Source organism: Eumetopias jubatus, unplaced genomic scaffold, assembly GCF_037043125.1.
Source record: "Eumetopias jubatus isolate StellerSeaLion01/CBP00866 unplaced genomic scaffold, mEumJub1_p1.0 scaffold_1, whole genome shotgun sequence".
Classification (NCBI taxonomy): domain Eukaryota; kingdom Metazoa; phylum Chordata; class Mammalia; order Carnivora; family Otariidae; genus Eumetopias; species Eumetopias jubatus.
Genome location: NW_028274807.1, coordinates 111,386,589 through 111,458,677, shown reverse-complemented (window position 1 = coordinate 111,458,677; position 72,089 = coordinate 111,386,589).

Sequence of the window (72,089 nt, the reverse complement as noted above, 5' to 3'; positions counted from 1 at the left end):
GTTTAACGGATGATAGAAAGCATCCAGTTGCTAGAATAAGACTGAAAAAGTAGCAGAGAATAAGGGCAGATACTGAGTAGCATGAGGTTTCTTAGAAGAGGAGTGGAGAGGGATGGGAATGCATCTGGGGAGATTTGCCTTGGATAGCAGAAGGGACTTGCTCCATCCTAATAGGGGGGCAGGGATTTGAGGAGAATGGTAAAATTTAAATAGTGAGAGGAAGGGTGTTTTGAGATATGAAATATGTGCATTTTTTTCTCCCTACCATTGACAAAGGGGCTTTCATTGTCTAAGGAGGAGTGACAGAGGAGCAGAGGGAGGGGTGAATAGATGAGAGCACAGGTGAGGTCAAAAAGAATTGAAACCAGAGCATTCAAGCAAAGACGCTAGAAGGGTGGAAATGTTTGAATTAGTGAATTTAAAAGCTTTGTGGGCAGTAATGGGTGAAGTAGAGTATAAGGGAAGCTCAGTGGAAATGACGTTCGGGAAGTATGTGGCAGAGGAACCAATGGTCATTCCCGGTGATGTTTCTGTTGCCAGCAGGAGGGAGCAGATGGAGTGGAAAGGAAGGCTGGGTCAAGGTTCTCAGTGCAAAGCCTTTAGGTGATGGCTTGGCTCATGGGCTCCACCCAGGGACTGAAAGTCGGGGAGATGTGGATCCCTAAACAAAGTCTCAGCCAACAGTCCTAAGAAGGGATATTGTGTGCTGGGAGGCAAACCGCAAATGTTGGCCATGGGTTATGGACAGTAGTCCCCAGCAGATGCTCCATATGGAATCAGCCTGCCACGTGGGACCAGCTCTGGAGTTGGGGCTGGGGACTTCTATTGTTCCCTTTTACCTTAAAGCCCCACAGTTTATACTTACATGGTCCTGCACAGTTCAATTTAAAGCCAGAAGCCTAGATGTGGTGTCAATAGTGGCTTCTGTCTTTAGACAAAAGTCATATGTCTCAAGCAGTGTTTGGGGCAGGTCAGGCTTGTATTCCCTTAAGCTCCAGGTGGAGAGACATAGCGTTTTTATTTAGAGCAGTGCTTGTCAATAGTGCTGGAGCATATACCAGAATCATCCGGAAGGCTTGTGAGAAAAAAAAAATGATTGTTAGGTCCTACTCCCAGAATTTCTGATTCAGAGGTGCTGGGGTGGGGTTGGAAAATGTGCATTGCTAAAAAGCTCACAGGTGCTGGTGATGCTGCTGGCCCATGGACCACAATTTGAGAACCACGGATTCAGAGCACTGTTTGAAATTTTGGCAGCACATTGGAATCACCTGGGGAATTTTAAAACTCACATGGTCTGGGGTAAAACGAGAACATCAGGAATTGTCAAAGCTCCCCTGGTGATTTGACAATGAGGGCTGACAGCCTCTGATTTAAAGAATCGGCCCCACTTGAAGAAAGCATGTGGAACAATTGATTTCTTCCGCTCTTCGAGCAGCCGTGGTTATTTACTTCATCTGTTTGGTCAGTCAGTTTCCAAGAGATGGTTCATTACATACCTTGTATTGTATTGAAAGACAACTGCCTTGACAGTCCAGGTTGTGTCTCAAAAAGGGAAAGTCAAGGGAGGCTATTTATAGGATTTTCGGGCCTAAGATGGATGACTTAAAGGCAAGACTTAGAAGGCAGGAAACTGGGATGGACAGAATTTACAACGCAATAGCTTTGGGTTGTCAGGCTGGGAGGAGAGAGTATAGCTGTGCCCAAGATAGCTGTGAAATATTCCCTTATTTGACTTTGTGTTGCTGTTGTTTTTTACCCAGATCGTCAGAGGGTGCTTTTCTAATCCTGAAAGAACTGTGGCATTTGTTTATCTGAAAAGACCCATTTAGATGAATTTGCAATTTAAGGGGACATTTGGAAATGTGGTATATTTCATTTCATTAATGGAAGTGACATGGCTCATTAAGCCCCACCAGTAACTTTCCACTTGAAAAGCTTTATAACTTCCTGGTCAAGCCCGGGCAGGGTGCGCACTTGAAACAACACATTTGACTCCGTAAGAGTTTATAATGTGGAACCCACAAAACTTGCTTCTAGGCTGTCTGCATTAGGGAACTAATAGAAGCCAGGACAAAAGTGCTATGCGGTGCTTCTGGCACTCAGGAAGTCATCGTTTATTCCTTATTTCTCAATTGATCTATACTTTGCTAATTACTCTCTACGGTTGACTAGTTTATAGCTCCTTCTCTAGGATCCATGATTCTGGAAGTTTGTAGTTGTGGCCAAGTTATAAAGAAGTCCTTCCAATATTCCTACGACCAAATTAAGTTAACAAATTTCAAGGGCGATCCCCAGATTTCTCAGCAGTTCAAAAAAAAAGCCTCCAGTGTAACATAATAAAACCTGTTTGTGGGGCTCCTGGGTGGCTCAGTTGGTTAGGTGTCTGCCTTCAGCTCAGGTCATGATTTGGGGTCCTGGGATTGAGCCAAGCTGTGACTCATCTGGGGCTCCTCACTCAGCAGGGAGTCTGCTTAGTCTGGTTCTCCCTCTCTTTAACCCTCACTGTTGAACTTGTGCGTGTGCACACTCTCTCTTTCTCTCTCAAATAAATAAATAAAATCTTAAAAAAAAAACTTGTTTGTGGTGCTGTTTAAGAGTATGGATTTTGGAGTCTGAATACTAGGATTCAATTTCCTAAAAACTAAAGCACTTTACATAACTTACAAATTACATAACTTCCTGAGTTTTCATTTCCTTATCTATAAAATGGGAATATTAAATCACCTGGCATAACTACTTCACAAGTTATATCAAAAGACACAATGTGTGTGAATGCTTTCTGTAAACTGTTAAATAAAATACAAATGTTGATGATTTCTACCACAGGGCTTACAGAATGTGAAACTTTGGAAAATGGATTTTTAGGGATAATTGAGGTTTCTGTTCAAATATTTTTATTTCAACTAGAGTGGAAACATATTTTCCTCATGTTCAGCAATCCTGGAACCAGCCCAAAGACCTGGTTACCTACTTGCTCCAGAAAATACTTGCTCCCAGACAGTAAGACTGAGAACTAGTTAAGATGACTTACCAAAAGTAACACTTGCTCAGTAAGACTCACCTTCAAGACTCTCTCCTCCCAGCCTGACAACCCAAAGCTATTGCGTTGTAAACTCTGTCCATCCCAGTTTCCTGCCTTCTAAGTCTTGCCTTTAAGTCATCCATCTTAGGCCCGAAAATCCTATAAATAGCCTCCCTTCACTTTCCCTTTTTGAGACACAACCTGGACTGTCAAGGCAGTTCTCTTTCAATACAATATGGATAAGAAGCTTAGTTTTTCCTTAATTAATAGGTTTTCCTGTTGGTCTTTTGGGAAGTCGACACAATTCTGTTGAAATCTTTCCAGAATATAGTACTCCAACTTTCTTCATTGAAGTAGGGATGGCTGTGCATGAAGGACATACAGGAATCTTATCTATGTCCAGATATTATTCAGTGCCTTAGGTGATCTTTCAGAGTATTGATTTTTCATTTGTCATCCAAATACATCGCCCACTAAACAATCTAAACCTCTGGATAGTTGAGTCTTAAGTGAAAATGAAGTGGAACAGTCTTCAAAAGTGGCTACCTTAGAATCTTTAGGGATGGAGCCCAAGAACAGGGTAAGTTCAAGGGGAGCCTCTGGTCTAACGTATCATTAATTAGGGATCAGTTAGGTTCTCAAACTCCCACGTGCATCACAATCTTCTGAGGAGCTTAGTAAAAATGCAGTTTCCTGAGCCTCATGCCCAGAGATTCTAATTCATGGGCATTGGGTGGGACCCCAGCATCCATATGTTAATCAAGCATCTGGTAGTCTTCTACCAACCAATTTTGGGAAGTGTGGATTGATGTGCAAGAATTAAGATCCTCATAACTGCAGGAAACTGGTTATGATGAAAATCTTTAGATAATATCTAATAATGAGGTACCATTTCCTGAGATAATACTATTTTACATTTTGGGCTTTAGTTTCCTCGTTTGCAAAATGGAATTGCTAAAACTTACTAACCATAAGAGATGTCCTATTTTTGTCTGTGTCAGTACCCCGACTGAAATCTGCATAGTGAAAGAACAATTGGCAATTTGATTAAGATCCTGTTTTGAATCCTGTTGTTAATGTTGCTAAACTTCTTTAAATTTAATGTGTTGCCTTAAATAGAATACTCATTCTCTAGGTCCAATTATGTATACGTTTTTCAAATATATTTGATTTGTGCTCATCTTGGAATTTGAACTTAATATTTTCATATGTTCACAAATCTAATGAGCACACAAAATCTTAAATTAACAAGTAAACAACTGAGGTCCTAAAAGTGCGAGGTACTATAGTATAGGAGTTGACGAGATGTGACAGGTACATATAATTATAAAACAAGGCCAACTATAATAAATAAATAAAAAAGTTCTGGATCCAAAGGATAGGAGACCAATCTATGAGAAGGTGGCACTTTTAAACAGTGAAATTTATAGTATATGAATTCTGTCTTAACACATCTGTTATTAAAAATATATATTTAGACAGCAATCCCACATTTGGGTATATATCCAAAATAATTGAAATCGGGATCTTGAAAAGATATCTTCATTCCTGTGTTCATTGTAGCACTATTCATAATAATCAAGACATATAAATAACCCCACATGTCTATCAATAGATAAGTGGATAAAGAAAATATGGTATAATTCACACAATGGAATATTATTTAGCCTTAAAAAGGAAGGAAATCTTGTCATATGTGACAACACAGATGAATCTGGAGGATATAAGGCTAAGTGATGAGCCAGAAGGACAAATGATTCCACTTATATGAGGTACCTAAAATAATAAAACTGATAGAAGCAGAGAATAGGATGGTGGTTGCCTGGGGTTGGGGGGGCGGGGCAGGGAAATAGGAGTTGTTTAGTAAAAAGTCTTAAGATATACAAGATGAATAAGGTGTAGAGATCTGCTGTACAACTCAGTGCCTATAATTAATAATGCTGAATTGTATATTTAAAAATTTATTGAGGATAGATCTCGTGTGAAGGGTTCTTACAATAATAAGAGACACAAGAAAACTTGGAAAGGATGGACATGTCTATTACCTTGACTGCAATGATGGTTTCATGAGTATACACATTATGTCCAAACTCATCGAGTTATATACATTAAATATGTGCATTTTTTGTACATCAATTATGATGTGGGAAACAAAGGCAAAAGAAAAAAATAAATTTCCTTACTACTTACAGCCCATTGACAAGTCCTTGAAACAGGCAGAGTGAACTTCCTCTAAGAACTCAGCTTCTTTGGTGTTGATCCTTCGCTGAAGGCAAAAGGCAATCTTAGGGGCTCCTGGGTGGCTTGTTGATTAAGCATTCACTCTTGGTTTTGCCTCAAGTCATGATCTTGCAGAGGAGCCCTGCATAGGGCTTTGCACTCACTGTGGAGTCTGCTTCAGATTCTCTCTCCCTCTCCCTCCTGCTCACTCTCTCTCTCTCTCAAATAAGTAAAAAATCTTAAAAAAAAAAAAAAAGGCAATTTTAGGTTAACATTGTCCCAATCTCCAGGATCCTGCAAGTCTCCTTGAACATACAAAAATTCTTTTGGAAACTTCCTTTATCTTTATCCCCCAAGATATATGTTAGCAATCCTTCAAGCATATGGCCCACGGATACATATCTGAAGGATCTCATAATTAAGGTTTTACTAGACAGTAATAAATGAGCTTTTCCCAACAATGGCTAGCCCCCTCAAGGTCCTGAAAACCTTGCTTCCAAAATTCCCTAGAGACTTACACCATCCCTAACCCTCTCCCAGCTTGAAAGTATATAATGGGCCACTTCTCCTGACCTCGGTACAGCTCTTCCCGCCCATGGGTCCCGTCCCTGTGCTTTAATAAAACCACCTTTTTGCACCAAAGTTGTCTCAAGAATTCTTTCTTGACTGTTCGCTCTGAACCCCAGCATTTCCATATCAAATTATACCTCATGGAGCTGTTAAAAATGCATATTTGGAAAAGTAAAATTAAGATAGAATTTTTTTTCTTTTCTATATAAAAGTAGTCCCAAGACAGTCAATTCAGGACTGATGCGGTGTTCCACAAGGTCAGGGAACCATGCTCTGACATCTTCAGCATGTGGCTTCCCTCTATGGTTCCAGATGGCTATTTGGGTTTCAGTGACCACATTGGCATCTTAGCCAGCAGGAAGAAGGAAGGGGAGGACAAAAAGCATGGTCTTCCTCCTACAGTACTTCCTGGAAGTTGTTTATGTCACTTCTTATACCTCCTCGGCAGAAGTAAGTCACATGGCCACACCTAACCTAAAAGGAGGCTGGAGAATGTAGTCCTTACTCAGAGCAGCCTGAAGTCTGGGGCTAGCATTCAGTAGGGAAAGAATATCTTTTATTAAGGAGGAGGGAGAGGACAAATTAGTAGGCTCTGATACACGGATATTCTGTAGACGGTCCCGAATACCATGGTAGAATAGTTCGTAGTTAATTCATCAAGCAGGTTGGAGATTGATAGATTATTTTGAGGCAAAATGTGATATTATTTAGAAAGGTAATCTCTGGCAGTGATGTGTAGGATGGGTTGAAATGAGAAAAACTAGAAGCAGGGAGGCCGAATAGGTGATCACAATACACAAAGCAAGAGGTACTGTGGACAGAGGTTAGGGAGGCAGCAGGAGGACTCAGTTGAAAGAATACAAGGGCTCCAGTAGATAGGCAAATGAGCAAAATGGGCTCCCACCTCACCAGCAAGAAGGTGGGGGTGTGGGGAGGTCTTCTGGGTGCGTGGCATGAGAAAGGCTGCTCGGGCCCCTGGAGGCATGCAGCTCACATTGAACACCACTGGGACTGACTGAGAGTAAAATAGCACATCTTCATTGGAATCGTCTACAGCAGGAGATATAAAACATTAATCAATATCTCACATTTTACAAATCTCCAACTACCCGTTAAGTAAGTATAAAATACCAGACTATGGGTATGTAATCACTTCTACCTCAGGCCTCAAGATGGGTAATGGTTATATAACAAAGCCAGTATTTCGATATGCTCCAATAGTACATAAAAACTAGCATTTATGTACTGTTTTGTAGTTGACAAAAATTTTATAAACCATTCAACCATTCCTTTAAATAATATACCCATTTTATAGGTGCGAAGACTGAGAAATAGCCATGTTGAGTAACAGCCGTATTGATGGGAGGGGATGAGGCCGAGATCCTAATTGAGATCTGCTTGCCTCCTAATCCCAAGGTCTGCTGCCTTTGCTACTTGAATGAGCAGAAAATGGCCATTTCTGGATTGTGTGTGTGTATGTGTGTGTGTGTGCATGTATGTTGTGCATTTGGTTCTTGCAAAAAATGGAGAATGCACCGAGTACCTGGGAATCATGATTGTCATCGTCAAAAATTGCTCCTGTGTGAAAGTGTAGCCAGTGTTCCCTATGACAGGAGTTGTTTCTCCAGCTAAGACATTGAGACTGGGTGGTATTTCTAGCCTTCCTAAATTACTTGTACATATTCTCTTGGTTGGTGTGGCAACATGCTCCCCTTGTCGCTCCTGATTTATGCGGGCCTTTCATGTTGTTCATTGAACTTACTGAGACTTCTGGGTTGGCTCATGGCCCATCTACCTCTCCTTAAACCCTTTTTTCCTAAACTCACAAAGATATAAAGCATGCTTTTAGCCTACTTAAGAGAATTAAATGTCTGCTAACCTAGAATAATTACGTCTGGTTAGGAAAGAAAATAGGAAGTATACTGCAGTTATTGATAACATGAGGAGTTTGGGACCAGCCCAAACATCTCATACTAGGGCTTTATGTGCCCTATTTATTTATCATCATGAGCAAATAATGATAGATCTACTCAATGAAATGTTATTTACTCATTGAAAAATGGTAGTAACAAAGACTATATAGCCACACATACAAAAATACATTATATAACAAGGGGGAGAATGCAGTTAAATTAAACATGCCCCACAGTTTTTATTAGGTGAAGGGAATCTAAATATGCCACCCCAAAATATGCCAACTTGGCATAAAAATTGCTTTGAGCTGATGACAATTAAGGAGCAGCAAATACAGAAAGTGCTTTCTGTCTTCCCCCTATCTGCCTAAAAGCAGGATATAAATCTTCCTTTGTGAAGGTATTCCCCTCCCTGCTCCTGGACCAGGAGAGCAGTCATTATCACTGGAGACAGAAAGATGGCCCTGAGACGGGTCTGCACAGACAAATCATACTGAAATAACTCTTATCTTCCATTAGTTTCCTCCGTTTATTTACCTTCCCACAATTTACCACCCCCAGGAGCCCAAATCCCTTTTCTTTTGTCTTGCACTTCTCCACAAATTTCTCATCCTTTGTTAGGATGGTATATAAGCCCCAGATTCTGACTACCCCTTCGAGTGACTCATTACTGAGTCTGCCAGTGTATGTGCACATTGGACACATAAACTCTGGGGTTTTTCTTCTCCTGTTCATCTGTTCTTTGTCAGTTTAATTTGCAGGGCCCCAGAGCCTAACCTAAGAGGGTAGAGGAGAAAGTTTTTCCTCCTCTACACATGTTAAATAAAAAGGAAAATGGCAGGAAGGAAATATACCACCATGCTAATATTGGTTATATAGTATGTAGTGCATTCAAACAAAAAAAAAGTCTTAAAGCAGTATTGCAATATTTTGTAAGGACTGCAAATTAACTGAACACCAGCATCTCAACTGTTACAAACAAATTTGGCTCAGGAGTTGATCAACAGTAATACCTGGAGGGGTACTTTAATTTAGGCCTTCATAAGGAGAACAGAACTCAATGAGAGTGAATAAACCCATGCTATGAGGGCAAGAGATACACACAGTTTGACAATATTAACAAAAACATGATGAAGAGTCGGGCTCTGGAGTCAGACTATTATTTGCAAGGGCAAGTTTGGGCAAGTTACTTAACCTTTCTATGCCTCAATTTCCTCTTCTTTAAAATGAGGATAACAGTAACTCCTTGGTGGTGTGGTTGAGGATGAATAATATTGCCTATATACAGTAAGCACTCAATAAAAGTTACTAGAAGCATTCTGAAAATGATTCTTTTCTTGCTAAGGAAACGTTAATAATCATCAGCCATGTGTAGCAAAAGAACAGCTCTATCAAATGTTTGACAACTTTATTGGCCCTTCCATCTGCTTGATTACCTAAAGCCTCTCCCTGAGTAGCATAGCCCTGGAAGTTTCTCTTTGGCCTGGGAGCTCCGCAGTTTCCTCTCCGGGTGGAAAAATAACTCCATATATGGGGTCTAAAACAAAATGATTTCCACAAGTGGTCAGAAAAACAGATGCCACGATATGTCCCGTGAAACACTGTCGTAGGTAGCCTTTCCCACTTGGCAGCACACCAGGGATGGGTCACAGGCTCCAACATGCAGCCCCCCTCATGTTAGGCATGAAGAGCGGGTAAAATGGAAGGGGTATGGGTGAGTCAGCTGTAGGAGGCCGAAAGTGTCATTTTGAGGATGACAGACTAGCAGCCATGCTCTGCCACAAATTAGCTTTGTGACCCTGGGCAAATGGATTCACCCTGAAAGGAGGGGGTAAAAAGAGGGGGCACAGCTGGATAGATTCCAACACTAAAATTCTATGTCTATGCACCCCTCCCAGGGACTATGTCCTCTGAAACGACAGAGGAAATGCTGCAGGTCCTCATAGCCCTCTAAGGACTCACGTGATCCCAGGCAGATTATGGTGTGCCCCCAGCCCTTCTTCACCAATAAAGTCTGACTCAAGCTGAATTTAGGCTGAGTTGAGGATAGAGGTTCTGAGCTCCCCACTTATGCGGGCTCTGTGTTTCCTGGCTATCATCACTGCCGTGGCCTATTGCTGCCTCATCTTTGGGATCCCCTCATGCTGGGTACTCTGCTTCTCTTTTCTCCCAACACCCTTCTAAACTGTGCTGATCTCTTCCTTTCCTTCTCAGAAGTTCAGTTTACTTTTGGCCTGAACTTCGAGCTTTGGTGATGAAAGAAAGGAGATCGTATTTCTTCTAGTCAGAGCTATATTTTCAGGCCAGAGCTGCCTAAACCCACTAGAAATAAAACAAGAGGAGATATGAGGTCATGGGCAAATCCCACCTGGCTCCCTCTGGTTGGAGAAGAGCCCAGGGAGAATTTAGTCTCCGGCAGTTTGAGCCCAAAAAGGCTTGTGGGGTGGATGCTGTGTACTGGTGTCTTATTAGCTGATGGGTTGCAGGGAGAGCTCTTTTCTGGGTGCTGGTTAGAGCTGCCTCCAACCCTTGCTCTACCCCCAAGTCTTCATGACTGACCAAGGTCTAGGAGAGCCTTAATCTTTGACACATGGAATGCTGAAACAAGAGGGTCCCTAAAAGCTGTTCTGTAGTGTGACACCAAAGCCCTATTTGATGTGGCCCCGAAAACCTGTAACACATATGGCTGGTGCAGAACACATTGGGGAGGACCTCCAGCTGGATTAGGAACCTTGTCATTTTCACACAACCTGAATAATGTTGTGTGACCAATACACACACACACATACACACATAAACACACACAGAGAGACTTACGCTCAAAGCAGGTGACTAGACAATGAATGACCTGTTTGCCAAGGCATTTGAAATACTCACTCCACGGCAAATAGCAGTAAGTACAAGTCTTATGATCTGGTAATAATAGCTGTGGGTAGGCAGTGTTTATTGCACTCTTATGAAATGTCAGATGCTTAATAAGGATTATATCATTTCATGGTCACTATACATTTATCAGGATAGGGCTACTTTTCTCCACATTTTATGGATGGGAAAACGGAGGCTTGGAAGACTTAAATAACTGTTCCAAACTCACAAGCCACTAAGTGGTGAAAACAGAATTTAAATACAAGTAGTCAGTCCATGGAGCCTGTGCACCCATCAGAAAAACTGAACTATTGCCTCACATGTGGTCTCTTTCTCAAGGACATGGTTAACACTGCTTATTCTATAATGAATTTCATTCATTGTAGGTTAAGAACTAGGATTTTGGGGACTTACTGCCTGGGTTCAAATTTCATTCCTGCCCTCTATTTATTGTTGTAATCTTGGGTGACTTGGCTTAACTAACTCTGTGCCTTAGTTTCCTCATCTGTAAAATCCCCTCATCTGGGGATAATAATAGTACCAAGCTCATGGCCTATTGTGAGGATTAAGTGAGATAACACAAATAAATCTCTTAAAACATATAAGTGCTAGTCCTTCTTATCATATGTTAGTATTATTAATGACACACATTTATAGTCTACTATGTGCCAGGTACTAGGTTCTTAGATATAAACAGAAGAGAAGAATGGTATTTTGTGGTTAAAAAGATAAGTTATGGGGAGGGGAAGACAGATATTTAAAGCAATTGTGATACAAAGTATTATAATCCATCATGTAACACTAAGAAAGAAGTGATGGGTAGGAGATAAAGCTGTAGGGGAAGGTTTGGGGCCAGACTCCGCATGTCAAAGGAATCGTATGTGCTAAGAGGTTGGGACTTCATCCTCTGTAGGCAATCAAGGGGCTGGGGCATTTTATTTTATTTTATTATTTTGGGGGGGTGTGCATTTTAAAAATAGGGCATGGCACAATCATTTAAGGGTTTTACTCCCCTCTGTCTGAGCCCCACTTAACCAGAGGTGAGCGTAAGCAAAGATCCACAGAAGAAGAATAGTTCTTATGAAACCTTTTGGCCAGATTTTTAAGAATTCTGTTTGGAAGCTGATCTGTAGATTTTTATATAAGAAGATTCATTGTACAAAAAAAGGACTTCAAATCATTTTATATCCTGATCCCATATGCATCGTGCAAGTGACTCTCATTGACTTAATACATTTGGCACCCTCCAGCATGTATAAAACATGGTGTATAAATAGTAGCATAGCCCATGTTGCCAGGGGCTTCTCTTGACTAGGGCAAAGATGACCCTGTATTCTCTTGAGAATATGAGGTGACACATAAGGCAGTTCCCTCACTGCGTCTGCCAGAGAGTTTGAGCTGGGGGCATAATCCCCAGGGAACAGCAATAATTTTAAGAGTCCTAGCTAGGGTTGGCTGGTTTTTACAGCAGTAAACCCAACCTGTTCCACCGGTTCCAGTCTGCATGGCTGATTAAATGACCAGCATAGCCAGCCAGCTCCAACACAGCAACGTAAAGGAAATGGAAAAACCCAGGCTAATAATGAAATAGCCAAGGATGTGTGCAAGGATTTAGCATACAATGTTCATCTCAGAGTTGATGATAGTAGTAAGAATGCCCAACAATTGGTGAAGTGCTTAAAAAATATTATAGTACATCTGTAACACTCATTCGCTACTGCATAATTATTGAAAATGATATGGAAGAGTACCCAGTGACAACCCAAGCAGGTTGTACTCTATCACCATGTTAAAAAAAAAAAGCTTCTAAGATGATATATATATATATATAAGATTTATAAAATAAAATCTTTTTTTTGTAAAAGAAAATAAAAGGCTCATATTTTAGTAGTTATTATCTCTAGGGGGAGGATTATAGTTAATTTTTATTTTACCCTTTGCTTATGTGTACTATATAATTTTTCTACACTGAATATCTATTAATTTTGTGTCTGAAGTTATTTTTTTAATTAAAAAAAATTAAATGTAACTGGTGGGAACACAGAAGCATTTGACCACAGGGTACAGAGAACATTCAAGGGCCAGATTGTGATGCCCAACACTGATTATGGGAATAACAAGAAAATGAAGCACATGTGGCCCAGTGGCTTCCAGAAATTCCTGGTCCACAACATCACAGAGCTGTAAGCGCTGCTGATGTGCAACAGACCTTATTGTGCAGAGATTGCTCAAAAAATGGTTTCCTCCAAGAACCACAAAGCCATCGTGGAAAGAGGAGCCCAGCTGGTTATCAGAGTCACCAGTCCCACTGCTAGGCTGCACAGCAAAGTAAATGAATAGGCAGCTCATGGGCATGTTTTACTTGTGGTAAATAAAACCACAAAAACTCTACCATCTGGCATTTTCCTCTCTTAAAGCAAAAACAGAAACCAAAAAAAAAAAAACTTGATAAAATGGAATGAAAACAATATTTGTAGGTGCTTCATACATGTGGCCCATTTTGTCCTCTTGACAATCCTATGAGATAGTTGTAGCTGAAACCATTGGTTTTCTACCAAATCTGCGTGTTTCACGGTATTTCCCAGACTGCCTTGAAGTCAGGTTGGTCACATTACAGACCTCTGACCGATGGAACACGAGCAGAATGTAGATGCCCCCTTTCAGCCTGGCCATATAATATCCCACAGTTCTTTCTGCTTTCCCTTCTTCATCTACAAAATTGTAAGCAAATGACTCCAAGTTGTGCCCCGTGAAAGGAGCCCACATGGTCAGAGAGAGCTGCCAGGGAAAGCCATCCATCTGTACCTGCCTGCGGAACAAGAAATAAACTTTTATTATCTTAAGCCATTGAATCTTTGGACTATTTGTTACAGCAGCATAGCCTGTCCTACCTTAACTAATACGGGTTAATACTATTTTTATCCCATTTTACAGGCAAAGCAACCAAGGCTCAGAGAGATAAAGTAACTTTTCTAAAATTGCAGAGCTATACAGGGTAGAACTGGGATTCAAACCAACACCTATTATACTCTAAAGCTGTACAATGGACAGTATAGAGTTATACTTTTTCTTTCAGCTACCCCAGGTGGGAAGGCAACAATGCTTCTAACATATTCGGATTTTTAAAGTGAGTATCAGGTATACCAATGGGGGTATATATTAAAGCTTGAGGTACATAAAAATTACTAGGGATGTTGGTTAAAAAAATAACAGTTCCAGGACCCCATGCTCATAGACTCAGCTTCAGTGATTCAGAGGAAGGAACATGGAATCTGCATTTTTTAACAAGTACTAAAGAATAAACCTGATGCCCAAAGGCAGGGCTTTTGAGGTAGTTGACCTCAATGGTAGACAAGTCCCATCTTCCTGGTTCCTAGCCAATGACTCCCTCTAATGGAGAATTTCTGGAGAAATTCCTCCTTCCAGGTCAAGGTGTCAGAGAGAGACCACCACAACCCGCCATGAAGCTGAAAATGACAATTACACACTTTCCGAGATCCCAGGTGCATGACCTGGACTTTACCTCTCAGGCACACCTGTCCCAGACTTGGAACCAAAGTTAGTGAAGGAAAGGAAAACTGAGATGAGCTATATGATAAAACTGGTAAGACTCATGGTGAGGTTTTAGGATTATTCTAGATATATAGACCCAAGCCCAATTCTCTTCTTCCCTCCAATTTCTGTGAGCTATCCAAAGCCTTTTTAATAAACAACATTTAAGCTTAAGTCCACCAGAATGTGTGGCTTGCGATTGCTTACTAGTAAGAGCAATGGAACTTGCCACTCAAGAGTTACTATTGAGAACTGTAGCTGCCAGGGGTTATTGTGATCCTATTGAAACTGTAGCTAAAGTGGTACAGACTCAGCCATCTAAAAGTAATTTCAAAATATCTGACAAATTTACTACTCAGACACAAAGCAAGGCAATACTAGTCTAGGGCAATACTTTGTAAGCTACCTTTTCTTCTCTGTCCACTTGCTTTGCACCTTGCAAACTTCTCCCGTCACTCAGCAAAGTCCTTCCCCAGGACCCTAATGACATTCTCTCATTCTTCTACCTTTCCCTTTTGCCTCTCAGTTCCATAAAGAAGCCTCTGGAGAACCTCTCTGGCAAAGGCAGATCTCTCCCAGAGGGCACTAGAACAGTTAATGGTGAAGAGGGTAAAGCAGAATCCACTGCAATGAACTTGGGAGAGGAAATCTGAGAATTCTCATATATTGATGCTTTTTTGTTACCACACATCCTACAAGTGAGTGAAGCTACCCTGCCCATTCTACTGCTGCTTCTCTGTGCCCTAGACCTGGCAGTCGTCATGGGATTGTGCGCAAGGAAACCCAGAGTCTCCAGATAAGTCTTGTTGTGCGGCTCAGGAGAGGCTGAGAAGCAGATCATTAGACTGCACCACAGACCAACAGCCTGCACTCTGGGAAAGCATATCGTGGACAACAAACCTCAGGACATATACCCACTTGTGCAAGAAACAGAAATTTCCTTTGTTGTCCTTTAACTGTACTCATGCTTTAGCTTTCATCCTATCTGCTGCTAGAAACGTAATGTTCGTTCAGAGTTCCCCCATCTCTCTGAGGTTGGGTCTAAGTTCCAGGAGGCTAATATTATGTCACAGCATTGGGAAGGGCCATCTATTAGGCTGGCATCTGCTTAGACGTGCATTTCCTCTCCTTGGTCCACACATGTACTGTTATTTCATCCCCATTTCTGACCTCTGGGCCTCTCCAAGTGTGGCTCTTTTTGCTTCTCTCAGCCCACTCTTGGGCCCACTTTTTGGTGCGTCTTCCTTTTCTGCTTGGGAGCATGAGGGAATTCAATGAGGCTGTTGCAAGCCCATCAACCCAGACACCCCACCTAACCATTGCTCCTGCTTCCTGCCCAGTGCCGGATAAACTGGGGAGGCCTATCACCACTTGGGTTCCATCTGGGCTGTAAGAATAAACACCTTCTGCACTTGAATCCCCCAGACCTGTGTAGGGTTTCTAGCATTCCCCCGACACCCGACCTCAGGGAAGGCAAGGCACAGAGCAGCTCTTCAGGGCCCAGCTTTTTATACTCCCCTCTAGTTCTCTTCTCTTGGCAACCTAGGGGATTTGGGAAAGCTAGTTTGGAGGGTGGGAAAAACTGGCTCTGGGTCCTTGTGTATTCTTTGGCATCTTTTGTCCTATGTCCTGTGCTCTTTCTAGTCCCTGCTGTGGGTTAGGCTTTCAGAGCTACAAAGGCTCCTTTCCCTGCCCCCCACCCCAGCCCCACCCTGGTGTCATTCCTGCCCAGAGGCAAAGTGCACTGAGCTTGAGTGGGAGGAAGGGCCATGGAAAAATCCTGGGGCTGGGTGGGGGCCCTGTGGTTAATATCTTAAAATATTATTCCACCACAGGGGTCTGATATGTAATGTTTGGCGAGGGCTGATTTTGGCTTTTTATGAATGTCTAAGAATATCACACTCCTGCTCAGTCTCCCCTGTTAGGTGGTGATTAGATTATAAGACACTGCTCTCATACGGTCAGTATAATTGATTCCTTTGATCGTGTCCATTTATTTAAAGAGTGGAGATTATTGTATCTTCCTGTACTATACAAGTGCAACTTTTGTGTGCGCATCTGAGATTGATTGCTATAAAATGAAGTACACCATTTTCCTCTTCTCGACTTTCACATAAACGGAATCTTATACTGTACTTTCTTGTGTCTGGATGCTCTTGCCCCACTTAATATTTGTGAGATTCACTCATGTGGTTTTCTGTATTTTTAAAAATTACTGCGTAGGACTCCATGGTATGAACAGGCCAGAACTTATTGACCTGTTCTCTTATTGATGGATATTTGGGTTGTTCCCAATTTTTGATTCTCATTAACAAAGCTGCTAAGAACATTCTTGCACATGTCAGCTAGTAGCACAGGCTTCATTCTTTTTTTTTTTTTTTAAGATTTTATTTATTTATTTGAGAGAGAGAATGAGAGAGAGAGAGAGCGCATGAGAGGGGGAAGGTCAGAGGGAGAAGCAGACTCCCCGCTGAGCAGGGAGCCCGACGTGGGACTCAATCCCGGGACTCCGGGATCATGACCTGAGTCGAAGGCAGTCGCTGAACCAACTGAGCCACCCAGGCGCCCGCACAGGCTTCATTCTTCTTGGGTATATACCTAGGGTGGGATTGCTGGGTCATCAGATAGTTGCATGTTTACTTTTAGTGTCTAATGCCAAATGGCTTTTTAGGAGTTGTACAAATCCATACTCTAACCAGCAATGTATTAGAATTCCGGTAGCTTGACATCCTAATTAATAATCATTTGTACCATCAGACTTCGAATTTAGCCATTCTAATGCATGGAATCCCACATTCTGATGGGTTACATCACTGCAGTTTTAATTTGCATTTCCCTGAGGAGTAATACTGTTGAGCACCTTTTCATATGCTTATTAGCTATTTGCATATCTTCCTTTGTGAGGTGTCTGTTCAAGTCTTTTGCCCATTTTTTATTTAGATGTTTGTCTTTTTCTTATTGATTTTTAGGAGTCTTTTATACATTTAGATACAAGTCTTTTGTTGGATATGTACATTGCAGATATTTTCTCCTAGGCTATGGCTTGCCTTTTCTCTTCCCTACAAGTATCTGACTTTTGGCAAGCAGAAGTTCTCAATTTTAACTATGCCAAATTTATCAATTTTTTATGTTAGCAATTTCTGTGTCTTGTTTAGTAAATCTTTCCTTAATCTAAGTTCATGAAAATATTCTGTTTCTTCTAGAAGCTTTATTGTTTCACCCTTCACATATAGGCCTACTATCAATCTTAAATTAATAATTTGTGTTTGATGTCAGGTAAGAGGCAATGTTTATTTTTTTCCATATGGATATACAATTGCTATAACACCACTATTGAAAAATTATCCTTTTGGGGGTGTTTGGCTGGCTCAGTTGGTGGAGTGTGTAACTCTTGATCACGGGGTTTTGAGTTTGAGCCCCACATTGATATAGAGATTACTTAAAAATAAAATCTTAAAAAAAAAGATGATCCATTTGCCATTGTGTTATTTTGCCCATTGAGGAATTGTATATATTTGGGTATATTTTTGGATTCTGTAGTTCATTTTTTTGACTTATTTGCCTATCTTCAGGTCAACATCACATTTATTTCAGGTTAGCAAGGTATTCTATAAATACCTTTATAAATTAAGGAAGTTCCCTTCTAATCCTAGGTGTGCTCTTTCTGTGTGTATTGAGGTGCTCCTATGATTCTTCTTTTTCATATGGTTAATTTGATGAATTATATTGATTTCTGAGTATTAAATTAATCTTGTAGCTTTATGAAACTACTTGGTCATATGTATGTCTTTCTTATTTATCACTGGATTCAATTTACTAACATTATTTTCTTCAGGATTTTAGTATCTATACTGTTAAGACATAATGGCCTGTCACATTCGTTTCTTACAATATCCCTGGCAGTTTTTGGTATCAGGGTTATGCTGACCTTATAAAACTAGTTTGGAATTATTTCTTCTTTCTTCTCTAAAAGTGTATTAATTCTTCCTTGAATGTTCAGAAAAAAATTACCAACAAAGCCATCTGGGCTGGGCTTGTAGGGATTTGTCGGGGAGAAGGGAGGATTTTAATTATAGATTCAATTCCTTTTGTCAATTTAGGACCGTTTATTTTTCCTATTTCTTTTGTGTCAGTTTAAGTAATTTATGTTTCTCAAGGAATTTGTCAATTTCAACTGTATTATCAAATTTTTGGCATAAAGTATATTACCTTTTTAAATTTTTTTAATCTTTAAGATCTGTAGTTATGTCCTCTTTTTTATTCCTGACATTGCTAATGTATGTATTTTGCTTATTGATCCCATGCTAGGGGTTTACCAATTTCACTGATCACTTCAAAGAATAAATTTTTAGTTTCTATTTCATTAATTTCTGTTCTTTTTTTTTTTTTTGCTTCATTTGCTTCTTTGTCTACCTTCTTAGACTAGAGGCTGAGATCATTAATTGTCAACCTTCTTCTTTTAAAGTTAAAAATTTCCCTCCAGGCACTGCTTTGACTGTGTTCCACAAATTTTGATGTGTCATATTGTTATTTCTTTGATTTATTATTTTTATATTTTGAATAGGTGATGCAAGCACATGAAAACACATGTACAAATGCATATACAGTGAAAAGTAAGATTCCCTCTGTATCACTTAGAATCTGGCAAGAAACGAAAATTTCCCCAATTTAGATGGTTCATATGAAGATATTTTAATAAGAAATTATTATGGAAGTGTCACTAGGACAGAAGGGTCAAACAAGGAATGCTAAATCCCTGCTGACTCATCATCAGTAGGATGTCATTATCACCTCTAGACCTGAAGGAGCAATGTGAGGAAATTGTTCATAGAAGCTAGTAATAGCTAGAACCAAGGGGATAGGGCCCTCTTAGGGGTGTGAAGCTATGAAGGGATGATGATATTGCCAGAACCACTTCACCAAGCAGAAAGGGAGTGGAATGACAAATACTCTGGCCACTCTCCTCTTGCGCATTCATCTTCTGCTGTTGTTTTTTTGTAGCTGAATCCAAGCCAGTCTTTAGGAGGTAATCCCTAGGATGGAGAACAGGTCAAAGAAGGGATGGGGAATGAGGGGATGAGGAAACAATCAAAGAAGAACAAGCACAAGAGGGTGTTCTTGGGGTGGAACATGAGGGTGACGCTATGGCCTGATTCCATCCTGATTTAGCTAGGTTTGTTGCATGATGGGTGGTTGTAAGGAAAGGCACTCTGGTAATTGGGAAGACCAGGACTCCATTCCAAAGAAAAGTAGGATTCAGAGGATCCCAGAAGATTCTGCCAAGATAGTGCATTGTACACTGTTGAACTCTATCACCAGTGTGGGATGTGTGTCACGGCGGTACACAAAATAGCACTAGGGCTTGATATTATGGAATGTTGAATCACATGCTGAGAAATGTATTCCCTTTTATATTACTCTTCAATCCTGATTAAATCAAGAAGAAAGTTTTTCCACTTGAAAGTTTTAGTAACTCTCTAGTAAGAACAGGCCCAGAGGCACCTGGGTGGCTCAGTCAGTTAAGCATCTGCCTTTGACTCAGGTCATGATCCCAGGGTCCTGGGATCGAGCCCCACATTGGGCTCCCCGTTTGGTGGGGAGCCTGCTTCTCTTGCTCCCCCTGCTTGTTTTCTCACACTCTCTCTCAAATAAATAAATAAAATCTTAAAAAAACAAACAAATAAAAAAACAAAAACAGGCCCAGGGTTCAGAGATTTTGTCAAGCAACAGGATCAAGCCAGAAGTTAATAAAATTGTTTGGTTTTCATGGCACTTATTTTGAAGTTACTTTCAGTTTATGGCAAATAATACTGGTTTTCCATTCATGGTAATGATATAAGATTTCTTCTGAAAAAAAACATATTTAGGTAAAAACCAAGTCAGTTTCAAAAAAAATATTAAGTAAACAAGAACACAGGGCGTAATCAGCTGTAGTTGATACAAGTATACTGAAAGGATACTTGAAGACTAAGGTGGGATGAGATTGGTTTAAATGTAGATATATTACTAAGACCTGAGACAGCACATAATGAAGGGTAGGGTTTCCAAGAGGGGGGAAAGAAGCACAAACTTCTATGGGGGCAGAGTGCTACCACCTGGATGGAGGGTTTTCTTAAGACATGCTCCCCACTTCTCTGCCCCTACAAAATTTTTATCAACTTTATTAATACACAATTCACACACTATAAAATTCACCCATTTAACACATACAATTCAGTAGTTTTTGATATTTTCAGAGTTGTGCAACCATCCCTACAATCTAATTTTAGAACACTTTCATCATCCCCAAAAGGAGCACTGTACCCGTAGCAGTCACTCCCCACCATCCCTCTTCCCAGCTCCTGGCAACCATTAATCTATTTTCTGTCTATGGATTTGCCTGTTTTGGGTATTTCATATAAATGGAATCACACAATCCGTGGCCTTTTGTGACTGGCTTTTTTCAGTCAGCATAATGTTTTTAGGGTTTATCCATATTGTGGCATGTTATCTGTACTTTCATTGCCAAATAATATTCCTGCAATGGACTGAATATGCCCCTCCCCCAAATTCATACGTTGAAACCCTAACCCTCAATATGATGATATTAAAAGATGGAACTTTGGGAGGTAATTAGGTCATGAGGATGAAGTCTTCATGAATGGAATTAGTGCCCTTCTAAAAGAGATCCCCGAGAACTTCCTTGCCCCTTCTGCCATGTGTGGACAAAGTGAGAAGTTAGTAGTCTATGAACCATAATGTGAGCTCTCCCCAGATACTGCATCCACCAGTGCCTAGATCTTGGACTTCTTATCCTCCAAAACTGTGGGAAATAAATGTTTACTGTTTAAGCCACCCATGCCATGGTATTTTGTTACAGTTGCCTGAAGGAACTAAGACAATTCCCTTGTGTGAATATCACACGTTTTCCATCCATTCATCAGTTGATAGACATTTGGGTTGCTCCCACTTTTTGGCTATTATGAATAATGCAGCTATGAGCATTTATACAGGCTTATTTGTGGACATATGTTTCATTTCTCTTGAGTATATACCTAGGAGTAGAATTGCTGGGTTATGTGGTAACTCAATGTTTAAAATTTCGAGGAACTGCCAGACTGTTTTCCAAAGTGGCTGCATCATTTTATATTATCATCACCGATATATGAGAGTTACAACTTCTTCACATTCTTGCCAACACTTGATATTCTCTTTTTTTTATTATAGCCGTCCTAATGGGATGAAGAAGTGTCTCACTGTGGTTTTTATTTGTGCGTCCCTAATAATTATTGGTGTTGAGCATCTTTTAATTTTATTGTTGAGCTGTAAGAATTCTTTATATATTCTGGATACAAGGCTTTCCCATCCCTCCCCCTCCAAAGGATAGCCCTTGCCTGCTAACTTAGCAATTACAAGAGACAGCAAGAAGCAGATGTAAATGCTAGTCCACTGAAGAGTTACCTTGCCTTGTAGGAGGTAACCTATCAAGTGGGGGTAGCCTGGGCAAGTGTGTTCTCAAGAAGCCTTTTGGGGTCTATGCAAGTGCTTGGAAAGGAACTGAGTGTAAGCCTCAGATATCCACACCAGCAAGACTACAAGAGATGAGATTGACCAGGAAGATTTTGAGTCCAGAGGTTTCTAATTGCCAGTCGCTGCTATAAAAATTCTGCAGATCTTTGCTATTCCAAGTGTGGACCTTAGACCAACAGCATCTACATCTGCTAGAAGCTTGTTAAAAATACAGAATCTCATGCCCCACCCCAGACCTACTGAATCAGAATCATTTAAATAAGGATTACAGTGATCTGTATGCACTTTATAGTTTGGGAATTGCTTCTATAGGACACTAAAAATAGATTTTAAAACTGCATTGCACAAAGCCTGCCTGGGTACCTGTGCCAGATGGAGCTGGCTGGTACCCGAGACTGGATTGGGAAAAAAACAATTACACAGGCAGATTTATCTCCAGTATCCCTACACCAACTCCTTCAATTCCAGTTCTTTCCTTTTATATTTGGGGTCCTCCTTTTTCTTCTTTACTTTTTTTAAATAACCAGTGCTTTCTCTTTATTCTACCTCTCTCCTATATTACATGCTCTGTGCAACACTTCAAATGCCATCACTCCACAGAGAACAACAGTATTAAAGGTGTCTACAATTTACAATTTCCCTCCAATTAAGAAATGAGAAAAAATAAGCCTTTTGGAGAAAACTTGATAGACTGGGATGTCCAGGGATTTTTCCTGATCCTGAAATGACACCAGAGATCATCTTTATTATGTATATCCTGTATTTTAAATTGTGCTAAAAAGAAGAATGGAAATAAGGGTAACAAAATATGAAAAAGCCACCACGAGTAGGGTTTATGTGCCAAATCTAGACCATATTGAAGAGTGTACTTTGCTAGAAATAGGTTGTAAATTTGGTTCTGAGCTTCTAGGGGCCAATGAGAAGGGTAAAATACTATGACTCACATAGTCAGTGTGCAAAAGATAAAAACCAATCAGCTATTCAGAGTTGCCTGGTCACTCTTGGTGCTGGTGTATAAGAGAGTTTTCTTTTTCAGTCCTAAAATTTCCAGGTAAGAGAGGACACACCCAAACACATGGACCCTCAGTGAGTTGATGTCCTCTTAGGAAAAAGACTCTAATGTGAGCATCTTGGATCAGCACAAGAGTAAACCAGAGAGTATCCCCAGGGCTTGGGACTGGGGGCCATTCTGACATACCCACAAGCAGTAGTTAACTGAGGCTGAAATGTTTATGCCATCGATAAATTGTACCTTGTAGGTGGTCACCTAGATGGGGTCACTCTAGTGAACTACTTTTTTTTTTCTTTCTCTTTTTTCCTTCCTCAAATATTATCCTACTATAGAAAATCTTAAGGAGCCTTCTCTTTAGTCCAGACAACTGGGTCAAAAGATTTATTCTCTTTTACCTAACAGGGAAAACTGCCTTTGCTTTCTTAGCTTGAGTCCTCTGAGAACATTGGAAATGACAGGGACCTTGGAAATCATCTAGGCTATTCTCCAAATATCAACAAGCCAGAAAGCCATGGAAATTGGCTGCTTCCAAGGGACAGTCATTGCACATTTTGCCAATGGAACAGTGCTGATACGACTCATGATACTAGCAGTTGGCTGCCAAGTGGTTATGATAAAAGGGAGCAAGCTAGCTGAAAGCACGTGGGAGGTGGAAGAGAGGGCACAATGTGACTCATAGGCAAGAGGGGTTCATTTGGTATAATGGAAAGAGTGCTAGGCTGTGTGACCTTGGGCATGTCCTTAACCTCCCTGAATTTTTCTCACCTGTAATAAATAATCAAAGTAGTTAATACCTACTGGGTCCTTAGTACTTTATGTCAACCATTCATGTTTAATTTTCACAACAATCTGTAACCTAGATCCTACTATTTCTTCTATTTTCCAAATGGGGAAACCGAGGCACACAGGCCCAAAGCTCACTCAGTTGAACTCCAGAGTCTGAGCTGTGTCACCTGAGGTGTCAGATTAGATGAATGCTAAAGACTCTTTCTACCTCTGCTATTAACTTCCTCTCTTGTTGAGATAATAATAGCTTCATGAAGATTATAAAGTAACACAGAGGAAGTGCTTAGCACAGTGCCTGGATCATAAGTGCTCGATAGATGTCAGCTGTTACTGTTGTTCATAATTCCACTTTTACTCTTGCCATTTTATGGAACAAATCACTTCTGTCACCTCCTCAACAGCTGCCTCAGTGCACAGTTAGCCCAACTGAACCGATTAATAAGTTCAAACAGTGGGTCAATTCAGCCATGAAATCGAGCAAGCCTGAACTGATGCCAAAGTGAATTGCCTAGTTAAATAGTCTGAAGCAGTGCTACCCAGTAGAATTTTCTGTGATGATGGAAATGCTCTTCATTGTGCTAATATGTTAGCCACTAGTGGCATGTGCCTACTGAGCACTGGAAATGTGGTTAGTGTGACTGAGGGACTAAGTGTTCCATTTTATTTAATTTCACTTACTTTGAGTTTTATCTTACTAGCTGCATGTGGCTAGTGGCTACCATATTGGACAGCTCAGGCTAACGCCTATCTGGCAGCCAAGAACCCTTGGTGAGGGGACACTAAAGTGTCAGGCACAAGAAAGTTGGGAGCCCCTCTGACCACAGCTCTGTTTTGTTACAGGTGCCTTAAAGAATCATGGATTTTTGAATTCTCCTGATCTAGAGGATTTCCTTTCCACACAGTAGGTAATGTTGTGTATTCTAGGGGTGGGAGGGCAGAATGATGAGAAGAAAGGAGACAATTGCACTTTCATTGCTGGGATGTCCCTAAGTGATTCTGGGTAGAATTAGCTTCCTTATTGTTGTTAAAGATTATTTTTAGGGGGTGGATGGTTTATACTGTGCTATGTGACAACACCATGACATTCCATCTTTCAAAAGAAACTAAAAAGGGATTTCAAGTCATGGGTCAGTGCTTAATTAGGGAAAAGATGATCAGAATGGATGATCGAAAAATCATAGACTTGGAAGGGGGCTGTCTTGCAAGCACGTCCATAACAAAGTGGCATTTTAGGGAAGCCATACATACATCCCTAGGACACAAGTGCCTCGCTTTTCAGGCTGACTGGCTTTGGATCAAGAGAGGAGGAGCAGTCTGCCAGGTGGTGAGTGCACCACCCTCAGCTCTTACCCTGGTCCTTTAGGATCCTGCCCCCTTTTTTTTTTCTTTAAATGAAAGAATTTCTTGATGATACAAAGATATCAATGAGCTCATTTTGATCTAAGTACGCAAGCATGTGACTACTGCCCAGGGTATAAATTTCTAGGCCTTGTATTATGTTCTGGTTCTAAAAATTTTTCAGCAAGGAAGAATCCCTCCTCTACTTATGCCCCCCTACCAGCAGGATTGGTTGGGTGACTAATTCAATGGCTGCCAAAATTTGCAGACAACGAAATTGAAATCTAATGAGGCTTGCTTGTGTTAAACCAATTTTTAAATGATAGTAATTAAGAGAGTTTTCATATAGGAAAGGCTTTGTTTAGATGGCAACATTAAAAGCCAAGACCAGAAGAAACACAAGGGTCTTATGCAGAAAAGGATTCTCTTTTTGTTTTTCGTAATCACGCTGGCCAGTGTTCGAGCGGTGAATGCTAACACAGTGGCCGCCCTGGCGTTTGCCCCACTTCACCACTGTCCTGGTGAGTCTACCTCGGAGAATGTCTTGTACTAGGGCTGCAGCCTCTCAGGCTGTCTGCAAACAGACACCAGGCCATCTGCCCTCTTGCCTTCCACCCAAACACAGCTGCTGGGCTCCATCCCAGCTCCAGCCATCTGGAGGAGGAATAAAGGCCCCTCTCCTCACCCTCCTCCTGGCTGCCAAGAGGAGACTGGGGAATCTTGGCACTCTCTTGGCCCCAGTGAGGAATGGAGAATGGAAGAAGGAGCCAGATCTGCTACCAGTGGCAGGCCGCTCCTTCTCTCTGGTTGTTGGGGGTCAATGAAACCCTTTATTCATTCCCCAAACATGTGTTGAGCTCTTGCACATGTCAAGCCCTGGACCGGACCCGGCTCTGGGGACTTGAGGGGGGAGACCCAGCTCCTGGGCTGTAGAAGCTCACACTCTGGTGAGGGTGATGGACATGTGCACAGTCAAGTTCATTGTGGGCAGAAGCGGAGGGTGGTAGGGGCCCAGCAGAGGGACATTTGACCCAGTGTGAGGGGGATCAGAGAAGTCTTCCCACAGAAGGTGACATTGGGCCTGACGTCTCAAAGTGAGTCTGCAGTGGGTGTTAGCAAATCAGACTGTCAAAAGGCTGGCCCAGGTGGGAAGAGTGTGGAGCCCTGCCTGGTGGGGTGAGGAGTATGAAGGGGGAGGTGATGAAGGGAGGGGCTGGACAGGGACAGCCGGACTCTGGTGGGCCTTGATGCTCATCAGAGAATGCAGGGTAGGCAGTGGAGGGCTGTGAGCACCGAAGCATGACAGTCAATGTGGGAAGATGTTCAGCTGGTGGGAAAGAGGTCGGCTTTAAGGCAACAAGACTAATGAGGAGCAGTCCCAGAGATCCAGAAGAGAAATAGTTGTGGCTGAATGAAGTAACTGTGGAAAGGAAATTAATTGGAGGGAGAAATCTTTACTAAAAATGTTTACACCCTTCAAACTGGTACCCAAATAATTTTGAAATTCACAGGAAGCTCTGCAACGGAGGAACTCAAAACTACTCTGCAATGTGCCTGGACCTCTTCAAGGACAGGAAAGAACTTGACTGCGCAGGGATCGCTAGTGCCTAAATGGCCCCCGGAGCCACCGGCAGCCACCGATGGTACAAAATGGCATGTCAAGCTACTCTCAGAAAGGATATTTACCAAGAGGTACCTGACTTGCTGAAATGGCTCAAATCCCAACTATAGCATTTATCCATGATCTTCATTCCAGTCCAGTCCTCAAAGCCACCAGGGGAGACTGTACCTAAGGCAGGTTGTTCGGCTGGTTGCAGTCAGCTCTCTGGTGCTTTTGGCCTGATTGAGAGAAATCTCGGGGTAGTGGAGGGCCATTGAAGGGAGAGAGGCAGGTCAGTCACCGCCTCCTCCCCCTCTTGCCCTCTCCATAAGGCCAGGCCCTGCATGTCAGAAGCCAATGGGCTGTTTGGTTTCTTTGCCCTAATTAAAGGGAAAAAAGGTAAAGGTTCTTTCTGTCCCAATGCCCTTCATTCCTGGCCTCCTGAAAGTATGCGGAGTCCATAATTTCAAAAGCACTCATGAAAGAATCAGGAGTCAAAAAGCAGAGGTTGAAACTGGCTCTTCTTTGAAAGGAAGGGATGAAATGCTAGTGACAGTCTGACTTAAAGATAGAAAAGGAAGCAAAAGATGCCACAGACCCATCCCTGAGACCCAAGCAATAGTCTCCCTACTGACTATGCCAGAGAGCCCGAAGGCCTGGCTCACTGCTCAAAACCTCAGTTTCCAATCATGAAAAAAATACTTCCAAAGCACTATATTATTTGCAGATTTTGCCATTTTTGAAAATGTGAGGCATGGAGAATTGTGGTAGGCCATAAATCTGGCAGGTAGATTGAAACATCCTTTAAGTCACGGAAAACGTGTATACCATTGTTTTTCTTTCTCAGTGATGAATCTTAATTTCTATTCCAAGGAATTCTTCTTTCCTTTTAATGCACAAAGCTTAAAAATTACAACAGCTAAAAATAACCATGGGTAGATCTTCTATCCTTTTCTCTGGTTTCTCAGGCCCTTGCATCCTTGCTGCTTTCCTCTAAGGAGGGTTGTTTGGATTTGTTTGGTAGGTTTTTAAAAACATGTATTTTCTATTGCTTTAATTCTTGCATTGTAGAGCATCTTCTGTTATTAATGTTACCCTAAATGAGACATTATAAGAACAGTAGATAAGTTTGTTAATCCAGCTGATTCATAATTTCTTACATAAAAAAAAATATCCAACAAGTCAGCAGCTTTAGAAGACATGATAAATTAATACCATACCCTTCAAAACAGATTGATGAGGGGCCTAACGATTACCACTCAGTGCCTTCGTTGGGGAAGTTTTTTTTTTTTCCCCTTCCTGGTGTTTTTCCCATATTTTAAGAGTGTAAAAGAGTATTTTTCAAGCATCAATCTTATTTCTAAAATTCGTGCTATGAATCCTCAGCGCATTGCTTCCTAGAGCACTGAGCTTTGTGAAGTCCCTTCACTTCCCTGGGCCTCGGTGTTTGCCCTCTTTGCTCCTGTGTGGCATGCCCGAATGCCCGCACTCTGAAATCTGCCTTCCCCCTTGCTATGGGCTCTTATTACGGTCTCAGAATCACATGCTTTCAGCCAGAGAAGCCTCCACACAGTTTGCCCTCCAAGATCCTGCATACTTTTGTTGGACCAGAAGGGCGAGTCACATGACTTCCTTCGCTTGTCTGGAAATTGCTCAGTCAAAAGATTTCTCAGCATTTCTTTCACTTCATTTATTCCAGATCCTTCAAATCCTACTTTGTTCTCATGCTCAGAATTTCAGCAGATGGTCTTCTAAAGGGAAAAATATGTTGTGGTGTTCAATTCCCCTCTCTTACATCCCTCACTTACCTCCCCTTAAAGCTTTTTGTACATGCTACCCTCTTCTAAGCATATATATATTATATATACATAATATATATATTTCTTTTGAAGTAGTGATCCACACCACCATAATTTCTTATTTTTTCTCACTTCCAAGACAAATTCTGCAGGCAACATCATTTTGCACCGTCAGACAAATGCTGAAGTTTTCATTATAATAGTCTTGTTTTCTGTGTCAAAAAAAAAAAATACCACAAAAGATGTTTCAGCAATTCCAAAATCGAGTTTTCTAGGAACAAAATATAGAAGCACAAAATCCTATTTTAGGGGAAGGGGAATCCTTCAAGAGGATGCGAGGGAGCGTCCACATGTTTCAGATGAGAAACTGACCGCGACTGGAAGTGGCGGCCCAAGGTCACGTCACAAATCGTGGCAGAGTCAGAACCAGCAGTGGAGCTGACAGCTGCCCCCCAGACCAGAGTCATCTCCAAGTCAGTTTCTTCAACTGTAAAGTGCAAAGGGTAACACAACTGTAAAGTGCTGTAGCCGGCCTGCAAGAGGATGTTGAAAGGTAAATGAGTTAACATGTGTAGGCACTTAGTACCTGGCCCAGAGTTCATGTTCCATAAATGTTAGATCGACATCGTAGGGAAAGGATGCCCTATATTCTCATCGTGGGGATTTTGTCAAAATGATCTCATTTCTGTATTGTATGGAGTTTCTATCAGAAATCCGGAGGCTAGGTTTTGGCCCAAAATAATGGTGCTGATAAATAAATTCACCAATATAAAATATAATACTAATAATTTAACAAAATAAAATATCTCAGTATTAAAATGTTTTATAAGGGAGATGGCATTACTAAGGGTATAGGGCAATTCTTTCATAATCTGTTCTTTTTTTTAAACCACATTTATCACCTTTAAGTTTTATGATGATTTTCTCCTCAAAATATATACTATATTTTTAAACATAAACATCCTCTACTTTCATTGCTTAGTATTCCTTTTCCTTTCTTCTCTTCCATCTTGATTATTCTCCACTGAGAAACTAATGTAGGGCCTTCTAGACTTACAAAATGTATCCAGAAGTAGCAGTCTGTCTTTTCTATAATCCAATAAGGCTACCTGTTCATCAAATAGGCAACTCTGTTTTTAGTTATATTATTTGCTCCCTTATCCCTCTGATATTTTCATTCTTAAGAGGGAGTAGACAGGGGATGGTGGTGAAAAATCTTCAAAGACAAATGGCTTAAAATAAAAATGTCAGTGTGTCAATACACTTAAAACGTAATGTTCATGGGATATGAATAGAAGGAGAAGAGAGATGAAAATAACTAAGGTATTTGCCAAATGGTTGAAAATATGGTATACATTTAGAGTTCCCTTTCAAATGTCAAATTTCTAAGAATATTTTTAAATGTATGGCTATTTTATATATTCATAATAATTTATATAGATCCTTAAGAACAGCAGATTAATTCTGGAGTAAGTTTGGGCCTGATTGAAATCTACACTGTGTACCTGTATGTTTATTTTCCTGTTGGTCATTTCTTCTGAATAAAAAAAAAAATCCAAATACACTCACTGATGGGGACACACACACACACACACACACACACACACACCCACACACAGGTACTTCCAACATGGACATTTTAGCAGGAACCAGTATTTTTTTTAGACAGTTTTTATGTTTGGTCTTATTCAAGATTTGTTCTCTTGGACACACTCAGATGAAGGTAAGTATGCAGGATGCTTATTCAGCAGTGCCTTTGGGATGAACATTTGTAAAAAGGGGGAAATAAAGCAGAGGAAGTATGAGGCCCACCGAATGACTGCCTGACAGCCTCTGCCAACACTACAGAGATCTCTGGAGCTAAAATAGTCCTTTCACAGGTGTCCCACGTGAAGTCAAAGGCCGGGCTTTTCTACTGCCATCTCAATCAGTCCCTGGATATGGGCTGCCCTGGGAAAGGCCTGTTCCTGGGCAAGGCTACTCTCTGCAACTGGGGCAAATCCTAAAGAGGCTGACAGCTAAAAGCTGCCGGCTAGCTCAATGGCCCTCCCAGCAGCACTGGCAACAAATCCTTTAAGAGACATCTGGGGGATCCATTACTGAGACCACCATGGATCTGGTCCTGGTCCCACCATGGCTCTGTACACTTGGGCAGATCAGTTGGGGTTTCAATTTTATTTCCTAGAAAAGGGCTGACTGGATTAGATAATCTCTAGGATGTCTTTCAGCTCTGAATTTTAAATTTTTAAAAAAATAAAACTAAATTTTCATAGCCTGACTTCCACCTTGCCTTTAGCAAATGTAGAAAATAATCCTATGTAATATATACAATGAAAGGATATACACATGCATACAAGTAGATGGAAACTTGTCTTGTTCCTTTTGTCACAACAGGAGTTTGGCCGGAGGTACAAGCAAGGGAAAAAGTGGGAGAGATTAGATAAGATAAGAACTCCATTCTTGGGCAGCACTGAAGAGCCACCAAAGGGCCATACACTGTATGTCTCTAGAATATAGAATTCAAAAATAGGGTTGTTTTCTGAAGCCTTTAGATCTCGCTACCCAACAGTGATATGAGCGCATTCTCTCTTTCTCTTTCTCAAATTATGGTGATTAGACCCAATTGTAGGAACATTAAGGGGGAAAAAGTACCCTTCTCATCTCTTCCTTTATCAGCCAGCCCACAGGATCTTCCACCTCCTCCCCAGCTAGATTTTTCAAGACTCGTGTGGGCATCTGCCGCATGGAAACCAGATGGCAGTTTTCTTGAATCTGCCTGTTCTACTTTAACAGGCTCTCTGCAAAAAGCTTCCCAAATGAGTATGCTGCAGGTAGGGTCAGCATGAGAAAACAGTTGATTCAGGTCATCTGAGAACATGGGATCCCCCCTAAACACCAGGTAGATGATAAGAAGACAGTCTAAAGACAAACTCAGTAAAATATGCAACATGGGTAATCATATCCAAGAAGTAGGTCTCTCTCTTTACTTGAGTTGCAGGAACATTCCCCCATTTGTAGGAAGGGGCTCATTGGTAGGGGGAAGTTTGGATGTCTGGTGGAGCTAACTGTTTTCTAGACTTTGGGGCAGATCTTTGTCTCAGGGCAAAAGTCTCAGGATGGATCAACTTGGTTGCGGGGTTTTGGCTGCTACGAGAAAATGGTTAGGGCAGTGTGGATGGTGGAGGAAAGGGGAAATATGCGATTCTGAGGTGAAGAAAGAAAGAGGGCTCCGTGGGTTCTCAAACACCAGTGTGCAGGCTGGGATCAAGCTGGCTGCTTCAGAATCACGTGAGGAACTTGTTAAAAATAGAGATTTCTGAAACCCATCCTAAAAAGTTTGGATATTTCATAACGAATTCTCCTGTTTGATTCTGATATACAGTTAGGTTTAGGAACTATAGGGGTAGTTAGAATGTAACATGTAAATCGTTGGAATTCATCTATTATTCAAATATATGGTTGTTAAGCATCTTCTATGGAAAAGTTGCTCAGTTAAGTTCTGTGGGGTTTATAAATATGTAGAAGACTTAGGCTGCCTTACCTGCCTTTGAACATGAGCAGAGGACAAGAAAGGCATGTAGGTAGGTGACAGACAGGGATGTTCTCAGACATCAACTTACAGTCCAGTGGGATGGAGAAAATAGAATGGACCTATGATATCGGGGGAAATAAGCAGATGCTTTAAACTGAGTAAGGAAAGAAGAAGGAGACAGCTTGGCAGATTTCCCAGGGATGGTCCCTAGCTCAGATGCCCAAAGGTTGGAGAAGACAAATATTAATATAAAACTCATAAATTTGTAGAAAAAATTCAATGACAGCAAGTATATAGTGCTAAGCACAGTCTGTGATAATCACCAATAGATGGTAGATATTAATAATTGTAGGAGATTTAAAGAGCTCTGGGCAAGTACCTTGTTCAAAAATAGCTCCCTCTCTGCCTGTCACAGTGCCTATAATTCCTTTACTGAGTTTTGAAGTCTTATTAGAAAAGACTTTTATTGAAGAAGCTATTTTGAAAGGCTGACACCTTAAGCTTTTAATAGTCTAGGAAGAAGGAGAAGAAAACAGGGGACAGTGGCCACACAGGAGGAGAAAAGTCAGGAAGGAGTTGAGGTGGTGTCACAAGCTCACTTTCATACATATGACATCATTGCTGTAGATGCTGTTTTCCTGAGAGTGAGTCAGCATTGAAGGCAAGTTGTAAAGCCCGTGTGATCATTCAGAGCCCAGGCCTACTGCACCTAATGGCCCCTTCTTCCTCTCAGATGAGCTAGCAGATTGGGAAAGAGCCTGTGGAGAAGGGTCCTATTTCTTAACTATTCAGGTCTTTTAAAAAACTCTTGGCTCACAGTCTTTCGGTGAGAATCAGCCACTTCGTCCATCTAGACGAAAATGGGCAGGTGGGTGGGGAAGGATGAGAAGTGTAGCCCCTGGTTGGGCAGAAGGACCTAGGGCTCTTTGAGTCCTGAGGGCTCCTGAGAATGTGACAACGCATTCATGAAGTGGAATCAGAAACAAAGAGACACAGGCTTGGCCAGCAAGAGAAAAGATAAAGTCAAGAAACAGGTCCATGTATACGTACCCCCCCAAATCAATGAACCTTTTCAGGGAGAAAAAAGGTATTAAGTTAGGTACTAGTCTGAAAGAAGAGAAGGGAAAGCATTTGGGGGAGTTTATAAGGGATTGAGAGGAGCAGTCTTGGCTGAAAAGATGAGAAATTATGCTAGAAGAAAGTTGGGAGGCCCAGGAGAGGAGACGAATCCCCAGATGGAAATTTGGACTTTAAAGACATGTGATACACACAGCTAGTTGATCACCACAGGTTCATGCTCTCCCTGGCCAGCCAGAGGCTACATTTCCCACCCCTTACATGTCGGTGGGTTGTGTGATTGCTCCTCACCAATGGAATGTGAGCAGAAGATTTTTATAAAAAGTCAAGTGAGCCAATGGGCCAAGAAAGCACACAGATCTCCAGATAATCTCTTTCTCCATTTGTCAGCTTCTAAGAGGATGAAGAGGAAGAAGGAACCACAAGGTGAAGAGGTCTGGGCCGCTGAATGATCACATGGAAGGCCATTAAGACCTGCGTCAGGCTGCAACAGGAATTAGAAAGCAACTTTATTGTTTTGAGTCTCCGAGATGTCAGGGTTTATCTATTTCAGCACCTAGCTTTATTTAACACATATAAAAGGTCAGAGGAGGCCTATAGGGAGCAGAGGCGATTCAAGAATCAAGGTGATGACTCCTCTGAACTGCCCCCACACAAATTAAAGACCATGGGCCAATAAACACAGCCACCCCACATGCGTCTTAGGCAATCACCAAGGCCAAGTAAAGGCAAACTTCCCTTCCCCTCCCTGCCTCTACGCTAGGCTTCAGGCTCCAGACTTTGGGGGGATTGATTTCTCTTTCTTAAGTCCTTGTCTTAAGATGACATCTTTTAAACCACTTTGATTCTAGATAAGACATTGTAGAATAGGAAGGACACTGGGTTGTTTAGCCTAGCTTTTTTTGTGGGGAAAAGGGGTAGAGTAACAGAATCAGATAAACAGGAGAAAACGAGGTGTGAAAAAGAGGGCAGTGCTAACCATCAGACAACATCATAGTATCTCCGACCAGTGGGTGTGCTAAGGGAGGTGGTTCTTCAGTCGGGCTAATCTTCCATGTAAAAGGTAGGTAAAAACTGGGCTGAGAGCTCAGTTTGGGAGGAGGAACTGGCAAAGGGTTTGGTTGAGTTAAGTGTAAGGATGAGAGTTGAGGAAAGGAAGAAAGGTAGAGAGGAGTGACAGCAAAGTCCTGAGATGCCAGAAAGCTTAGCAGGGTGTGAGCATTAGGGACGTGATGGGGAGGACTATCTGGTCACTTCCATGTGAGTCCTTGTTTCTTCCATTATCAGAGAAAGCTTTCATACCAAGACATCTTCTGTGGGAGGTTTTTCAGGGGCCCCCAAGGAAGGGCTAGAGTTCTGCAAATGGCTTGACAAACTGTGGGACAGGGACATAATTGTGCCAGCTGGGTGAAGACCTATGAACAGAATTGATCGTGGTAGAGCTTGGAATCATAGTGACCATCCACTCTGCAGTCACTGGGCACCTAATATGTGCCGGGCACTATTCTAGGACATGAGGACAACGCCTTGAGCCCAACAGAGAAGGTCTCTGGGAACTCACAATCTAGGGGAATGACGGACAATAAATAACTGAGTAACTAAGTGAGAAAACAAAGTGGGGGATGTGATGGGAATGGAGGATCTACTTGAGAATGGGTGGTGGCCTTGCAGAGGCAATATCGAAGCTGAGACTATTCCATAAGGAATTTGCAGACACCTTGGGGGGGTGGAAGTCTAGTCTCCCGGGAGCAGAGTCACCCCAGCACATGTAGCTACAGACTAATCCTTTACTTGTTTCTACTGCTAATTCTTTCCCTCCGCTCCACACTGATGTAACGTTCTTTTTCAGTGGACAATAAACACGCATTGAACCCTTCTTTGTCTGCTATGGAGAGACATTTGCTATTCAAAAGGATAAAATCAAGGTTGCCGCCGAAGAAGGGGTTCAGGGATTCCCCTTTCCTCGGGTCCCAAAGGAAAAGGCAGCAACCTGCGGTTTGAAATAATTTGATCTCATCCTCGTCTAGAGGCAGAAGAATAAAGCCGCCTAGAAGACCTAAGCACCTTGGCTGTCCTGAGAGCAGATGCACCCCACCCTCCCCAGAGTAAAGACGTCTGTGGTGGCAGAAGCTGACGTCCTTGTAAAGTCGGCGGTGCCGGGGCCACTTCTCGGCTTGGGTTTCGGAGAAACTGCTGAGCCCACGCCGGCTGCCTAGCCGCCTGCGCGAGTCGAGAGGGAACGAAAAGAAGGAGCTCCATCTAGTGTTGTCACAAAACAAGACCAAAGGCACCCTGGACGATTCATCAGGTGAACGAACACACCTTGTCTTGTGTCAAGAAAGATTATCTAACAAGCCAGAACTGCTGGGTTGGGGGAGTTTAGCGCGAAGTAGAAGTGGGGTTCACCTTTGTCTGGGAAGGAAGACCCAGTGGCCTTCAGATCTTGCTGTCCGTGACGACGCATAAAATGTCTCCTCCTAGAGGGGCCGACCCCAGCACCACACACAGGTTCGTTTGTTATTATAAAATCAGGGGGCCCGGGGCCTTGACAACATCCAGAGGACTCTGGGGAGACATACACACTGGGTCCGGCACATAGGTGACTTTTTGGAGCTTTTGTACCCGTTTTTGCACTTGATGGGTCATGGGGTTCACATATCTTCAGCCTTAGTGAATAATGGCCGAGTGGGATTTTCCAAAGTGGGATACAATGATTTATGCTCTCAGTGACACTCTATGAGGGTGCCTTTTACTTGTTGTCTCCAAAACTTGGTTTTGTCAGCCATTTTCACTCTTGTCATCCTGACGGGTATGGTACAGATACCTTGTGGTGTTTTAATTTGCATTTTCTTAGTTAGTAGTGAAGTCAAGTACTTTTTCATAAGTTTCTTGGCTATTTAAATTTCCTCCTTTATGAATTACCAATTGGCCATTTTCCCATGATCTGTCTTTTTCTTAATTATTTCTTAATTATTTGTTCATTACCTATGCCGGTTAAGAGGCCTTTATCACATATGTCTCATGCCTTCTTTATTCATTTTCTTTTCATGGCATCTCTGGATGAACAGACGCTGTAATGGAAGTCAATGTATACATCCTTTCTTTTATGGCTTGTATTTTCTGTGTCCTATTTTAAAACGATTTCCCTACCTTGAGGACAAGAAGACATTGTCCTATATTATCTTTCAAAAGCTTTATTAGAGTTTTGCTTTCTGCATTGAAGTCTGCACTCTCCTGAAACTGAAATTTTGTTGGTAGGAGATAGCACTCATGTTTTTTATTTTCTTCCATGTGGATTTCCGATTCTGTTTATTGGAAAGATCATCTTCTTCCCACTGTTTTGCAGTACCACACTCATCTTAAATCAGGTGTCCATTTGTGGGTGTTTTGGAATGTTCTGTTCTGTTCCATTGTCCCAATTGCTGGAAGTTTATAATGTGTCTTCATATCCTGGAAAGCTAGTCCTCTCACCTTGTTCTTCAAGCGTCTTGGACATTCTTAAACCTTCGTACTTATGAATAAAATTTATAATCCCAGGAATGCATTAAATCTGTAGGATACTGGAAGAGATTTGACATCTTTATAATATTAAGCATGCAATCAATAAACGTGGCTATTTATATAGGTCTTATTTACTTTCTGTCAATAATACTTTGTGATTTTACATATAGACATCTTGAACATCTTTTATCGGACTTATTTCTAGGTATTTGATTTTTTAGGCTTTTGTAATTTTTTTAAATAGACTTTGTTAGAGCAGTTTTAGCTTCACAGCAAAATTGAGCAGGAAACAGAGAGTTCTCATATATGCTCTGCCCCCACATGGGCATAGCTTCCCGCATTATCAACCTCACTTACCAAAGTGCACATTTGTTACGACCAATGAATACACATGACAAATCATTATCACCCAAAGTCCATAGTTTACATTAGCGTTCACTTTTGGTGTTGTACATCGCATGGATTTTGACGAATGTATAATGACATGTATCTGTATCCAGCACTGTAGTGTCGCACAGAGTAGTTTCAGCGCCCCCAAAAATCCTTGTGCTGCACCTGTTCATCCTCCTCTCTACCCTAACCCCCAACAACCATTGATGCTTTTACTATCGTCATAGTTTTTCCTTTTCCAGAATGCCAGATAGTCGGAATCATACAACCAGTAGCCTTTTCAGATGGGCTTCCTTCACTTAGTAATATGCATTTAAAGCTCCTCTATATCTTTTCATGGCTCGGCTGAAGGACATTTTGGTTGCTTCTAAGTTTTGACAATTTTGAATAAAGCTGCTATAAACATCCTTGTGCAGGTTTTTGTGTAGACATAAGTTTTCAGTTCCTTTGGGTAAATAACAAGGAGTGTGATTGCTAGATTCTATAATAAGAGTATGTTTAGTTTTGTAAGAAACTGCCAAATTGTTTTCCAAAGTGGCTGTGCCATTTTCCATTCCCACCAGCAATGAATCAGGGTTCCTGTTGCTCCACAGCCTTGACGGCATTCGGTGTTGTCAGTGTTCCAGATTTCAGCCATTCAAATAGGTGTCTAGTGGCATTTCATTCTTTTTCTAATTTGCAATTCCCTAAGGACATATGATGTCGAGCATCTTTTCATGTATTTTTTTCCATCTGTATTTCTTTTTTGGTGAGGTGTCTGTTCAGGTCTTTTACCCATTTTTAAAATGATTGTTCATTTTCTTATTGTTGAGTTTTAAGAGCTCTTTGTATATTTTAGATAACAGCCCTTTATCAGATAAGTCTTTTGTAGCCCTTTATCAAATATCTTTTTCTCCCCATCTATGACTTGTCTTCTCGTTCTTTTTGACAGCACCTTTGGCAGAGCAAAAATTTTTAACTTTAATTAAACCTAGGTCATCCATGAATCATGACTTTAGTGTTGTATCTAAAAAGTCATTATCAAACCCAAGGTCATCTAGATTTTCTCCTATGTTATCTTCTAGAACTTTTTTAGTTTTACATTTTACATTCAGGTCTGTAATCCATTTTGAGTTAATTTTTGTAAAAAATATAAGGTCTGTGTCTAGATTTACTTTTTTGCCTATAGATATCTAGTTGTTCCAGCATCATTTGTTGAAAAGACCTTCTTTGCTTGATTGTATTTTGCCTTTGCTCCTTTGTCAAAGACCCCTTGACTATATTTGTGGAGGTCTATTTCTGGGCGCTCTGTTCTGTTCCCTTGATCTATTTGTCTACTTTCACCAATACCGCCTTGTCTTGACTACTGTATCTTTATAGCGGGTCTTACTATTGAGTAGTATTAGTCCTCCAACTTTGTTCTTCTTATCCTTGGGCTATTCTGAGTTTTTTGCTTCTTCATGTAAACTTTAGAATCAGTTTGTCAATATCCACAAAATAACTTGATGGAATTTTGATTGAGATAGCATTGAATCTATAGATTATGTTGGAAAGAACTGACATCTTGACAATATTGAGTCTTCTATCCAAAAATATGGAATATCTTTCCATTTATTTAGTTCCTCTTTGATTTCATTTATCAAAGTTTTGTAGTTTTCCTCATATGTATCTCATATGTTTTGAAGTTCTACTAGATATCCTCAAGCTCAAAACTGTCTCCTTTATCATTGTATAATGCCCCTCTTTATCACTGATAACTTTCCTTGCTTTGAAATTTGCTGTGTTTTGACATAAAACTCACAAAAATGTGGAGGCCCCCTAGGACTGGGTTTTTAACTCTCAGACTTATTCACAGTGGGCCTCCAGCAACTTGTCGATTACAGTTTAGGTTTTCCTACCCCACTACTCATTCTTAGGGAGGTTTCTGCTCATGGGTTTCTGCTTCAGTAAATTGTGATTCTCTGTATTTGCCTGTCTCTCTGATTGAGGGGGCAGTGGTTTGCCCTCTTAGCTCAATCCTCTTGACAAATCTAAGAGGAGTTGATTCTTCAATTTATTCAGCTTTTTACTTGTTTTAGGATAGAGCAATGATGTCCAAACTCCTTACAAGCTGGACTGGAAACTGATAGTCCCATTATTTTTTAAAGTAACTTAATAATCTTTGTTTTTTAACTCAAAGATTTATTCTAATTATAGTTACTGTAATTGACAGATATATTTGGATTTTATCTCTGTTATTCTTTGTACTCATTTTTCACATATCGTCCCTTTCTTTGACTTCATTCAGATTGACTGAGTATTCTTAGTAATCTTCCTAAGATTCTCTCTCTTTCTCGCTCTCTTTTGCCTAGATGTATATATATATATATGTATTTTTACGTATTTATCCTGCTTGGGATTAATTTGGATTCTTGATCCTGTGGATTGATATCTTTCATCAATTTTGGAAATTCTCAGCCATTTTCTTTTCAAACAATTGCTTTTGCCCCACTTTTCTCTTTCTCTCTAATTGTAATTTAAATGAGATCTTCTCACTGCGTTCCTTTATCTTTACTGCATTCTTTCATACCTCTGTGCTTCATTCTGCATATTTTTTTCTAAACTATTTCCAGTTCACTAATTTTTCTTCAGCTGTGAATAATCAACTATTAAACCCATCCATTGCATTCTTAATTTCACTGTTGTTATTCTTCAGTTCTAGAATTTCTATTTTTTTTTAATTGGCTGTCCAATAAGTTTTCAGTTTTTTTGCCAGTTAATCAGTTTTGTCTTTTGTCTTCTTGAATGTAGGCTGTAGCTATTTTAATACTTGTTTCTGATAACTCCAATATCTGCAGTTTCCATAAATCTTTTTCCATTGTCTTTATTTCTACTGATTATAGTTCATGTTGTTCTGTCTTCTTGCATGCTCAGTTATCTTTGTGTGCCAGGCATTGTATGCAAAAAATTGTTTGTTGAAATTATTTGGAAGCCAAGGTGATATTATATTTCTCCAGAGAGCATTTTGGCTTGCTTCTGCCAAGCATCTGGAATCCCTAGCATTATTGGATTACTTGTGTGAGGTCTGTAAGAGGTCTGTGAGAGACTTTTTTCGAGGTTCACTCTTAGTTCCAGGGTATAGCTCTTTGTGTCCCAGACCAAAATGGGACTCACCAAAGCCCTATCTTGGCAGATCATTTACTCCAATTTTTATGTCTCTGACTCTAAAACTAACAAGAGTACTGATTGGCCTCCTGGCATTTCAACTGCCTCTTCTAAATCAACAAAAATTTCAAGGCATAAACATTGCCTTTATGGGTTTTCATTTTCTTCCCACTCTTGGCCTTATAAGCTCTCTCATGTTTTCAGACATATCTATTTATATATAATTTTTTTTCCATTTTTTACTCATTTTTCTCAATGAGTGGGTTGGTCTCATTTATCTAGTTCCCCATTTCCAGATGTTGGAAGTTTAGGGTTATGGTTTTTTAAACTAATGGTTTTTTAAACTAATTGTTTTAGCGAATTTTAAGGGGAGAGAACCTTAGAAAAAGAAAGAAATACTAAATCTTCATTTAAGTACAAAAACAAGGATGTTGATGGAAAATACAAGTTTGAAGAAATGCCCTAAAACAAATAATTCGCCTTAGGCATAGCATGTTAAACAGGAACATTATTAATTTTTCCTCACCACAAATATGATGTTTGGTCCACTTAGGTATTACCACAATCAGACAGAATGGGACACCAGAAGACCAGTTCTGGTTTAACTAGACTGACCATGTCCGGCCCTGGGTTTTAAGGTCTCAGGATCTATAGACAGATCTGAATATACTACCTTCCATTATCCACTCTAATCTTACTCAATTCATACGCTAGAGCAAAAGTATTCAGGGTATTTTTCTCTTATTTAGAAAACACTTAGCTAGAGGTATGCTTAAAGAAAATCTATTTATGAGATAATTGTATAGTCTTATTTTTCCCACCCACTGACTAATCCAGAAGATACGTATAGTATTTATCACTCTAATAAGCAAAACACAGCTTATTATCAATAATTTTATTTGCTATAGAAACACTAATCATTCATTAGAAATAAAAGTGAATTTTCATGCTTTTTCTTTGTATGTATAGCTAAGGCACATAGATAAAAAAAGCAACAAATAGAATAAGAGAATTGGCTTTAAGTCTATATATTTTGAGAGTTATGCTTAGGGTTTAAGAAATACATTATAGTATAGAGCAAATCTTTATTATGCCCACTGAGAATTTAGGATTCTATATCTGCATGCTAATGATATTTCTAAAGGAATATTATATACCTGGTAACACCAGGAACCATGTTCCTATCTAGTGTACTTTCTGGATTTAAATCCATGTTGATAATAATGAAAATGAAAGTGAAAGCACACACAATTTAAATTTAGACTAAATAAAATCTATATTTTGGGATCTACAAAACTATTTCAAGTTAGTGCAATATAAGATCCACATGCAAAAATCAATTATATTTCTATATACTCCAATGAGTATATGGAAATCAAAATTAAAAACAATTTGTAATCACTGAAAAAAAGTAAAATGATTAGGCATAACACTAATAAATCATGTGCTGGACTTGTATGCTGAAATACAAAATGCTTACGAAAGAAATTAAAGACCTTAAAAAAGTAGAGGAATGTACCATGTTCACAGATCGAAAGACTCAACATGATAATGATGTCAGTTCTCCCCAAATTGAACTACAGTTTTAGTCCCATTCCTATCAAAATCCCAACAAGAATTTTTGCAGATATGGGCATACTTATTCTAAAATTTATACGGAGAGGCAAAGGAACTGGAATAGCTAAAACAATTTTGAAAAAGAAGAACAGAGTGGACTAAATCCCTCTACTTGATGTTTAGACTTAATATATAGCTGCAGCTATCAAGATGGTGTGGAATTGGCAAAGGGACACACACATAGATCAATGGAAGAGAAAAGATAACTCAGAAATAGAGCCTGTACACAAGTATGGCCAACTGACTTCCCAAAAATGTGCAAAAGCATTTCAAAGGAAGAAGGATATTCTTTTCAATAAATGATGCTGGAACAGTTGAACATGTATAGGCAAAAATAATGAACGTTAACCTAAACCTTCATACCGTCTATCAAGATTATCTCAAAATAGATTATAGATTTAAATATAAAACCATAAAACATTTAGAAGAAAACAAAGGAGAACATTTTCAGGATCTAGGGCTAGATAAAGAGTTTTAAGACATGATACCAAAAGCATGATCCATCAAAGAAAAAAAACTATCAGTTGAACTTCACGAAAATTATGAATTTTGCTCTGTGACTCTGCTAAGAAAATGAATGGACTAGACATAGACTGGGAGAAAATATTTGCAAACCACATATCTGACAAAAGACATATCTGGAATACATATATATTTAAAAACTCAACGGTAAAATAAAAAACAAATAATTCCACTAGAAAATGGCAGAAGACATGAACAGATATTTCACCAAAAGGGATCTCAGTGGAATTGTGTTGAGTAATAAAAGCCTATCTCAAAAGGTACTATATAAGCCCATTTATGCAACATTTCAAAATGAGAAAATTATGGAGATGGTGAACAGATAGACGGTTGCCAAGTATCAGAGGATGAGGGGAGTGGAGAGTGGGTATAACTATGAATGGGTAGCATGAGGAATCTATGGTAATGAAATAGTTCTTGACTGTCGTGGTGGGTACATGAATGTACACATGTGATAAAATTGCATAAAATGTGCACGCATGCATACACATACACACAAATGATGCATATAAAATTGGTGAAATCTGTAGAAGGTCTGTGAATTGTACCAATATCAGTTTCCTTGTTTTGCTATAGTTGTTAGCTGTTATCACTGGGGAACACTGGGTGAAGGGTACACAGGACCTGTCTATACTACTTTTGCAACTTTCTGTGAATTTATAAGTATTTCAATATGAGAAAAATTTTAAAATACTACATTTTTGACACTGGTCTTACTCTACTTTTTTCAAAATCTTTACAGAAGATGCCAACAAGTAGCCAATTGGGGTGATTTATTTTTCTACTATCTATTCTTCGTGACTTAATGGCAAGGACCCTGGATTGAAATATCTACAAAGTCACCTAGCAGAGGAAGATGGAAAAAAATCAAGAATTTGGGCTAGGGCAGAGGAGTATTATATGCAGTCATTACTGAAAGAGATGCTTTTGTCAAGGTGTTTGTTTTTTTAATGATCTTAGATTAACAGGAGCCAGGGCAGCCAGCCCATCTTAGAGAGGAGGTGTTTGCAAATGAACGGGCAGGAGGGGAGCCCTTGGAGGCAATAAAGAGTGAAGGTAACAAAGAAGAGCTTTAGGAGAGAAGAATTCACTTAAAAGACAAGGTGAGTGGAGGAGACTATAAATTCAAAAATAAAAATAATCCAAAGAAGAAGTACTTGATAAAATTATGAGCATTTTTACTTCTCACCCATCAGACAGAGCTAGTCTATGTTGTGGTTTCCATGAACCCCTGAATAGCATCTATTGAGGTGAGAGAGAGCTCAGTAGAATCCAGAAATACTTGACAATGGGTATTTACCATATAAATCTTAAAGGGAAAATATCCTGTTTCAGCAATGTTAATTGCTGCTTCATTGTCTTGTCTTTTGTTACCAAGTGAGCAAGATACAAATTGTTTGTTTGCAATTGTTCTATGGTTCTATGGTGTTCTATCAATATTTGCATTACCCACAAAGGGATAATTGGACACAGACGAAAGTGAAGAAAACTTAGACTTTTGCAACAGACAGACTAGGTTAAAATTCCAGCCCCACTACTCACCAGTATGAAGACTCAACATCCCTGAACCTCAGCCTTTTCAGATGGTGACAGTAACACCTCCCAGGACTACTGTGAGGATTAGAAACAATGTATGGAGAAGCTTCTAGCACAGTGTCTGGCATACTGTTGGCATGTGGTCACTGATAAGTATCCCAATTATTATGTTATTATTATTATTAAGTGATTTTTGGTATAACACTATTCACTATAAAGTGTTATTTTGCACACGTTGCAACTTTCTTGAAACAATCCAGAGAAGACCAATTACTGATGAAGCACAAAGGCCTCCGTATGAAGCAGTCTTACTTTATAAGGCTGTCTCCTGGGATGGATCCCAATGATAGAGTTACAGGGAGGTTGTACAACAGTTTATTTGCCCAAATTATAGACCTTACATAGTAGTGCTCTGTATTAATATAGTAGAAAGCATATACTGCAGATTTTTTTTCTCTTCTGGAAACCCAAATAACATATCCATAACATAATCATGAAATAATCATGACATAATTAATAGACCTACCTGGAAAACCTCAGGAAGTCAAGGCCAAAATTATATGTATTTTTGTCCCTCAGAAGGAAACAGGTTTTTCTACCTCTTGACAAAGATTCTTTGCTTGACCAAACTTAAGTCAGGCTCCTGAAGCTTTTCTTAGACCCATTTACACACTTCTTTACAAAGTCCACTTTCAGCAAGAACTTTGAAGTCAGTGTACCCAGGATCCCCCTTCCTCCATTTCTGATCACTCTGGACATCTACTCAGTTTCCTCAGCCTCCACATTCCCTGGGTGATGTCTGGTCACCCTGGCCTGCCTGCAGCAAGAATCCTGTTAGGTCAGTTTAGCCAGATCCCCCTTGACTCCTGATGCTTCCTCTAAGTAATTCTCCATGCACTGACTCCTGCTCTGCTCCTTGGCAATAAATTCCCGCTTGCCCATGCTGTATTCAGAATTGAGCCCAGTTCCACGACAAGATTGCCTTTCTCCTATTGCCAGAGTCCTGAATGAACTCAGGTTTTACTGCTTGAACTACTCTCCAGCTCTGGTTTTGCTTTGACAGTCTCACATCCCCAAGACTTGCTGTAGTTCTCTGAGTCACTCAGGTGTTCAGTGCATTCACTAGACCTGCCTCAATTTTTATGGGATTAAGTTACACATTATGACTGCAAATCTTTGAGGTGGAAAGTAAGGAATAAATTCCCTGAAAGAAGTAACTGTGGTTGTTCTCCCACCACCAAGTTCAATGTTATACTTCTAGGCATTCATCTTCCAGTCATGAAGGGTCCACTTGTCATAACTGAACCCCAAGTGATTCCCTGTGAGACTCTTGTTCATTCACTTTGTTATTAAGACTTCTCAGATTCCCCTGTGGCTCAGAACCCAGTGAATCCTGGAACATTTGGCCATCCTGAGTCGGCTGTCATGTTCCAATGACAATGGAAACATTTTATATTATAATTTTAAAAGGAGAACAGCAGGGTAAGTTTGGAAAAAACAAGTTCTCAGGGAAAGTCAGGGAAATCAAATTATCTGGGAAGATTTAATTTTCACAAAAATATTGCCTTTACCCCGAGTTCTCTCTGAGGTCTGCTCTATAAATGAACTAAGTCTCTGGAAGAAAAGGACAGTGGAATTTGACAACAGAAAAAGCATGTTATTTTTAAGAATTAATAGAAGAAATCATGACTTCAGTTCTTTTCATAATCATAATTGGTGATTGCCTGGGTCCATACAACTTTACAATGGGAGAGACCTCAGAGATTATAAAATCCAGTCCCATCATTTTCCTGATGATGAAACTAAAGCCTGAAGGTGTTACTGGACTTTCTCATGGTCACGCAGATCCTTAGCATTGAGCTGGCGATGAAAACCCAGGACTCCTCATCTGTGGGCCAGGCTCTTTACACCACCATAGCAGCCACTTTAGGTCACTGTAGGAGTCAGAGTTCTCCAGAGAAACAGAGCCAATAAGGACATATACAGGCAGAAAGAGGTTTATTATGGGGTTGGCTCACATGATTATGGAGGCTAAGAAGTCCCATGATCTGCTGTCTGCAAGCTGGAGCCTCAAGAAAGCTGGTGGTGTCCTTCTAGCCCAAACCTGAAGTCCTAAGAACCAGGGTAGCCAATGGTATAAGTCGCAGTCCACGTCTAAAAGCCTTCAAATCAGGAGCACTGAGGTACAAAAGCAGAAGAAGATGGATGTCTCAGCTCAAGCAGAGAGCAGATTCATCCTTCCTCCAAACTTTTTGTTCTGTTCAGGCCCTCAACAGATTGGAAAGTGCCCAGGCTCGTTGGTAAGGCTGATCTTCTTTAGTCAGTCTACTGATTCAAATACAAATTTCTTGCAGACACATCCCCACAGACATACCCAGAAATAATGTTTTATCAGCTATCTGGGCACCCCTGAGCCTAGTCAAGCTGACACATAAAATTAACCATCATAGTTACATATATTTTCAAATATGTCTTCTCTCTCCTCTTACATGTCCAATAAGAACCTCCAGCTTAACAGAAGGGGGCTTTTTTTGGTTGTGTTTATTATATTCCAGAGCCTAGACTAATTCCTGACACCTCGTGGACAGTCTGTATTCCCTAGCGAAATCACAGGGAGTATTGGGCCTACTCTCAGAGCTATGCTCTAGGTCTGTAGATCATGTCCAGGTAATCTTATAGCTCATTGCACCTGTGGAGGATTAAAGATGGCCACAAAGTCTTAGATAATCCTCCAACTGGGTGGTAGGTCTAAGTCCCTTTGCTCGATAATCTAGATAAGCTCTGTAACTGCTTTGACCAATATAATACAGTAAAAGTGATGCAGTGCCTATTTCCAGGGCCAGGTTTGAGAAACTAGAAATTTCTGTCTGTTAGAGCTCTTTCTCTCTGGGGGCCCTGAGCCACCATGGAATGTCTGAGTCCATCATGCTGGAGAAGCCATGTGTATGCGCTGCATTTGAGAGACCCCACTGAGCCCTACTTTAGAGGTTCCTTGCCAACACACCAGACATGTGGGTGGAGCTGTCTTGGACCCTCCAGACCCTCCACCAGCTGAGTACCACCCAGTGACCACAGTTGATACCATATGGATCAGAATAATTGCTCAGCTGACACTGCCTGAATTTCTGACTCACAAAGCCAAGAAAGATAATAATTGCTGCTTTAAGCTCTAAGTTTTGGACTAGTCTGCTATGCAGTAATAGACAACCAGAAACCCCTCCAACAAAAACCCCTTTCTGTGCCCTCATGGAGGGTCTCAATAAAGAATATGTTTGGCTGCAAATAACAGAATACCCTATTTAGTGGCTTAAAGAGATATCAGAAGTCCAGAGCCAGGCATCCTGGAAGGGGACAACTTCTGCCGGCTGCCCTTAAAGGCTGGGCTCCTTCTACCCTCCCACTCCCTCCAGGATGACTACAGTCTCTCCAACCACTGCAGCAGTGTTCAAGACAGTAAAAAGAGGTAAGGGCAGAGCAATGAGGGGACAAAGGCCTATGAGATTGCCAGGCAAATCTGCTTTGTCCAAAAGGCTTTTCTGGAGGTTTCGTTCGGTGACTTTGCCATGCATTTCATTGGCAAGATTTGGATCACATGGGCCACCTCAACCCGCCAAGGGAGTCTGAGAAGGTAAGTATTTTAGCACAGCACATTGTTACCCTCATAATAACCAAAGTTAGCAAAGAAGAATGGGTAGTAGAGAAGCAGGAGCGTATGCCACAAAAATTCTTTTTGTCCTAGAGCCTCAAGCAGAGAAGAAGCTGCTTGCTGCTACAGCTCCTGAATTCCTATAGAGGAATGGCTTAAAGCATAAATCTCTTCAGAAGGGTAGGTGACGGAAGCTGAACTTTCAGAGCAAGTTCACTGCTTTTTGCTTAAATTCATTTGTACATTTATCAGGATGGCTTAGGGAAGCCTGCGATTTTTAGTAAGGGAGTGACTCCCCTCCCCCACCGAGCACCCTCTGAAACTGACACTGTCTTCTCAGGCAGTGAATGAAGCACCAGCATCCACAGCTACTCTAGGGAATGGTCTGAAATTTGCTCTTCACAAATATAAAAGGCCTTAATAACTAGGTCAACCCATACCAATCATTTCTGTACATCTTTGCATGACAAATGAACAAAGATGCAAATTCGCTTTCAGTGGCACCCATATACACAAAAACTCATTACAAAAATGGAGGCTTGTCATGTTTGGAACAAGAATTAAAAAAAAAAAAAAAAACCTCATCTGAAATCCAAATACCTCACAAGCACTTGAATGTGTAACATGGCCTAAATGTTAATGAAGCAATTCGACTCACTCAGCAGGATGAGCAACAAAAGAAAGTCTTTTCAAGACACAGCTGTCAACAATTACACTTGGTGGGGTGGAGCTGGCTGATATTCAGCATCTTAAAACTCATGGAAATGTGGAGCCTATTTGACCGAAACCATTCCAGACTCCAGGGAAGACAGTAAACCTCTATTTATTTGGCAGGCCCGAGAATAGGATATTCTGGGGAGCTCGGCATCCCCACCCAGCTCAGAAATAAATGACAGATTTTTGTAAAGACTCAGAATGATAACAGAAAGCACTTACAGATATAGAGGCTCTAACCTATCCTTCCTTTGATGTGGTGATTCAGATGGCATTTTGAGGTTCTGGCAAGGCCTCGATTTTATATTTCAAAATTTAAAAAAATTTGGAACGGTCTGATAATTTTTATAAACTGAAGTTCACTTTGTGGTATTAGGGTTACTTACAGGAGAAAGCCCCCATTCTGGCTGAGGAGGGCTCCTTTGAGAATTACTTCTCTTACCCCAACATACACACGCACGCACCTAGCGAACATGTTTGTACCACAGATAACTGGACCAGGAATAAACCCTGACCAAAGGGAGATACTCAGATTTTCTTTCCCGGCAACTGGGAAGTCAGAATTCAGGGAAAGCCCTGCAGCCTCTACCAGTTGCCTCCAGCCAAGGATATGAGAACTTGGGACACAGGGAGTGGTCCTGTTCTGCCTTGTACATAAAGATACAAAGCGCCAGATGGGAAAGAAAAAGTAGGAGGTAATTATGCTGAGTGAAGAAAGACTAGAAACCATGTAGCCCCAGAAGGAGACCCCCCAGAGTGGAGGCCTGGGTTCCTAATAACCTGCAGTTCCTGGTTCTTGCCCAGCCCCCATAAGGCCTGACTCAACAACTTCCCTCCTGCTTCTCCCCCTCTCTCCCTCCCATTTTGTGGCGGGTCTTTCTGCCACATTGGTCTAAGACTTAATACTTGTTTAATTGTGAAAGATTTCTAACCTCCACAAAAAAGAGCATAATTAAAAACAAAAACACCCATATTCCCATCACCCAGATTTAACAATTATCAAGACTTTGCCACATTTATTGCATTTTTTTTCTTTTCTGAAGTATTTTAAAACAGATCTCAAACGTCACGTTATTTCACTCCCACATACTTCAGTGTGTTTCCCAGAAATATGTATAATCCCAAGACTTTTATGCTGTAAAATCAGAGGAGGGACAGTGAAGGATGGAGTTGAGCCAAACTGGGGGAGGAGGGGGAAAAACAGTGGGGAAGGGGAAGGGTAGTGGGGGAGGGGTAGGCAGAGGAGGAGGTAGAAAGGACTTGTCAAAAGCAGTGTCTTAGAGAGCTGCTGGATTAGGGATGAGGAGGAGGGTTTGGGGGTGAGTTAGCTGAGAGGCTGGGGGAGACTGAGGTTTATTAAAACAGAAAGAAGAGACAAGGGGATACTAGAAAGATCATTAAGGACTGCATTTGATTATCCTTCCATTCCTTCAAAAGACTTGAATAAAGACTGAATTTTAAAAACCTATTTTTTTTCATATTTAAATGTTAAAAATATGACTTTATGCTCAGTTTGAGTCATGTGTGACTTGGCTCCACTGAGGTACATTAAATGTGTTAGTTTATCTTATGGAGAAAATGGACCACATGGGTTTCCCTCAATACTGTAGGCATCTTAAGAGTGTTTTTAAGATTCCCTCACAATGCGCCAGCCACTGCTCTCAGTACTTCACGTGAACTAACTGGTTTAAATTCACAGTAACTTTATGATGTAGGGGCTATAGCTATTATTATCCCCGTATTACAGATGGGGATACTATGGCTTAGAGCAGTTCAAATGTCTTGTCCAAGGTCACAGGTTGTGGGGCAGAACCAGGTATTGAACCCTGGTCTATCTTCTTTCAAAGTGTGGCTCTCAACCACTCCTCCACACTAAGGGTTAAGAGGCTGTGAACCCCGAGTCATGGGTGGGATGTGCATCTGATATGCACAGAACATTCCATGACTCTGTGCTGTCAGAAATGCCACCATTACCAGTGTGCTTTCCTTTCCCGGGGTCCTGCAGGGGTTTCTGTGTTTATAAATTCCTGTAAAAATACAAACTCCTCCTGAGACGGCAGAACCAGTGAGGTGAATTCACTGCTCATGAATGTGATGAGCTGGGAAGGAATAGTCTTAGTCTGTTCGGGTTGCCATAACAAATCATCATACACTGGATGGCTTATAAACAACAGAAATTTATTTCTTATGATTCTGGGGGCTGAAAGTCTGAGATTAGGGTGCCAACACAGTTGAGTTCTGGTGAGAGCCCTATTTGGGGTTGCAGTCTCTTCTTGCTATATCTACACATGGTGGAGAGAGAGCAAGCTAGCTCTGGCAGGGGGGGCTCTTAAATAAGGGCACTAATTCTCTTGATGAGGGCTCCACCCCCATGCCTAAGTACCTCCCAAGGGCCCCACTTCCCAGCGCCATCATATTGTGGGTTAGGATTTCAACATATGAATTTTAGGGGGACACAGTTGACAGCAGGAATGAAGTGATTAGGAGCAGGAACTCTGGATTCAGGGAACCCTGATCTCAAGTCCTGTGTCTGCCCTTTCAAGGTCTGGGACCTTGGGCAAATTGCTTAATTTCTCCAGGCCTCAATTTGCTCCTTGGCAAAGTCGTAATTACATGATTACAAAGAGCGGAGAAGGCAGAGGATAAGGGAAGAATGACATGGTTTATAAACACTAAGAGGGGAGGGTGCCTGGGTAGCTCAGTTGGTTAAGCAACTGCCTTCGGCCCAGGTCATGATCCTGGAGTCCAGGGATCGAGTCCCACATCGGGTTCCCTGCTCGGCAGGGAGTCTGCTTCTCCCTCTGACCTTCCTCCCTCTCATGCTCTCTCTCTCCCATTCTCTCTCTCAACAGATAAATAAAAATCTAAAAAAAATAAAATAAATAAACACTAAGAGGGAAAATAACATGGAAAGGCAACCTGTCAAAAATAAGTTTCCCATGTTGGGCTGGTGATGTTGGCCTTTTGTTCTGCCTATTTCAAAGCCTGCGGTCTATGTCATAGTTTCTAAAGAGTGTCTCTGACATTGACGTAACCCCTTTGGACTAGACTTTGTGGGTGGAAGGCACCTGCTGACAGGCAGAGGTGTGGCCTAGTGGGATCATGCATGGAGCTGGAACCATCTACGAACAAAACATCTTATTACAAGCTAAGAAGAGTCAAGGATTTACACTGCCCTCTTCCTCATTGTTCAACATTGTAAAACACAGCCAGGCCTTCTGCACTGCACATAGAGTGACCAACCCCCAGGGAGGGGCTTTCAGTGCCAACACTGGAACCATCCAGGGCAAACCGGCAGAAACTGGCCATCCTACCTGCACAGCTCCGGGGCTGGGGCTCCTCATGAAGTTGCCTATGTGAATTACACCCCTTGTGTGAGGCACGGTTTGTGTAACTACATACCAGTCCCCAAAGGGGTTATTTAAAAAACACTTTCAGGTTAAATTACTATGGACAGTTTGTACACTCTCAATGGTTAACTCCAAGTGTCTCCAGAAATGATAAGAGGCTAGAGAAGTAAATAAAGTTATTTGGGCTCTATTTGGAGAAAAGGTCAATCGTTTTTGGCTCTAAAAATAAATAACAAAATTACTTGGTCTCCCTTTGAACAATGAGACCAATTTTTCTCCCAAACCATTTATTCCCCCAACGTTTTCGCACATACGGAAAAGACAAACTAGGACAAAAACAACCATACACACTCCACCTAGTTTTTAACAATTGTTAGCATATTGCCATATTTGCCTGTTCTCCCCCGCCCCCGCTCTATCTATATCTATATTACATATCCTACTAAATATCCTACAATACACAGGACAGGCCCCACGACAAAGGATTACCTGATCCAAAGTGTCAATAGTGCTGAGGTTGAGAAACTTTGCTTTATATGAATCTGTCCAGAGTCCAGTAGAACCATTATATTTTATAAAGGTCAAAATACTTTCTAGAATGCAATTCTTTGCTACCCATTTTCATGACTGTGTTACACTCTTGCTTCACATCAGACTTTATGTTGAATAAACCTTCCTCTACAAGGAATGGTCTGATCATGTTCTTCCTTATCTTATACATAGGCCATTGATTCTTTGAACCTAAATGAATCCTTGCTTTGTTTTTTTAAATTCCACATTGTTGATTTTATTCAGTGGGAATTGTTTTCCCACAAAGGATATAAGTTGCCCTCCTTGCTGTGAATAAACTATAACTAGATAAACAACTTTATGATACCTTTGTTTAAAATTATTGATAGAAAATCATTGGCTAGAAAAGGGTCAAGGTTGGGTGTTTTGTGGCACATCAAAAATAACCATCAGCTGGACACAGAAATTAATCACTACATTGTATGTGCTATGATGTTCAAGCAGAAATGACTTAGGAAAACTGTCATCCAAATGGTCACACCTCACTGAGAATGATACCTGCTATGGACTACATTGTACACCCCCCCCCACCTCCATTCATATGTTGAAGCCCTAACCCCAATGTGATGATATTTGGAGATGAAGTCTTTGGGAGGTGCTATGGTCTGAGTGTCTGTGCCCCCCGAATTCATATGTTGAAATCCTAACCCCCAAGATAATGGTGTTAGGAGGTAGGGTCTTTGGGAGGTGATTAGGTGACAAGGGCAGAGCCCTCATGAATGGGATTTGTGTCCTTACAGAAGAGGTCTGAGAGAGCTCCCTTGCTCCTTCCACCATGTGAGGACATAATAATAAGTGGGTCATCTGCAGCCTAGGAAAGGGCCCTCACCAGAACCTGACCACGCTGGCACCGTGATCTTGGCCTTCTAGCCTCAGGACTGTGAGAAATAAATTTCTGCTATTTATAAGCTACTCAGTATATGGCCTTTTTGTCATAGCAGCTGGAGCAGGCTAAGATGGGAAGTAATTAGATTTAGATGAGCTCATGAGGGTGGGGTCCTCATGAAAGGATTAATGCCCTTACAAGGAAAGACCAGAGTCTCTTGCTCTCTCCTGCCCCTTCCTCCACCCACCTGCCCTGTGAGGACACAGAAGAAGATGGTGGCCAGGAAGAGGACCCTCACCAAGAACCAAATCTGCCCGTACCTTGATCTTGGACTTCACAGCCTCCAGAACTGTGAGAAAGAAATGTCTATTGTTTAAGTCACCCAGTATATGGTACTGTGTTACAGCAGCCGAACTAAGACACTATCCTTTTGATGCTCTGGAAATATTTTACTATTTTTATGCCATTTGTAATCTGATAACCGCATCAAAAGGTACAACCTAAGATTTCTTCACAATGCATTTCCCACTGCTCTGAATTTCAGGAAAGGTTCTCTCTTCTCTGGAGCTGCCTTGCCTATGTGTTGTATCTCATAAAGTCCATTGATACTATTAATTATAAGACATACCATTATTTGAGGTACTATGAGAGATAAAAATATATTGCCCAATGTCATAATGTTAAGAGATATACAAGGCACGTCTAATTTTAAAGATGCTGAAATGTAAGAAATGCATGCTTTGTAACTGAGGACCATCTGGCCCTGGGTATAAGGTGGGACTCTAGAAGGGAGGAAAGAACCAAGCATTTCCAGTCCATCGTACTGGTCCTAAAGCTGAAAGTTCCTGTCTTACTTTGGGTTCCTTTTTCAAGGTCCACATTTGGAGAGTAGCTCTTTCCTCAGTGGTGCTGAGTGGAGTGGAGATCCCTTTGCTCTAGCCATCTGCTGGGAAAAAGGTTGTTGCTCAGCAATGAAAGTACTGTCCGATTTGGTGTCAGCAAGGTGCTCTTTTTTGCTGTCTGAGCAAAAAGATGTGATGAGATCTGTCTGTGTCTGACCAGTGAATTTCATGAAATAGGGCCCTTCCCATTCCTGGCTTGCAGCAGAAATGCTTCTTTGTAGGTAGACTACAAAAGAACAGGCCTGGAAATCCAAGAGAGGAGATGACTCATGATGAATGGGAACCAGCACAGGACTCAAATATATTGCATACTTTCCAAAACAAGTCCACACCAGAGCTGAGTGCTGACATAGCATTCTCCCCCAGATTCTCTGAGGCAGGCACTCACACCAAAAGCCGGCATCCAGACTCACAGACCATCAGAGGCTCTCTGGGCTGGCAGGGAAAGCACATCCCAACAGTGGATTCCCTCTGGTGGTACTGGGGAAGTAGTGAGGTTTCTCTAACACCCAGTTAAAAACCAACTCATGATTCTGAGGCCATGAGGTGCCAAGGGAGCCTGTGGGTTTGCTAGAGAGCTGTTCTATTCTCAGTCTTGTGGCAGAGGCCCTGGGCAGCTGGGAGTCCCAGGAGGAATGCCTCCCATGGCTGTGCTGGGGTGCTGGGCCCTGAGGCTGGAAGCAGTGACCTTTGAACATTTCTCCTTTCAGAGTCTCTCACAGAAGGATCTGACTGGTGCTGTTTTACTGGGTCCAGAATGAACCCAAGGACCTTCCTTCAGCATGCTCAGGCCCGTCTGGTGGGGTGAGGAAGGCCCCCCTGCCTGCCTGTGGCAAGTGGGGGCAGTCACACTTCTCAGGGCCTCAGTTCAGCTGATGGCGCTCTCTCTGAGTGCCTTTTGCTTTTCTGCTGGGAAGCATGCTGCACCTCACCATGGTACCCTTTGCATCAGCAGAAATGAGCATCAGTGATCCCTGTAAACCAAGTCAGGCATCTTGTTAACTAGCCAGAGTGACCTTGTCACCAACAACATTTGCAGCTACAGAAAGCCGTGGGCAGGCGGCTCCATTTGCATCCTGTGCTTCCAGAACTCTGGCACACCGCACTGGGTCTCACAGCTTGGCCGCCACACACGGCTCTGCAGGGAAGCTGCACACTGTGCAAAGCGGGGCAGGGGGGACACTCCGCAGTGGTTTTATTCTTGGCCATCACCACTGGAAGGCTTTGTATTTTTAATTTCAATATTGTCATCTTGCCAAACAAATAAGCAAACAAAAAAATCCCTATACCAGAAGTGTTTTAAGTGTTTAACAATGTACCTTTTTGCAGGGTGACAACTCCAAAGACCAATCCGGTAGGACATGGGAAGTGAGCACCACAAAGTAATAACAGCACTTGAATGTTATGCTGCTGCCCTAGCAGCACCCTCCCCTGAGGGTCACTGTGGAAATCTGTGGGGGTTCTGGATTTCACCATGACTTTGGAAGGGGGCTCCCAGCCTTTAGGGCATGGGCTCCCATCTCAAACAAGAATTTTTTTTTTTAAGATTTTATTTATTTATTTGACAGAGAGACACAGCGAGACAGAGGGAACACAAACAGGGGGAGTGGGAGAGGGAGGAGCAGACTCCCCACTGAGCAGGGAGCCTGATGTGGGGCTCGATCCCAGGACCCGGGGATCATGACCTGAGCCGAAGGCAGACGCTTAACCTAATGAGCCACCCAGGCGCCCCTCAAACAAGAATTTTTCTGCATCCTGGATAACTTGTAAATGTCCGTTGGACTGTTGGGTAAATGAGAGACCTGTTTATAGTTATATGTGTATAAAACCTAACTTGAATTACAAGGTACTTTTTGTGAGGTTTTTTTCTTTCTAAGATTTTATTTATTTGACAGAGAGAGACACAGCGAGAGAGGGAACACAAGCAGGGGGAGTGGGAGAGGGAGAAGCAGGCTTCCCACTGAGCAGGGAGCCCGATGCGGGGCTCGATCCCAGGACCCTGGGATCATGACCTGAGCCGAAGGCAGACGCTTAACAACTGAGCCACCCAGGCGCCCTGTGAGGTTTTAATATACACTGACATTTTGGGGACTGCCACTAGCATATAAATGGACAGAAGACTGTACTCTGTTTTGTACAAAATTTTACCAGGGATTGTTCACTGTTTTGGAAAAATGTGGTCAGGCTGTACCTGTGACATTCTCTGTGGTTCTGTATACAGGTGCGAATATCTGGCTCTTTCATATGTCGTCTTGAGTGATTATGACTGGGCACTCACTTGTTGAAATATATATATTATTCTCCTTTTAGAAAACCTTCCTTTTACTTCTCCTTATAATACAGTGAAGACATTACACTGAAATTTTATTATGTTATATAAGCAGACTATATTATCTATGAATTTTCTTTCAAGATGGAGAAGGTATTACTTTTCCAGTGTGGTGTAACAAATTACCAAAAATCTAGTGGTTTAATAACATATTTATTCTCTCCAGTTTCTGTGGGCAGGAGTCCAGAGGTACTCTGTCATGATTTCACAAAGCTGGAATCAAGGGACGTTTTTGCTAGTTGTGTCCTCATCTGGAGGATCAACTAGGACAAGACCGGTTCCAGGTTCACTTGGGTTGTTGGCAAAATTCAGCTCCCTGAATCTTGTAGGTTGTAGGACTGAGGTCCTGGTTTCCTGGCAGGCCATGGGCCAGGGCTGCTCTTAGCGTCTAGAAGCTTCCTGCAAGTCCTTGCCAGGTGGTTCCTTCTACAGATTCTCTAACAGTGTGGTAGTTTGTTTGAGACACTGTGATATTTCACTTTCTTCTAAAGATCAAGGGTCACTTGAGATAATCTTTTTTATTAACTCACCATCAATGGATTAGTAACCTAATCATGAGAGGGACAGCCCATCCCATCACCCCCTGGTCCTGCCCACACTCTAAGGGAGGGGATTAAAGACGGTGTGTACTTGGGGGGGTTGGGGGGACTCCTAGATATCTGCTTGCCACTGGCTATAAACAAATACCTGTTATGAGAAGGAGGCCTTGGTTCTCACAGAACTGAGGAACACTGCATGCCATAAAAGGGAGTTTTTCACGTACATTTATCTTTGGAAGCCTCAAAATCACCTCTGGAGGAAGATATAATTTTTCTGGCAACTCTCCTGAATAGCCAATGTGAATTACCACTTGGGCTGACTTAAAAATGCTTAGGGCACCAGCATAGCAGGATCAAAAAAGAAAGAAAAGGAAAATTTAAGCTTCAATAAACTTACCTGGAATTTGCAAAACCTAAAATTTTAGAGGAAATAAGTAAAGCTATTATACTGCTAGTGTGCCTAAGAGTTTTTGTTTTAGTATTTTATAATTTTTAAATTTTAATCAAAAAGAATTTCATTGCTTACAACCTCTAAATGATCCCAACCCCGCCCACTTCTCTTCTATTTTACAGTTAATATTTATCGAGCACTTCTTATGTGCCAGGCACCATTTTAAATAACTCGACACAAATTAACTTGTTCAATCCTGATAAAACCCCAATGAGGTCTCCGTTTCACAGGTGGGAAGATGGAGCAAGGGGGCTTGGCAGCTGACTGACGATCAAAGTGGGAGTTGGACCCAGGACCTCAGCTTCAGAGCCCATGCTTTCACACACTTCAGTCTGCTGACCCCAGGTGAGAAAACCAAAACCGCAGGCAGGATTTGTCCAAGGTGTCAAGACAAGACTTGCCCATGGCCTCTCTCAGTAAACACCCCACAAAATTCAACCTATAGAGCCCATCTTCATATACCTGCCCTTTGGAGCTCTTTTCGTTTGAATCATTTTTATTGTGGTAAAATATATATAACGTAAAATTTGCAATTTGAACCATTTTTAAGTATATGTCAGTGGCATTAATCGCATTCATGTTTTGCGACCATTGTACTATCCATTTCCAAAACTTTTGTCAACAGAAACACTGTGCCCATTAAGCACAAATTCCCCACTCTCCTTCCCCCATAACTTCAACTCTACTTTCTGTCTCTATGAATTTGCCTATTCTAGATATTACACATAAAAGGGACAATATTTATCCTTTTGTGACTGACTTATTGCATGTAGCATAATGTTTTCAGGTTCATCCATGTTGTAGAATGTGTCAAAACTTCATTCCTTTTTATGGTTGAATAGTATTCAATTGTATACCATAATTTTGCTTATCCACTCATCTTTTAATGGATACCTGGATGTTTCCGCCATTGGGCTGTTGTGAATAATGCTGCAATGAACATTGAACTGCATGGATGAGTCCCTGTTTTTAATTCTTTGGGGGTATAGACCTACAAGTGGAATTGCTGGACCATATGATAATTGTATGTTTAGATTTTTGAGGAGTTGCCAAATTGTTTTCTACAGTAGCTATACAATTTTACATCCCCACTAGCAATGTACAATTGTTCTGATCTCTCCGCATCCTCACCCACGCTTGTTACTTTTCTTTTGACAATAGCCACCTCACTAGATGTGAAATGGCATCTCATTGTAGTTTGGATATATTCTTGGGAGAAACGTCTATTCAGGTCCTTTTCCCATTTTTTAATTGGGTTGTTTGCCTTTTTGTTGCTGCACCGTACGAGTTCTTTATATACTCTAGAGATTGCTTGATTGATCCTTGCTAATCATCCATCACTCACTCACTTGTCAGGTAGTCTTAAGAGATCCAGGTGGAGATAAACATGCCTTTGATGGGAGACATGAACCTGGATGTTGGAGAGAGCAGGAGATGAGGGGGGAACTGAGAAATCATCTACCACTCCATACCCACCTACCCTCCTCTAAAGCCAGTCACCCTGGACCATCAAGACAAACCTTCGCATTCTGCTTCTCAGCGCTTACTGAGCGTTATCCCCAGCAGAAGCTCTGTGAGCCTGCGCCCTAGTACACGGATGGCGGGACCTGCACCCACATTCGGCTGCCCTCCATGCCCAGCCACAGCTGCCGCAGAGGGGCAGGGACTGGAGGAGGGCGGGGTTTGTGGGTGGGAGAAGGAAGAACAGAGCCTTTCCCGTATGGGAGGGTGGTGCTTCTCAGATGGAAGATCCAGGGGCCAGGAGGTGACACCTGCGAGGACGAAGACGAGATGAACTTATGGGAGAAGTGACAGCTGGGTGGAGGCGGGTGGGGTGAAGGGGTAAGAAGGAAAATCATGAGAGGATGAGGGGAAAATACCAGAAAAGGAGCAAGCTGGTATAGCCAGAGCAGGGGGTAAAGGCTTCCGGGAAGAGAGCACCACAGACCCGTGTTTCACTGACAACACTTCTTGAATTCGCCCCAAGCACCCTCTCATAGCCCCTCCTCTCTGGCTCTCAGAAGGCTTGGTTGGTGGGGAGCGATCACCTTTCCCACTTCAACTGTTTATCCAGCAGGCCACACATGGGGGCTAAGAGGAGAACGCAAACACTTCTTTCCACCACAAGTGAGCCAGGCCGCCCGGCCCTAAGCGTGGGCAGCCAGAAACACGGCGCGCGCTTGAGAGAGCACGTTTCCTCACGCCGAAACGACACGTGCTCTGTGGAGGGGAGGCGGGGCGCCAGCCGCGGGCCGCCGCGGGGGAGTCTGGGACGCGGGGCGGGGCCTGGGGACGTCTTCCTTCCTTCCCGCCCGCCCGTGGCAGGAGGAGGGGCTTCACCTTCAACACGGTCCTGGCTTCCTCGCGCTCGTTTCCGAATAGCTCGTGTGCCCTTTCCCACGCGGCCCGCAGGGCCAGGCCACCCCCGGGAACTGGAAAGGACATCTTGGCCCGAATCCTCCTGCCTGCAGCCGGGGCTGGGGGGCGGGCAGCAGAGGAGGAGGACGGGCCCCACAGCTAGGCGAGGTGACAGCTGGGTGCTGCTCACCGCCAGTCGTCCTCCAACGGCCTTTTGCGCCGGCAGGCCCGGTGGGGGCAGCTTAGGAACCTCTGAGGGAAGAACCAGTGCTGGTGAGATGTTCAGGTTTCCATAATGAAATCAGATGTGCTTTTAAGAAAAGAGCGTCAGGGGCCCCTGGGTGGCCCAGACGGGTTCCGGGATCGAGTCCTGCTGCGGGCTCCCAGCTCGGCGGGGAGCCTGCTTCTCCCTCTGCCTCTGCCTCTGCCTCTCCCCCCTACTTGGGCTCTGTCTCTCTTTCTCAAATGAATAAATAAAACCTTAAAAAAAAAAAAAAAGAGCGTCAAAGTGATGATTAAGTTGAAGGAGCAAGCTTATATAACCTTTTTACTGATGTCCCCATTCCCGCAACGGTGTGGGTTATGATTTCAGGGGCAACGTGGCTTATTTTGTAGCTGCCTGAACAGGTGTGCAGGATAATAACAATATGGGGAAGGATATAGTTTAGATGTTTACTATTGGCCGCTACTGCAGAGAATTTTTTTTTTTTTTTATTAACTCAGTTTACTATACAAGTCATTATCCTGTGAGGAAACTGAGCCATCACTCAAGGCAGGAGGATGAGCTGATCTAGGAAGGGCCAGGATGGAGAAACAAAGTCTGGCTGCCAGAAGGAGGGGACAGTGACCAGGCTGATGGAGGAGCATGGTGCCCGGAGGGAGGCAGCATCAGGAAGAGGCCCCATCAGCAGACAGCAGGCACCCTGTGTCTGACCTGGCTAATCCATGTGGGCCATCCAGGCACCAGGTGGCCTCTGAGAAGATTAAAGTAGGCCACAGGGTTTTAGGCAAGAGATCAGAAGGAAAAAAACTCTGTGCCTCTTATCCACTAACTTCCCCTGGCCCCCAAGTGCCTAGCATGGAATCTGGCACACGGTAGGCCTCAATATATACTTGTTGAAGGAAGGAATATGAAGGACATGCTAATGAGAATCAAGGAATGCTCCTATCCTAAAAGGATGGGGAAACCAGCACATGATCCAGATAGAGCCTCAGAGAGAGGGAACAAGTATGGATGTTTGGGGAAATGTGGCGGGTAGCTTCTATGATGGCTAACACTGACCTCTGCCTCCCGTTATTCATGTCCTTGTATAATTTCCTCCCCTTGAGTATGGGCTGGACTCAAGGAAATAGATTATGGCTAAAATGATGGGATATCACTCCCAAGATTAGGTTGCAAATTTAGTGGCTTCTCTCTTAGGGGCTTTTTCCTCTCTCTTGCTTGCTCACTCTGAGGGAAGATAGCTGCCATGTTGATGAAGTGCGCTATGGAAAGAGTTATATGAAAAGGAACTGGGGGGAGTCTCCAGCTAAAAGCCAGTCAGGAATTGAGGTCCTCAGTCTAACAGCCTACAAAGAACTAAATCCTCCCAACAGGCATGTAAGTGAGCTTAGAAGCTGATCCTCCCTGAGCCAAGTCTTCAGATGAGACCATGGTCCCCAGCCAACAGCTTGGCCACAACCTCATGAGGTATCTAAAGCTAGAGGCACACAGCTAGGCCCCCCTTGATTTCTGGCACAAAGAAACCCTGAGGTAGTAATTGTTATCTTAAGCTGCTAAATTGTGGGGTAATTCGTTTATTTAGTGAGGGGCTACAAACATCCGAGAGGTACAAAGCTACAACTGATTAATATTAGAAGAGGCCCACTCACCAAGCTCATTTCATGCTGACTCACCGAAGCATTAAAACAGTGCTTCAGAAATGCAGACTTCTTGATCTATGGATGAAAGAGGACTATCTATAAGCATAGGAAGAGGTAAGTTATTCTAACATGAGCAGCTTAATATCCAAATGAGTGCCATTTCTTTCAAAATAGTCACCTTGAGTGACTGTACATTTACTCTAATGACACAATTGTTCCAACCATGTCTGGAACAACTCTTAGATACTTAGACCAGAAGTTGCTGGTCACACCTCAAAAGTAACAGATACCCAAAGACGGGAACCCTAAAACTTCTTCCTGTGGCTGTGGCTAACCCTGGTGAGCTCCAGGAGAGCTTGGCCCTGGGTGCGAAGTCAGCTGAGGGCACTCTGATACCGGTAGAGCCCTGACCTGAGATTTCCTTCGGCTCCTCTCCCTGAGGAGCTGACTAAGCAGAATGTGAGTGAAGATTCCTTGAGTTCAATGTAGAAGAGGAGTTCCCCCACAGTGGTTTGTAGTGGGGTGCTCTGAATGGGTTACTAGTGTGCCCTAGAGCCCGATTTTCTTAGGCCTCTAGGCTTGAGAGGCTGGGGCATCACTAGGGACATCTGTGTTGGTTGCTGCACACGGCTGAACTGAAGGCAGTGAAGGAGGAGCCGGCTCCCCTAGGCAGCTAGATCCCCTGCAGAGAGCAGCAATGCCTTTCTGGATGAGGGACCCAAAAAGCAAGAATGAAGCCCAAGGGGTGGCCAGTGGAGAATAAGGAGACAAAAAGTCCCAGCTTCTAGGCTTCATAGATCCCTAATATCTGTCTTCATATCTCTGGGCTACTTCTGGCCATTTGCAGCAAGGTGAGCCCCCTAATGACACATGTGTCCCCTGCAAATGAGAGCCCTTATTTTGAAATATTTCATCTGAAAACATTCCATTGAATTCATAATCTACTGGAAATGCCTACATTCCCTTTCTCAATGAAAGAAGAGAAAGAGCAGTTGGGTTCTCTTTGGTTATAATTTCAAATGTTGTAAATTTTTGAATGGCTGTAAAGCTGGCCTTAAAAATTTTATCACCTTCAATAGCAAACAAAATCGTTGATGGTGACTATCAAAACTCTGAAGAGGTGATAATTAAAATGTCTTGAGGAATTGTTGCAAGGAGCCATTTTAAGCATCAAAATCCAATTTAAAAATTCTGTTGAAAGCAAACTCAAGCTTCTCATTAAAAGTGTTAAAAGATTTTATTTGAAAGTTTCATACAAATTTAATACTTATGTAATAGAAGGTGATGCCTCCAGATCCCCTTTAGTTCTAGCTTTTTATACAAAAATTAGCTCTCTTTATGCATTTGTGATATAGAAATGGTTGGGAAGCATTGGGACAGTATAAGCCCACTTCTCCAGGGCCCATACCAGTTCAGACCCACCTTCAGAGGAGTAGAGGTTGAGTAGAGGCTGCCCTCTGCCCCCAGGCTTTTCTCAGCTGTGTAGGAACCAGGGAGAGACTAAGACAGCATGCCACAAAGACAACTAGGGCAACCAACCTCCTCCCTCATCACAGAGGCTGGATTCTGTTTATTCCTCCCTCCTTGTCCTGGAATAGTAGCCCCTAATGGAGGTGGTGAGTCTTTATCCTCTGAAGGTGGATTCATTTCCAGAAAAGCTTTGAGCCACCCGAGGCTAAATTCACATGCATAAAACACTTTTTAGGATGGCTAATAACATTTGGAGTCCCAAAGAGGCATGACATAAGTCAATTTTTTAAAAATTTTCCCTAAATGGACTCCAAGGGCAATTTCCTAAGCCAAATGCTTTGATGCCTGCAAAAATCATATTGGTTCCTGTGCTTTGCGGGAAGAGTGTCAATTAGATACAAAAGGTCTAAGATGTTTAATTGAAATCACTGTCACTGCTTTATAGCTATGCCTCTTAGGATATGCAAAACAAATTCTCTAAATAGAGGCTTCCAAGAGGCAACTGAAATAGCTTTACTCTTGTTTCTAATGAATTTCTAACAATTGAATGGCATCGATCATTTGGAATTTTACCATCATAAAAAAAAGTGGAAATGATAACAGCTTCAGTTAAGAATCATTGCAAAACATTCACACTATCTGCTATTAATTTATTTCTATTAATTTCAGGCTAAAGGTAGTGTGCTCAGAAGGCAATTACAATTCATAAGAGTCTGAATGAAGGAAAAAGAAGCCAGGGAAATGAGTACAGATGTGGAAGTGGAGGGGTAGTGCCTCATAACAAAGCAAAAATCCGAGAATGACATTGATGTTTCCTAGAACTCCAGAGCAACTTTGGGATTTTTCCATCATTTTGCTCATTGCTTGTTCTATGTTTCCCATTTGTTTTAAATAGGTTTATTTATGCGCTGTTAATTTAGAAAATAATGTATGCTTCTTTGGAGAAAAAAATCAGAATAGTGCAAAGTAAAAGATGAAAGTCCCCAGCGATTTATTTTTTATATAAAACATGATTAAAATTTTGACACCCTCCCCCTCTGTTTAACTCTGCAGTTCTGTTTTCTCTCACGTTCTCTCTGTTCTGCTCCCCGCTAGGCCTCCCCCTTCTCCCACTTTGGCTTGCCGTCCGGATTCCTTTTGTGGGTTCAGTCCAGCCTCTGGGGGGTCATTCCTGCGGCTGGAGGCTCTTTTAAGCCCGACTTCCTGCACCACTGGCTCCCTCTTGTGGCTGTAGTGGGTCACTGCATACCACTGAGAGGCCAGCCTCTTCCAGAGAGGCCTGACCCTGGGAGAGCAGCTTCACCTTCCCCACCCCCACCCCCCACGCTTGTGTTCCCTCTCTCGCTGTGTCTCTCTCTGTCAAATAAATAAATAAAAATTTAAAAAAAAATTCATTTGCTTTACCTACAGATATTAAGCAATCAAATATACCAGCACTGGGGACAATGAAAGGCATCAGATATGATCCTGCTATCAAGGCTCTCTTTTACAGCTAATGGGAGACAATTCATAGGAAACGCTGGCCTAGGAGAAAGCACCGAATGGCACGGAATCAGAAGATGTGAGCTTGAGCCTCTCTTCCACCACTATGCAGTTTGTGACCTTCGAAACAATGCAGGATAGTTGGAAAAAAGGCAAACAGGGACAAGGGGCCACCCTAAGAGGTAACCACCCTTAAAAGGATTTTACAGCACCCTGGAAGGAGCCCTCCACCCTTTCCCACGTGATAGGTAGATGACAAAAACCTGATTGGGTGACAGGAGCAGGGAGGGTTAATCAGATTAAAACAGCCCTCCAAGGAGGCCATAAAAACCCCCCGAGACTTAGAAACTCTTGTGGCAACCCTCTCCAGTTCCCTCCCTCCTCGGGAGCTTTGTACTATTGCTCCATAGACTTTGCTCTGCTGCCCACCAGTCTGTCTGGTGTATCTCTTCATTCTTCAAAGCGGCATGACCAAGAACCTCAGGCACTAAAGGAAAAGAAATCGTGTAACAGAAATAGTCATTTAACCTCATTGAGTCTCAAGTTCTCTTCACCCATGAAATGAGGACAAAAATACCCCCTCATTTTGCTTCCTTGCCTCATTGTGAGGGTCACTTGAACTAATATGTGAACATGCTCTGGAAACCCCATACAAATGCAGCTAGATTCTGTTATTTTCAGTATAATTTGGCCCTTCAAAAAGCTGTGTTTCTCAAAATACTTTCCTACAACTTGTGCCTCGAAATTCTTACCCACCGAGTCACTCTTTAAAGGGTTTTCCTGACTGGGCAAGGCATTGTTACCTGGAGGGCCCAATGGTAATCTGCAGCAGCTAGTCTGTCAGATGAATCCGTCCGTGGATTACATCTCCTCCCATCCCAGTGGAAAGGCTCATGAGGGAACTGGCCTGGTGACTCACCCTACACAGCAGGGCAGGGTTCTAGCTCTTTAACTGGAACTCCTGACCATTGTGTTACCTAGCCAGTGGCTCCAGCGCCAAGATCACCCAGGCTCTACCATGTCTCTCTTTTTCCCCACAGAGTTTTCAAGCACCGCCCCCATTTGGGCTGGGTCATATTTTTTTGGTATTGCTTCTGCTACCATAGTGGGGTAACCCTTAGCTCAGTTCTGATACAAGTTTGTAGCAGAGGCCAAGATGCCCAGCCTGTATCTCCTTGGCACGCACCTCTAAATACCAACAGCTGTTTTTGTAAACACCTGATTTTTCTTTGCTGAGGGCTGTTTTGGGATGCCAGAGAGTTAATGCCCCCAGATGCAGCCCCCTGGCAAAGACAGAGGAGGTGTGGGTGAACAAATACATCCACTTTCTCATCCTTTGGGCAGTGGTGTTCCAGAGTGTTTCCCAGTGGGATTAAGTCCCAGTGTCTCCCAGAGGGCTCTTGCTTGATTATACACCCTTATTGGCTTCCTGCCCTTCCCTGTCTACTAGTGCTTCCTGGGATCCCCTCACAAATACACTACTTGCACCCAAATCCTTGTGTCTGAGTCTGATTCAGGAAAATGCAACCTAGGACAGTTGGTACTGGAAGTTATCCTGGGAAACAGACCCTTGGAATGGAATTGTGGAATCGGATCATTCCGCAGCCCGATGGTAAGGAGACCCCATTGTTAGTCTTATGTGGAGCTTAGAAAGATTCTAGAAGATTCTCCCCTTAGCTTGTGGATAAGTTTGGTAAGACTCATTTGCTGTGCTGAAATGGAGTCTGCTCGAAGGAGATGCATCCTTATACAATAGCTCTGGCACAGGCATGTCAGAGATACAGTGGCAAAAGATTATAGAGCTGGTTAATTATTGAAGAAAACGACAGGCTCAGGTCAGCCAACCATCAACTTAGAACACAGCATGAAAGCCAGAGACTTTGGGGTGCCTGGGTGGCTCAGTCGGTTAAGTGTCTGACTCTTGGTTTTGACTCAGGTCATGATCTCAGGGTCGTGAGATAGAGCCCCATGTCAGGCTCTGAGCTCAGCGAGGAGTCTGCTAAAAGTTTCTCTCTCTCTCTCTCCCTCTGCCCCTCCTCTCTCTCTCTCAAATAAATAAATAAATCTTAAAAAAAAAAAAAAAGCCAGAAGTCTTCTCAGGCAGCATTTTTAAAACCCTCACCTACTGCAGCTGGAGGGCCAGTCATAAAGAAAACCAGATCTAGGACCGGATTTTCAGGCTGTTGCTGTAACAAGAGAGGTTGGAGTCACAGCCTTGGCACGTCTCCTATGAGGAAGTGAGGGCCCTGATAAGAGTGGGACCCTGAGGTGAGAAATCTGGGGTGATGTGCCCTAGAACCTCTAGGCTGGCAACAGTAGCCCCCTCCCACTCGCTAAAAGAGCAGCCACTTGTTACCTAGAGATTAGATAAAGGCCTTGCCCAAGCCAGACACCTTGCCAGACAGTGTTTCGCTAGCCTTGAGATTTGCTCCTGCATCTCCTCTTTATATCTGTATCAATAATTATGGTCAAGTCATAGCAAGATTTGGAAAGCGAGTAGTATCCCTGCTATCGAAAGTAAGGGATCATTCACGAGACCTGGCCTGAGTTCTAATGGACTCCCAGGTGAGTTCTGCTCGCTATTCAATATATGCATCCTGCTTACACACCGAGGAACTTAAACATCTTGTCCCTTCATGTTAGTGCCTTGAGATTGGCCATGGTGGAAGTATGTCCAAACTACAAATCAGCAAATGCCACATATTCAAATCAGAGTATTTTCTTCTCCTTTTCCCCCTTCAACCCACTTCCCCTCTGCTCCCCCATTCTTCTTCTTCATAGAGAGCTGGCTATCAGCGTATCATTGTGGGACAGGGACCCTAGGAGCAAGCCCTAAGTGAAAAATATTATGCAGCCAGCGTGCTTTCTATCGGTTGTTGTAGTTAGACAGCTTCTCAAACAGAACAGAACAAGTATATGTCCAGGAGTCGGTCCCATACACAAGCCAGGTTTTAAAAACAAGACCCGGGCTCCAAAAGACACCAACGAACTGCCTGAATTGCCTGCCCATTTCGACCAATCAGGATTAGGCTCTTCCAACCAATCAGGACAAGGTCTTTCCAACCAATCAGAATGAATCTTTCCCTTATTAGCATATCGGACCGGAGTGGGAACCTGAATGGGCACTTTCTCTATATAAGGAAGGCCTCGCGTTTGTCTTAGACCAGTCTGAGAAGTATGTTGCGTTGTCTGTGTGTGTGTCTGCTTGGCTGGGTCCCGGCTCGTTTTTTTGTTGCCAGTCTCAAGAACCCGGCTCCAGGAACAATTGGAATGGTAGAAAGAATGATCCACATGAGTCCGCTGGACCCTTTGGAGACTGACTTGGGCCATTTGGGCCATTTATCTCATAGTTCCATTGTGGTCAATTCGAATAGGGGCCATGCTGGTGTTTTGGGTCCCTTGTTACCATTTCCAGCTCAGATCTTGCAAAGATCTAGGTATTCTTTCCTCAGGGTATAATTACTGGGTAGACAGCTACGGGAACATTTAGGGAAGGGTTAGGCGAAGAGCTACCAAGTATATTTAATAATAGCATGTGGCAGGGTCCTTAACGTGCTCTGGCTCTGACGACTGACATCTAGAAATTGGGTGAGGGCTGCCATTCTTCATTGTGGCAGCTGACATCGGCCTTTGTTCATTTGCTCTTGATCTTTTCAGTTACGTAGGCCAAGAAGTTCCCGTACCAGCTCCCTTGACCTGACCCCCACGTGCACCATGGTCTAGCAGTCATTATCAAAGGCCTTTGGAGAGTTATCTCTCTGCCTTGCTTGTCATTATGGCAATTACTTCCACCTTGCCTCTGATGGGCAAATGCCTCCCCCCCGTCCCCCCAACACACACACACAATGACTAGAGCCCAAGTGTAACGTAACACCCACTTCAGTCAGTATTGGTCTGCAGAAGACAGCCACTGCCACTGCTGAGCTGCTCAGGGATGTTGGTGTCAGCCCTACCAACTAATGGGTTCTTTAACCAATGAAGAAAGTGTCTACCATGCCTCCACCAAGATGTGAGTCCTGATTCGTGAAAGTGCCCCCAAATCAAAAAGTTCTACCTTATTTCCTATCCCCAGAATCTGGACTCAACACTGAAGATGAATTTCCATACGTATTCTCCTGGTCCCTCAGTGTATAAACAGGATGGATATATTGATCAGCTAGCAGAACTGACCTGGGAGTTTGTTAGAAATGCAAAATCTCAGGCTCATCCCAAATATTGAATCAGAATCTCTTTTTAATGGGCTCCCAGGTGATTTGTATCCATATTTAAGGATGAGAAGCCCTGCTTCAGAACTATCCAGAGACCCCAGCAGAAAAGAGTCTTCAGTTTCTTAGGCCTAAATAAAATAACTGACTCTCCAACACCATCATCACTATCCCCCTCGTCATTGTCAGTGACTGTCCCCATTATCACCATCGAGCAGTATCCATGAGGTAGGCACTTCATCACGGACGATTTTTATAACAGCACGTACGGAGCAGGCAATGCCTTGCCCTAGCTGACCCCATTTCCACAGATACAAAGTAAACCTTTTTTTTTTTTCATTCTCTGACAGGATTCTGTAACTTTGCTTTCGCTTGGACTTTTAAATCGCCTTCCCCGGCAATTCCCACTTTCCCCAACTCCTCCACACTCGACTGCTTCTCATCTGCCGAACACCCCAGGTTCCTTCCTCACCCTGCCCCTACACCTTTGTGTGCTTACTCGAAGGCTTCTGCTATTGTCAGAACCGCCAAAGACGACAATGCTTCAACTGGCAGGAAACAGTCTTCACACTCAGGATTTCCTATTATGTGCAGCCTTTTCCAGAAACACAATTGCATCTAAAAATAGAAAGTGCCTGGATTTACCTTCATCTCAACACAATGACTCCACGGCCGCTTTGACTGGCCTTGAATGAGGGCCAAACACTTTGAAACAGAGACATTCTATCAATGGAGGTGAAGGAAGCCACTTCCAGGGACTTCCAAGTGAGGGTAGGCAGCTGTTTACTTATTCCCCATTCTTTTGTTATTTTGCTCGATTTTGCCAGTAAAACTGGGGTAGGAGGAAGGAAAGAGAGGAAGACAGGGGGCCATGGACCAAAAGGAAGGAATGCAGGGGAGAGGGCTAAGGAAGACCAGGAGGTGGGAGTGATAACTGTGGGGCAGAGGAGGTGACTCAAGAGAAAAGGAAAAGTGGCAGGTGTGTTGTTGAGGAAGAAAAGTGAACTGGAGAGGGAAGAGAGGAAAGGGACTGCGGTAGGATTTTCAGCAGTCTCCACACAGCTGGAATGGCCAGGACTTCACAGCTGGCCTGTGGTTTCCTGAGAGTGGAGAATGAAGAGAGCCACGTTTAATGTCCGTGCCAAGTTTGGTGTTGTTTATTTCCTTCTTTACAATCCCCTGAGTAGCCTAAGTGCCTCTGGGGAAGAGAAGTTCTCACCTCTATCCTCATTCCCTTCTGTCGGTTTGTGTTGGGGAGGGTGGGGGGGGGTGGGGGAGGGGGGAGGGCAAACAGCATCTTGAAAGCTAGAGAGATGTCTGCCCCGTCAACCTGAGACCAGGTTGAAAATAAGTTGCCACTAAACTGTATGGAGCTAAATGCAGTTACATGGAATTAGGCTCCTGTTTGAAAAGAAACCACAGCCCTAGTTTGGATATTGGAGGAGGTGATCCTGGCAGAGAGTTCTAGTGATGATTCTGGGAGAACATTTTTCATGACCTGGAAATTCAGGAGCAAATGGAGAACTGGTGAGAAGTCAGGAGACAAGTGCCTTGGAAGTTACCTGGAGAGAAATAAGCAGAAGGCTGGGAGTTTTTCAGGGCTGGCAAGCTCTCCTGACTCAGAGTTAAGCAGAGTTAAGGGTAGCCCCCTCTCTGCCCATTACCACTGGGGGATCTGGAAGCACTCTCTTCCGTTCTCTAAGCCTCAGGGGCCCCATCTGTGAAACCCAGACAAGGACACCCACTTCATAAGGTGTTTGTGACGATTCCGTGGTTTGTGAATGAAAAGTTCCACTTCCTGTTTGTTCCATTACAGAATTTATAGGCAGAGTCAGGATTCAGGAGGTGTTAAGAAAAGAGCTTTGACCTGAAGTCAGGCATTGGACCAGAGAGAGAAAGAGGCAAGGGAGCCAAAGTAAACTTCACATCAGACGTGGTGAATGGGAAGAGAACACTGGGACCTTAAGGACCTAGACTATGTGAGACGGGGAGAAATGGTAGCGGTGGAGAAAGAGCCAGGTTCTTGTACATTCTGTGCCTCAGGGCAGCCAAAGAGATGTAGAAAGCATATCCCTCTAGGAGTATTCCAGCTAATAAATGAAGATAGCGAGAATTAAAATGTAACCATTTTGCAGCCCCTAAAGAAATAAAGGACCTAGTTACTGATCATTGTGTCAGTTATCAATTTATTGCCTCTCAGCCCCCCTATCCACCCTTCAGTACCTGCTCGGTAATAATGGATTGGACTCTTGAAGCGTTTCTTTTACAATGAGTGCAAAGTTAAGCTTTGTCAGTAGAGGGCGCTGTAGGGACATTGCTGGAGGAAGGGGGCTTTTGTCAGTCCGCGTTCCTGTATTGTTTTTCTTGGCTCCAACTGCATGGCCTCTCCACCATGCTTGCTCTGCCCTGGCCACATGCTCAGGATGTGCAGTCTCTTAGAGATCTCAGAGTCCTAGCCTGGACCCAGCGACCACCTTCGCCTCAGCACTTGTGATGTAGACACTGTGCACTCCAGGCCTCGGTCTGGGCAGTGGAGCCCCAACTCCTCCTGTGCAATGTTCACCATCAGCTGCCTCTTGCCTGAGGACGTCGGTCCCTCCCGTCCTCCCAACATGAATGCTGCACACCAGGCCTTCCACCCATAGCAGCACCCTGCACCCATGCTTGCCTGCATTCATGGATTCTTGCTTGCTTGTCTGTTGACTATGGAATAGCTCTGGCCAAGAAGCCCAGTGAACTTACTGGCCTTTATCTACTGTGCTGCAACCAGACCTACTCCAACTAAGTGGGAGTCTCAGTCTTCAGGGAACTCCCACTTCCAAGCTCATTTCTCCATGAGTACTCTCCCTTAGATATTGGATACCATATACCATACTTCTTCATTGTTACTCTCCTAACATAGTTAATCATTCTTTGTATGATTAGATATAAAGGAATGCCTGCTACCAACCTCAAGAAGAGACAGCCAGAGTCATGTGGCCTTGCTGGAAACACAACACACCTATGAGGTATTCTTGTCAAAACATCAATCTTGAATTTCAGCAAGCCTTAGACACAAGCATTCAAGAAACGCACAGGATACAGGGACATGTCGAATGATACCATCAGATGCAATCAGCAAAATCCATGCTGTGGGAAACTCCAAGGAAAAATAACCCGAATTCTCCCAACAAATTTCTCTATAGAGAAAGAATCTATAAATTAAAAGAGACTTAAAAGACCTATTAACCAATGAAAATTCATTGATCTTCTTTGGATCTGGATTCAAACAAGTTGTTAAAAAAGATTTATGAGACAATGGAGGAAAATTACTGGTCATTTGATGACATTGAGGTAATTTATTTTTAAAACTATAAGCTAATGAAGGAAATATGAACACTGGGTGTTTGATAATATTAAGGGAATTATTTTTCTTTTTGGATACGATAATACTGTGGTATTTTTAAGAGCTTTGATTTTTTTAGGTTTACTTACTAAAATATTAACAGATGAAATGGTATGATGTTGGGGATTTGCTTCAAAATAATCCATGCATGGGGTAGAATTGGCCCTGAGTTGATAATATCAAAGCTGGGTATGAGTACACAAGCTGATTAAAACCATTTTTAAACTCCTACAAGTTGATAAGAAAAAAGGCAACCAAAGTGAAAAATAAGCAATGGGTATAAATAGGCAATCCATGAAAGAAATATACATGGCCAAAAGAACATGTAAATGTGCTCAACCTTGCTGGTAATAAAGAAAATGCAAACACAAAACAACAATGGAAGATCAATGAGATGGGGAAATAGGTATTCCCATTGGTATTACCAAGTTACTTGGTAATTACCAAGTAATTACCAAATTACTGAAAGACAATTTGGCAGAATTCTTCAAATGTGTAAAATGTGCATTTCTGTA